Here is a 72,089-nt window from a genome sequence, read left to right on the forward strand (position 1 = left end):
CGGCAAGTCTGGTAGCTCTGCCGGGAAGTCCGGCCAATGGTCCTCAGGCGGCTCCTCTGGATAGCAGCAGGGGCTGAGGGGTTCGGGTCCAGTCTCACCCTCAGGGTTAGCGGGGTTCGGTTCCCAGGGGTTCTCCCAGTGGCGGGCGTGAACGGGCTCCGGCGGCTCCTCCTCGTAGCGGGCCCGGGGTAGCTCAGGCCAGCTAGGGTCTTCGACGGTCTCCTGGCCGGGAGCTCCCGGCCGCACGTCTGCTCCCTGTGGTGGCTGGCCGCCAACTGAGCTCTGGCGGCCGGCCTTTATACTTCCTGTCCCGCCCCTTGACTTCCGGGGGGCGGGGACAGGCGGTGGTGGTCCCACCCACTCTGGTGCCGGCACGTGGGCTCCCTCTTCTGGGCAGGAGGGGAGCCACACCGACTCACTACAGGGAGACAATGATGGTGCTAGTCCATTGTGGGCACTACGCAGAAATATTTTGTGCCCCTCAATTCTAAATCAGGAAAGCTTTTATAATAAAAAGTGAATGGGGGCCCCATGGAGCTGGTCAGGGAACTAAGCAATTGCTTAGTCTGCTTATGTCTAGCGCTGGGTCTGGGGCCAGGGGGCTAGATAAGGCCATAGTTGTATTTCCCCCTCCATCCGTTTTGGGGTGGCCAATGCCTCTGTGCGTTCTAGGAGGGAACAATCCCTGCAGCTGGGAAGAGAATATCTAGCCACTGCATTTGGGGGTAGAAGGCAGGGCATGCCTAGTACCCTCTGCTCATCTCCCTGAAAACATTCATACAGGGGCTGAGAACAATCTGGCCCAGTTCCCTGTATTACATGGATGCATAGCTCTGCTCTGAATTTATTTTTAAGGCTTAATTTTATATTATAATATAAAGAATGTGCAAAGAAGCCAGCTTGATAATGCTTTTGGCATCTTAGCCATTGAATGTCTTGATTTTGGGTATTTAAATCCCAATCCTTTATGTGCAGTTTTGCTTTTCATGTTCTCATACAGTTCAAGGAAGGTGTTAGACTATGGACAGTTAAATAGTAGTATGAGTGGAGTCAGAAGCTTATATCACGCAGTACCTTTGCCTTGGGGGTTCGTAGTCTGTTGTCTCCTCTGCTGCTCAGAAGCATTATGGCATTTCAGTTCTGTGCAGGTCCCCACCTCGTCATTTATCTCTAGTGGGTTATAGCATAGAAATAATGATTTTCATTCATTGGGCTGGCAAAGGTGGACAGCTCTGATTACAATCTATAGAGGTATAAAACTATTATTGTAGTACACAGGGCATGGCAGAACTTTGGTATTAAAAGGTTTCGTCCCAAAGCACGATGGTCTGCAGTAGCCTGTCAGTGTACTGGGGATCAAACAACCAACATCTGCGAATTCAGTTCACCTTTTTTCCAATATCAGACTCCTATTTAGAGTCTGACCCAAAGTTGTGCAAGTGACTGATATAACCCTGTGCACATATACGATAATCAGAAAATTACAGTTACAAAGCAAAGCATTAAAAGTTATGGAAATATCCAGTTAAGATAATGTATCTGTTCGACTAACCTTGACTCATGCATTCTGCTGATGACAATCTTGAAATGTAAAATTTCACTTTACATACTTCAAAACAAATTGAACTGTGATCTACTAAACATATTTATAAACTCATTAAACATTTCCAGTGCTATTTCCTTGATTTAAAGCTTGCTTCTGCTCCCATTGATTTACAATTGATTTCAGAGGAAACATGGCACTTGGCATTATGTTCTTCTAGATGGAGCCCATTTTTTTTCCTGTTTTTAAAGAGCATTTTTAAATGTCATCTTCTCAAAAACTAACTGCTCTACTTCTTGGATTCTCAGTGGAAATCCTCTGTAGCTCAGGAAATTCTCCGCTGAACAGGAATGATCTTAAGGCTCTGGGATGGTAAATAAATGTGAACAATTAAGGATCAGCCATGACTTCATGATACTGAAGGCAAAGCATAGAGAAAATGGTACTTTATTCTCATACGAATAGGTTTCAGAAAGGAGAGAAGAATTCACACGTCACCTCCTTTAATACTCCTACCACAAGACAGGACTTAAAGACACCGTGTCTCCTTGAACACAGGGCAAATCAACAACATCCATTGATATGGAATGGTTTGCGGTAACACAATCGCAGAACTGTGTTCCAGGGCTCCGAAGGTACAATAACTTTTGTTCCCCATGCCCAGAATACAGTGTACCATTCCAGGAGCATGTCAGTGCCTTACAGATGTTAACAAATTACTAAAATAACTATGCCTGACACTGAAGAAAAAGCTAATAATATAAGTAGATAAAGTCAGGTACAATATGTACAGCTCAAGCAAGAGATTTAACATGGAAAATAAAATATCAGTAATAGCAGATATGTTCTCACATGCTTACAAACATACCACACCTTTGTCCCTGGTGTTCTTAGGTCTCTTTTTCTTCTGCTGCTTGGAAGGAGTTTGACATTTCAGGTCTACATAGGTCACTGCCTGCTCACTCATTTCTGTTGCATTCTGGGATAGAAAGGTTGGATTCAGTAGACTGAGATGAAAAATGGGATCTGATGGAAACTGATACTTGTACTATGGAACCACAACAGCAATCGTCAGGATCTAATAGCAGAATAACTGAGGGTTTGGAAGAACCAACCCTCCTTCTCACTGAACTGGGAATGTGGCACATAGTTCTGAATGCGGGACACATTAATGCACACTGACAAACTAGAGAGATTCAGAAAAGAAAAACAAACAAATAAATAAAACTCTGCACGGACAAATTTAGGAATATAAAAGATAGAGCTACGATTTCATTTGCTCTGGCAGTGGAGGGAGGCTGGACGCAATCTGGCTCCTAATGCTGGAGAACTCAATAGTTAGTGGCAGCGCCAGTATCAAAAGAGCCCCCAGTCAGACAATTTTGGGTAATGCGGGAACTGGATTGTGGCCCTCTCCCCTTGCTGACAGGGATGGCTGTGCTGCGGGAAATGCTTACAGCATATGTCATACATGTACAATATTACAAGGAGTGCCCCTCTCTGCTCTCTCCTTAGGTTTCTAGAAGTTCTGGGTCTGATTCTCCACCTGTTTTATACCATTGACTTTAATAGGGATTGTGCACCTAAATTATTTAGGCACTTTTGTTAAAAATCCCACCCTTAGGTACCTAAATATGGATTTAGGAACAGAACTTTAGACCCCAGTGCCTCAAAGAACAGACACTTGATTGGTGCACCTCCTCCTTGAGTGATATCCTTTAGTACTATGCACATTGAGTTCCAGTACAGAGTCACGGGACCACATTATGCTCTGAGACAGCCCTGTGTACATCTGGCATAATTCCATGGGAATCACTGGAGTTACTCCAGATTTTCACAGTCCAAAAGAGGTCAGAATGTGGCCTCATACTGCAGAGATAGAAGTGAAGATGTCAATCCCATATTAATGTCATTTATTTCATCCTTTGGGAGTCTGTAACAAGGATAATGCAGCAGACTGGAACGGTTAAGGGATCCCTGACTCTCACATGGCAGGGAAGAACAGGAATCAGGGTCCAGAAGGGTCACAGGAGAAAGGAGGTCCTCTTTCCCATTGGCTGGTTGAGGCAGGGAAGCCTCTGGGGATTATGAGCAGTGTTTTCAGTTGTGTTATTTTTCTCATTTTTGTTTGTTCTCATTGTTGTAAACAATAAAGAAGGGGATGAAAAGGAACTTGGGCCTGGAGATTGCCTCCCTTGCCTAGCTGGTGAAATAGGGACCCGCTTGCCTCCTCCCCCCCCCACCACACACATGTGGTCTAAACAACAATCCTGCACTGAACACAGACTGGGGATTATACTTTCATATGTTTATTGTAGGATTCTGTCTAGAGCTTTATCCAGTCTAATTTAAAATGTTTCTTGCAGAGGGATTTCCACCCCTTACCTTGGGAAATGTTTTTGTCTTACCTCCCTCCCTTTACACCTAGCTCTACAACCTCACACCACCCTGAACAGTCCATTTCCCTCTTTGATGCTGATACACTTTCAATATTTCTAAACAGTTATTGTGCATCCCCTTTTAGTCAGGGTTTGCACAAAGTTCATTATACACACTTAGCTCTTCCATTTTTTGTTTATAAGTCAATCCCTCCAGCCCCTTTAATAAAGTGCATGTCTTTTCTCTGAATTCCTTCAAAACTTCCAACCACTTTCTGCCAAAAAACAAAAACAAAAACAAAAAACCCCACCACATGTTTATCTAAATCTTTGGATTAGGGACCATGTCCAAAACGTTCAAAAATTGGGTGCTAAACATTAGGTTTCCAAGTCTATGTGTGGGTGCCTATTTAAGCAGCCTGATTTTCAAAAGTGCTGAGCACCCAGTAGTAACTATAGACTTCAGAGGGGCTGATGGGTGCTCAATATTTTTGAACATAAATCTACTTTCAGATGACTAGATATTAATTTAGGAACCTAACTTTAGGCCCATTTTTAAGAACATAAAAGCATAAGAACGGCCATACTGGATCAGACCAAAGGTCTATCTAACCCAGACCAAAGGTCTATCTAACCCTTCCAACAGTGGCCAATGCCAGGTACTTCAGAGGGCATGAACAGAACAGGAAATCATCAAATGATCCATTCCCTGTCACCCATTCCCAGCTTCTGGCAAACAAAGGCAAGGTACACCATTCCTGCCCATCCTGCCTAATAGCCATTGATGGACCTATCCTCCATGATTTTTTTGAAAATCTTGGTCCATCTCCCTTATATTCTGTACAGACAGCTACACACTAGGTGTTCAACAAATAAATAATAATATACAAATAATAATGACTGAAAATAGAAGTGCACAACATTAAGTGTGGTATTCTAGATATACTCTCATCAGAGCCATAGAGAGACAGTCCTGTAACACAGTGCATCTAACTATGCACAAAATGTTATTTACCTTTTTGGAAACATAACACATTACAAGTACATGTTTAATCTATTTTCCACTCTCACTCCTACATTTCCTTCATCATTACTGGCTTCCATTTCTCCCTACCACTGAATAGCTATGTGTTGGATTATTACATCAGATGTTATCGTTTTAATATAATTTTCTGCTTATTTTGCTAAACTTTCCAGATTGGTTTGGGTTATCTATCTGATCTTGTTTGTGTTTGCAACAACCCTCCATTTAGCATCATCTGAGAATTACATGACATTAGTTTACATTACATTAACAGACTATGTACTCCAGTTTCAAGACTATTTATGAAGATGATATGTAACAAAGATCCTGACACTAAACTCAGTCTATTTCCATTTATCATAACACTTTTTTCACAGTACTTCAACCAGTTTTTAATTTAGTGATAATGTTCTTACCCAAGACTACTTGAAGGAATTTGCTAAGTAAGATTTATTGAGAAAGACTGTCAAATTCCTTACTAAAAATTAAGATATTAGATCTCTGATCTTCCCCAGTTTATGCTGATCTGCTAGATTTGCCATATACAATTAAATAGTCTACATACTGCACCAGAGAAGCATAAAATACAGAAATGTAGAATTCTAATGCCTGTGATAATAAATTCTTTCACAGTCACTTAATACAAATAATAATAATGAAATGGTACTATATTGCATGCTGTCTCTTAAATTGTAATCAGAAGAAAAATATTGTACAGGAAGCAGACATATGTCTATTCGAGAATAACTAATTCCACTCATTTCTTGAATTATATCGAAGTAATAAACTATGCCTCTTACAACAACTACATGCTCTAACAATGAAGGTCCCTGAAGAATGTGGAACTCATACCTTTGTAGCTCTTTGATAGGAGGCTGGCGTGCGGGAACTAGACCTTGAAGTGCCACAAATAGTATTGTCCCTCATGAAAATCCCTTGGGGATGGAGAGAGAGACAGTTTGGTATCACCCTGTCACTGCCTTGTAAGGAGATGGACAACAGGAGCTGAGAGGGGAAGAATTATTCACACTGCACTAGCCAATCTGAAACTATACAGGAAGTTCTCATTCTGGTAGTTTGAAATGCGCTGCCCCCTCACAAAGCGCTCACAGGAACTTCTGTCTTTGTAGATTTACCTGTGAATTTAATCTGCTTAAGGTCCCATAAATATTGAATTTATTAAACAAGGTTGTCTAAGCAACCAATGATCAGCTACTGTCTCTGCACTTCTTAAAATATGGGGTGAGATTGTTCTGTCAGTTATTCTGGTGTAAACCCAGAGTAACTCCATTGAAGTGAATACATTCACTCCCTAGTTATACTGATATGAATGAGATCAGAGTCTAGCCTGTGGTCTCTGTGTTCAAGTTCCCTATTTGACTTACCAGGGAGGCAAGTGTAGCCCAGTGGAGAGCTGAGTGCTCTTCCTGGCTTCATGATGGAACTGTGGACTATGGCCAAGACACTGCCATTCTCTGGAAGAGGATGAAGCTATTTACGTAAAGAACAATCCCCAGTGTTTGCCTGAAGCATAACTAGGGGTCTACCAAATTTGCAGCAGTGAAAATCGCATCACGGACCTGAAATCTGGTATCCCCTGGGAAATATGGTCTCCAGGCACTCAATTCTGAAGGCAAAACCATGCCACCCTTAGTTCTCTGAAGAGGTTGGCAGGCAACGCTGCCTTCAGAGCCGGGTGTCTGGGAAGCAGCCACTGCTCTCCTGCCACCCAGTTTTAGTGAGCACCGCTGCCAGCAGCACCGCAGAAGACTTTAAATGGCATTATGAGTGTCACAGTCATCCATCTGCTGACCAGACCAAGAGATCTGAGATGTGTGTTGCTTGCCTGGAGATAGAATTCAGGATGTGACAGAGTGTCTGCCAAGACTTATCAAGCCCTTGGACTGCTACCCCTCCCTACTTCTCCATGTGGGCACCAATGATACTGCCAAGAATGACCTTGAGAGGGTCACTGCAGACTACATGGTAGTCTGGGAAGAGATGGTATCCACCTAATGAAGAGAGGGATGAGTATCTTCGTAGGCAGGATTGCTAACCTAGTGAGGAGAGCTTTAAACTAGGTTCACCGGGGGACGATGACCTAAGCCCTGAGGTAAGTTGGGAACTGAGATACCGGGAGGAAACACAAGAAATGGGGTGCAATGGGGGGGCCCTCCTGATTCATACTGAGAAACAGGGCAATCAGCTAGTTATCTTAGGTACATGTACATGAAGGCAAGATGCCTGGGAAACAAGCAGAAAGAATTGGAAGTCCTGGCACAGTCAAAGAGCTATGATGTGATTGGAATAACAGAGACTTGGTGAGGTAGCTCACGTGACTGGAGCACTGTCATGGATGGGTATAAACTGTTCAGGAAGGACAGGCAGGGGAGGAAAGGTGGAGGAGTTGCACTGTATGTAAGAGAGCAGTATGATTGCTCAGAGCTCCAGTATGAAACTGGAGAAAAGCCTGTTGAGAGTCTTTGGGTTAAGTTTAGAAGCGAGAGCAACAAGGGTGATGTCGTGGTGGGTGTTTGCTATCGACCACAGGATCAGAAGGATGAGGTAGACGAGGCTTTCTTCAGACAATTAACTGAAGTTTCCAGAACACAGGCCCTGGTTCTAATGGGGGACTTCAATCACCCTGACATCTCCTGGGAGAGCAATACAGCAGTGCACAGACAATCCAGGAAGTTTTTGGAGAGTGTTGGGGATAACTTCCTAGTGCAACTGTGGAAAAACCAACCAGGGGCCATTCTCCTCTTGACCTGCTGCTAACAAACAGGGAAGAATTAGTAGGGGAAATAGAATTGGGTGGCAACCTGGGCAGCAGTAACGATGAGATGGATTTATAATAAAATGCCCCCTTCCAAGGGGTCCCCTTGGTAAGCACCAGCGTTGTATATTGCTAACGGGTAATGTCAATGATTTAGCTAGGCCCGAAAATAAGGAACGAAACTGCCACGCAAGGCCAGCACACACAAACAAGCTCTCTGCTCCCAAGCAGCCAGGAACCTGTGTCTTAACCCCAGCCAGCCATGAGAAAGGAGAACTGAGCCAGACAGAACTGAAGGGGTTGCAAAATTTGTAAGATTGCGAAGGTCAGTGAGTTGAAAAACAATAGTCTTGCGACCCTGAGACCGGTGTGTTTTGGGGAAACTAAGAGAGCTGCAGAAGGCCAGTTCGGACTAGTACTGAGAGCATAGGGGACGAGGGTCCCTGGACGAAAATGTCCCGGAAGAACCCAGGGCTTAAAACCCTCCTGAGAGCTGAAGCAAGTCGGAGATTTACAGCAGACCCTAGACGACCTGTGCACAGGGCAGAACTCTCATCTACTCATCCCCCTCTTCTTCTTATGTTACACCCAGGGTTGGCCAGCCTTGGGTTGTGCATGTGTAAGTATGAAAGTGAGTTAGGGCTTGAGCACTAATGCTTTCTTCCTCCCTTTGAGTGACATGGGGCTCGCCCACCATTCACCGCTGTTATTTGGTTAATAAAGCTTTAAATTTAGTCACTTGGTGTGCTCCTTCATCTCCTCCCCTAAACATCCTGCAACCTCAGCCTGATCACCCAAAGCACCAGGCAGATTTGTAGCATAAATCTGTCATATTTTTGGTAGAGAAGTGCAGGGGGGGGAGGGCTCTGAGAGCGCACCAACTGTGCTAACTGTTCTAACTGGCCGCATTAACTAATTGTTTTGGCATGTTCAGGAAACGAATGGTCACAATTGCGGATGCATGGGCATTAGGTAGCATGGACACGGGAGTCCCGCTGCCTGGCCTGCTGGTGTCACGGGAGGCTGGTGGACCCGAGCCTCAGAAGGGGCAACAAAAAGGGATGGGACCCTGTTGCCTCTTTAAAAGAGGGGTGAGGATCTCTCCCGGCTGGAGAGGGCTCTCAGCAAGGTGGGACACGATCTCTTGGGTTCCGTTGCGGAGCTTCAGAAAAGTGTGCAAACTTGGCAGGATTTGTTAGACCTGTATGCTGAGTATGAAAGGCAGAAGGTTAAAAATTTGGGGGCAGCTGTGGGATTGGTAAGGACTGCAGCGGCTATGTGGTATCAAATGTTGTCAGGGAAGAAAGAGGAGTTGGGGAAAAGGGAGGAGGTGTGTACCTGACAGCTAGAGGAAATTTTGTCCCCCGTAATTATTTGAGTTCCAGGCCCTGTGGATCCTCCCTTTAGGCTGGGGGGGGGATCCTTTAGCAGTGGGCGGGCTTATGCCCGCCCACTTCCCAGAACCCAATATGTACAGTATAGCACTGAAGTGAACATCAGAGGATCTGTTTCTTCTCTCCGCTGAAAGAAATGCAGTTCTTGCCTTTCAAGACGTGACTGATTTCAGAAATAAAGTCAGAGGTGGAATGATTAAAAAAAAAAAAAGAAAGCTAGAGGAAATTGAACAACTGAAAGTACAAATTACTAACCAGGCGGCAACCCAAACCTATGCCCAGGACAGGTTGCAGGCCTTGAGACAGGACTTCCAGGCAGAAAAAGTGGAACGCACCCGCCTGGAAGCACTGACTAAGCAAGTACCAGTCCTTCAGGGACTCATCAAAAATGTGACTATTCATACCCGAAAGGGGCCGAGGTTCATAGGCAAGTTTGGCGCTCCCTCTGGGATCTGAGGGAGGATATGAGCTGGTGGGATTGGAAACCCACCATCCTTTTGGTGGAAAGGCTATTGGCTCTCTCTTCCAGGTGGGAGGAACGGGCTGCATGCATCCGTGAAACCCAGGCCCACACGGTGGGAGATTAGCCACCTTCGCCCCGATCCATGGCAGCTGCCACCTCTTCCACCCCTCCAGGGGAAGACTACTGCCAACTCCGCAATCAGCTCCCGCAGATTGGAGACCCCAGGGAGGGCTCTGATTAGGGCGGCCCCATTGTCGGCCGGGGTCCCGCTGGCAGTATCCGGAGTAAGGTGACCTGGGATTCTCACCAACACCCCAAAATCGCTGTTGTAGTCACTAAGTGCCCATACATGGCACTGTTAGACACTGGGACTGGCATAAACATGTTACATTTTACCCCTGTTGAGGGCAACCCGGGGCTCCCCACTCAGCACTGAGCCTTCAATTCGGGGTCCCAGTTACTATTGCAGGGACTGTCGTATAGGCCTCATTTACTATTTACCCTTCCTCTATGGAGACGGTAATTTTGGGAATGCCCTGAATGCTGGAACAGGGGATTTGTTTTAACCCTTACAACCAAGGAGGCACGTTTTGGCAGGAGCTGCATATGTTTCTGCCTCAGGACGAGGGGAGGAGGTTTGCCACCGCCGCAGTGGTGGCGCTAACCATGGAGGAGGAGGCATTTTAGAGACAGACGGTGCCAGGGACGTGGCAAACGTATCCCTCTGAGTGTAATAGGCATAAGACAGCACTGGTGGTGGTGCGTTCCCCTGTTCCCCCGCAACAACAATATCCTTATTCCAAAGCAGTGGAGGAGGGCATCATTGGCGTGATTTCCAACTTAAAGAAACAAGACATGCTCCAGACTACCCACGTCCCCTTTAACAGCCCGGTCTTTCTGGTGCTGAAAGCGAGGGGTCAGGTTTGGCGCCTCACCATTTACTACCAAAAAGTAAACCAAGGCACTCCCATGGTGGCACCGGTGTTTGCCTCAATGCCCAAGGTCCTGCTTCATGTGCAACCACGAAACAAATGGTTTTCGGTTATTGATCTGGCCAATTGCTTTTTTGCTTTGCAGCCATGGGGCTGGTAACAAGTGCGGATCTCACCCACCTTACAGTGGCCACCTCTGCCCTCAAACATACTGCTGAATTGGCCCTCGACATGCGGAACACCTTGCAGGAACTGAATGAGGCCATAAGTAAAGCCGGGTACCAACTAGCTTGGGATTCTGTGTGCTCCCACATCCAACAATATTTAACCCAACAAGTCCGTAGTATCCAGAAAGATGTGCTCCATAAAGCCTGGCCCGGGGAAATCCATTCCCACTCAGGGATTCCCCGGGAGCAATGGCTTTTTCGCTATTCCTGGATGCTCACTAACTGGAAGTGCACCAGCATAGCCTGCTCCTTCATGGCCTTTGGTCCCATAACAGGAGTGTGGGCCGCTGCTATAAAAATCCAACCAGGCCTTTGGAAAGGCTGCCTCTGGGACTGGGTGGTCCATCGCGACGTGTGGAAGGTGGCTCCCCCCAATGACATGGCTAAGTGGTATATGCTGACTGCATCCCCTGACTACTAGCACATATGGATTGCAGAGGGCAACACCTGGAAGCTATGGCCTATGGAGCCTCCTCAAATAATGTGTAAAAAAAGGGCAATGCCAGGCTGCTTTTATGAGGTGGGTCAACACATCTGCTGGGAAGGGGAGGCATCGGGATACGCCCCCACTAAGGCACATTTTTTTACTACCTACACCAGGGTGTGCCTCGACTTGCTGTTACAATCTCAAGCACTAAATTTTTCAGTGCATTGGCCCACTGTTATTCAAAGTATTATTAATGTTTCTAATTATATTGTGTTTAATTTTACATAAATTATACCCAATGTTTTTCTCCCATTGGCACACACCCGGGAGCAACTTACCATGTTCCAGACAGATGCCTCCTCCTTTAAAGTGTTTCAGCACACATTCAATTTGAAAAAACTGCCAGCGCACACAAACAAGCCCTCTGCTGCCAAAGAGCCCGAAGCCTGTGTTTCAACCCCGGACAACCATGAGAAAGGAGAACTGAGCCAGACAGAACTGAAGGGGTTGCAAAATTTGTAAGATTGTCTAGGTCAGTGAGTTGAAAAACAAAAGTCTTGCGACCCTGAGACCAGTGTGTTTTGGGGAAACTAAGGGAGCTGCAGAAGACCAGTTCGGACTAGTACTGAGAGCATGGGGGACGAGGGTCCCTGGACGAAAATGCCCCTGAAAGAACCCAGGTCTTAAAACCTACCCAAAAGCTAAAGCAAGTCAGAAAATTACAGCAGACCCTAAACAACCTGTGCATAGGGCAAAACTCTCATCTACTCTTCCCCCCCTTCTTCTTACGTTACACCCAGGCTTGGCCAGCTTTGGGTTGCACGTATGTAAGTATAAAATTTGGTTAGGGCTTGGACAATAATGCTTTCTTCCTCCCTCTCAGTGATGTGGGGCGCACCCAGCACTCACCGCTGTTATTTAGTTAATAAAGCTTTAAACTTAGTCAGTTGGTGTGCTCCTTCAACTCCTCCCTTAAAAATCCTGTGGCCTCAGTCTAATCACCTAAAGCCCCAGGCAAATTGGTAACATAAATCTGTCACAATGGTTGAGTTCAGGATTCTCACAAAAGGAAGAAGGGAGAGTAGCAAAATATGGACCCTGGACTTCAGAAAAGCAGATTTTGACTCCCTCAGGGAACTGATGGGCAGGATCCTCTGGGAGGCTAATATGAAGGGGAAAGGAGTCAAGGATAGCTGGCTGTATTTTAAAGAAGCCTTATTGAGGGTGCAGGGTCAGACCATCCTGATGTGCAGAAAGAATAGCAAATATGGCAGGCGACCAGTTTGGCTTAAAAGTGAAATCTTCGGTGAGCTTAAAAACAAAAAGGAAGCTAACAAGAAGTGGAAACTTGGACAGATGATTAGGGAGGAGTATAAAAATATTGCTCGAGCATGCAGAAGTGTAATCAGGAAGACCAAAACACAACTGGAGTTGTAGCTAGCAAGGGATGTGAAAGGTAACAAGAAGAGTTTCTAAAGGTATGTTAGCAACAAGAAAAAGGTCAGAGAAAGTGTGGGATCCTTAATGAATGGGGGAAGGCAACCTAGTGACAGATGATCTGGAAAAAGCTGAAGTACTCAATGCTTTCTTTGCCTCGGTTTTCACAGACAAGGGCAGCTCCCACACTGCTGTCCTGGACAACACAGTAGGGGGAGGAGGTGAGCAGCTGTCAGTGGTGAAAGAACAGGTTAAGGACTATTTATAAAAGCTGGACATGCACAAGTCCATGGGTCCAGATCTAATGCATCCAAGGGTGCTGAGGGAATTGGCTGATGTGATTGCAGAGCCATTGGCCATTATCTTTGAAAACCTGTGGTGAGGTGGGGAGGTTCTGGACGATTGTAAAAAGGGCAAATATAGTGCCCATCTTTAAAAAAGGGAAGAAGGAGAACCGGGGAACTACAGACTGGTCAGACTCACCTCAGTTCCTGGAAAAATCATGGAGCAGGTCCTCAAGGAAACTATTTTGAAGCACGTGGAGGAAAGGAAGGTGAAGAACCGTTGATCCTCTCAGTTCTAAATAATGATGCTTTTACATAAATCAGGTGAACTGAGGATGTAGAAAAATAACATAAGAACATATGATTCTTTTGGCAAAAGGGTTTTCTTTGTTTGAAAACCTATATAGTGACACTGGCATGGGAACTCAGTCCTAGAATGAAGCTGATGCATCCTTCCAGTTACAGTCAAGAAGAGACATAGAGCCAGCTTTTTATCATATAATCCCATAAAGGGAGTAATATATCTATTCTTTGTGTTCTGTATAGTGATGTACTAATCTCTGACAATCCCGCTTCTTTCTAGATCTCTTAAAGGTTGTCTCCCTATTAGGCATGTGGGTTACACTTACACAAAATGGCAATGAGAAGGATCTCAGTCACAACTTTTAGCCCAGTGATTATGGTCCTGACCTTGGATGTGGGATAGCCCAGGTTGAAGTGCCCCCTCTACTTGATGGGGAGAAGGGATTTGAACAGGGCTCTATCACCTCTCAGGAGTTTGCTCAAACCATTGGAATATGAGCTAGTCTGATGTGGGGCTTCCTCAATCTCTCCTCATGAAGCTGTTTTGCTGTGAATAAATAATGAGGAAGTCATTGGGCCAGAGAGAGGAAGCGAGCCTGGGAATGATTCTGTAGCCTGGTGGTTAGAGCCCTCACCTAATGGGAGGGACATCCAGGATCCAATTTCCCTGCTCCAATACTTTTTAAAAATATGTATCTGGAGAGGAACAGTTTCAACTGAGGACACTGAGGGAGCCCAGTATCACAATAGCCCAGAGGTTAGTTTACTCCGAGAGGTGCCAGATCTCTGTTCAGATCACTTCTCCCCATCAGGAAGAGAGGGGACTTAAACTGTGGGTTTCCCACACCCCCAGTGAGTACCCTAACCACTAAGCTAATAGTTATGAGGGAAGTGCAGTTGCCTAACCCCGAGAGAGGGTTTGCAGCTCAGAATCCCAAGCACAGGAAGTTGCCTTCCTCCAGACCCAATTTAGGCACCTATTTTAGAGAGGGGCGGGGCTTAGCACATACCTCTTGACTTCCTATCTCTCATTGGCTAGCTTTCGTGAGGAGCTGCTTAGTACGCTTGATTTGTGAATCCTATATCTCCCCATTCATTGTACAGGGAGCCTGGGCACCTAACCCAGTGATTCTCCCGGCACCTAAGAATTAGGCACAGTGTGCTCAGTATCATCACCCCTACGTTTTGTTGCTACTCTAGTCTCTAGTGACCTAATGAATGAATCGTGATTCACACTCGCACATAGAGAACTCTTGTGAGAATTGGCCCAACCAATTTACTCTAACTGTGAGCTCAACTATAGAAAATATATGACAGTTCATAAAATGACACAATAATCTATAATAACAAATATGGGTGGGAAAAGGTATGAAAAGGTGACAGAACGACTAAATTAGTCTGAACAAACACACCTCCTGATATAATTCAAAGACTGTGTTAAGATCATGGCTGGTAAATAAGAAAATGTGGGCCTGGAAATCAATGAACCAAAACTGGTGATGTCAAATATTAGGGGAAAACGAGGAAGAACAGAAAGAGGCTACACCTCCATGGTTGCCACTGCCAGTCTCTTCTTTGATCCCGGCCCTTTTTCATCCTAATCCTGAGAGACCTCAGAGCCATTAGTGGTCTTTGAGAAGAAGTGGAGGATGGGAGAGATCCCAGAAGACTGGAAAAGGGCAAATATAGTACCTGTCTATAAAAAGGGGAATAAGGACAACCCAGGGAATTATAGACCAGTCAGTTTAACTTCCGTACCCAGAAAGATAATGAAGCAAATAATCAAACATTCAATTTGTAAGCACCTAGAAGATAATAAGGTGGTAAGTAACATTCAACATGTGTTTGTCATGAACAAATCATGTCAAACCAACCTGATATCCTGCTTTGACAGGGTAGCAAATCTTGTGGATGGAGGGAAGCAGTAGATGTGAGATATTTTGACTTCAGTAGCATGTTTGGTACTGTCTCACGTGACCTTCTCATACGCAAACTAGAGAAATATAGACTACACAAACATACTATAAGGTTTGTGCACAACTGGATGCAAAACTATACTCAGACAGTAGTGATCAATGGTTCGCACTCAAATTGGAAGGGTATATCAAGTGGGGTCCCACAGGGAGCTGTCCCAGGTCCAGTTCTATTCAATATCTTCATAATTTATTTGGATAATGACATAGAGAGTACAGTTATAAAGTTTGTGGACAATACCAAGCTGGGAGGGGATGCAAGTGATTTGGAGGACCGGATTAGAATTCAAAATGATGTTGACTGGAGAAATGGTCTGAAATAAATAGGATGAAATTCAATAAGGACAAGGGAAAGTATTCCACTTTGGAAGAAATAATCAGTTGCACAAATGCAAAAATGGAAAATGACTGCCTAGGAAGAAGTATTGAAGGAAACGATGTAGGGGTTATAGTGGATCACAAACTGAATATGAGTCAATGTAATACTGTTGCAAAAAAAAAGCCAACGTCAATCTGGGATGTATTAGCTGGAGTGTTGAAAGCAAGACAGAGGAAATAATTCTTCACTCTACTGAGCACTGATAAGGCCTCAACTGGAATACTGTGTCTAATTTTGGGCACCACACTTCTGGAAAGATGTGAACAATTTGGAGAAAGTCCAGAGGAGGATGTAGCGAGGAGACGTTGCCTCCTGCCCTGTTAGAAGGGGAAAGACCCGAAATTACCCCCTGGTCGGCAGAACCAGGCCATCTGTGGCCACCCCACCGGAGGCAGAGGGACGGGGCAGGAAGCTGGACTATAAAAAGCCAGCCTCCTAGCTCAGTAGCAGGAGACCTGCCAGAGGAGCAGGAAGTCTCTTCCTTGCTGCCGGAGCCCGGAGCTGAAGGAGACGGCTGCCCGACCAGAGGACCAGAAGAGTTAACTGAATTGCCAGAAACCAGCAATGCTGACGAACTACTGGGGCTGCCATTGGCTGTTTACCCCGGGGAGACCGAGGACAATCCCAGAACCCAGGTTCCCCTAGCTGGGGAGGGTAGGAGGAAGTCCAAGCACGCCAAATAGGGTTCAGCTGTGGAGTTATTGTGAAGTGGCCAGCATGTTGCGGGCAGATCCCCCTGACCTAATGGCGAACTACCCTGCCACTAATAGGGCCATGGGCTGGGATGCAGTGGAGTGGGAGGGCCTGCGGCCCCCTACCCGGGGCACCCCACCTGTGAAGGGTGGTCACCTCCCCACTAATAGGCCAGGAGGCCTGAATTGGTCTGGCGCCCGCCGGAGCTAGGGAGCCAGGTGCATTTGCTGTCGCTCCCAGTTGGGAGCTAATTCCCAACCATGAACTGCTAGGCTGTATCTAGTGGACTCAGCCTGAGCTATAAACTGTGAATTGCCCTGATTGAGGGCCTGGGGTGGAAAGACCAATTAAGGCCTGGGCTGATTGTCAGCCAGGCCTGCTAACTGCTCACTGCTTGAGGGATTGGGCAGAGGGACTAACTGCTACTTGGATTAAGAACCAGGTGGGTTCACTAGCTGTGAGCGGCACCCTACCTGAGAAACGATGAGGCGGCGTGGCCTCCTGCCCTGTCAGAAGGGGAGAGACATGCACCCTTCCTTACACAAGGCAACAAAAACTATTAAAGATCTAGAAAACATGACCTATGAGGAAAGATTGAAAAAAATTGGTTTTGTTTCGTCTGCAGAAGAGAAGGTATCATAAGTCTTCAAGTACATAAAAGGTTTTATAAAGAGAAGGGTGATAAATTGTTCTCCTTAACCACTGAGGATAGCGCTAGAAACAATAGGCTTAAGTTGTAACAAAGATTTCAGTTAGACATTAGGAAAATCTTCTTAACTGTAAGGGTAGTTAAGCACTCGAACAAGTTACCTAGGGAGGTTGTGGAAGCTTTGTCTTTGGCAATTATTAAGAACAGGTCAGACAAACACCTACCAGGAATCGTCTAGATAATACTTAGTCCTGACTCGGTGCAGAGGCCTGGACTTGATGACCCATCAAGGTCCCTCTCAGTAATACTTTCTCTGTTTGGGTCAAAATGACTTTTTGTTTTGAAGTTTAAGTTAATTAGTAAAAAAAAAAAAAAAAAAAATCTTAAAATGTCTTAATGAAAGATTTCCATTGACCTGATCTTTATTTTTTCGTTTTGGTTTTTGGTTTGCATATTAGAAATTTTGACTTTTCATCCTGATTGGGGTGGGAAATATTGAAAATTCTAACAAGACGGGAAAAGGTTTCCTGCCCAGCTTCACTCTTAATTGGGCTACAGAGCATCCCTCTCTACATTTGGGCACTGGGGATTCAGTATACCGGACCATTGCTGTGAATAGAGGTATGTGTGCCCCACACACCCCTATCGGGGCTCCTGAATGGCCTCTTCTTTGTAATCCAGATTTTGTCTCTGCCTAGATACAAGTCTTTTGTTTTTATCAGAATGCAGCATTTGTTTCCGGGGGTATGTCTACACTATGAAATTAGGTCGATTTTATAGAAGTCGATTTTTTAGAAATCGATTTTCTAAGTTGATTGTGTGTGTCCTGACTAAGCGCATTAAGTCGGCAGAGTGCATCCACAGTACCGAGGCTAGCATCAACTTTTGGAGCGTTGCACTCTGGGTAGCTCTCCCATAGTTTCCGCAGTCTTTGCCGCCCATTGGAATACTGGGTTGAGCTCCCAATGCCTGATGGGGCAAAAACATTGTCGTGGGTGATTTTGGGTACATGTCATCAGGCTCTGCTCCCTCCCTCCCTCTGTGAAATCAATGGCAAACTATCGTTTCTCACCTTTTTTCCTGGGTTACCCGTGCAGACGACATACCACAGCAATCATGGAGCCCGTTCAACTCACCGTCACCGTACGTCTACTAGGTGCTGCTGGCAGACGCGGTACTGCATTTACTCCCTGAGGGCCCCTCCCAGACGCGGTACAGCAGTAGCTCCTTGCCTTTGCTGCAGCAGATGGTGCAGTATGACTGCTAGCCGTCGTCCTCATCTCCTGGGTGCTTCTGGCCAACCTCGGTGAGGTCGGTCAGGGGCGCCTGGACATAAATGGGAGTGATTCCAGGTCATTGTCTTCTTTATATTTCATCTCATGGAGATTTAGTCCTGCCTGGAATATCATACGAGCTGGAGGCTTCTGCCTCAGGCTGCTCTTCCAGCCAGCAGCACTGCGCGTTCGCACCTACCCCAGCTTACCCCTTGCTCACATGGCTCATGAAGCCTGGACAGTAGTAAGGAGCAGTTCAACTATAGGCTAACCAAGTGAAGAATGGTGGTAGAAGATGCCTTTGGATGTTTAAAATCTCGCTGCCACTGTTTGGTGACTAGGCTGTTTGCGATTAGAAGAGCACAGCAACGTGCGCTGCGCATCACAGAGGCTTTGGAAACCAGTTTCATGACTGGCCAGGCTTCAGTGTGACAGTTGTGTGTATTTCTCCTTGATGAAAACCCACCCCCTTGGTTCACTCTACTTCCCTGTAAGCCAACCGTCCTCCTCTCCCCCCTTTGATCACCGCTTGCAGAGGCAATAAAGTCATTGTTGTTTCAAATTCATGCATTCTTTATTAATTCGTCACACAAATGGGGGGATAAATGCCAAGGTAGCCCGGGAGGGGTGGGGGAGGAGGGAAGCACTGTGTGGGGTGGTGGAGGAGGGGAGGAGGGAAGGACAAGGCCACACTTCACTTCAAAACTTATTGAATGCCAGCCTTCTGTTGCTTGGGCAGTCCTCTGAGTTGCAGTAGTTGGGTGCCCGGAGGCCCCCCGACCACGTTCTTGGGCGTCTGGGTGAGGATAGCATGGATTCCTCTCTCCATTCAGAGATCAGATCCAGTACCTCCCATACTGGAGCTCTTTTGCGATTCTTGGACACCATGGTGACCTCTGTTGAAGAGATCTGCATGGTCACCTCTGAGCTCACCACACTGGCCAAACAGCAAATGAAATTCAAAAGTTCTTGGAGCTTTTCCTGTCTACCTGGCCAGTGCATCTGAGTTGAGAGTGCTGTCCAGAGCAGTCACAATGGAGCACTCTGGGATAGCTCCTGGAGGCCAATACCGTTGAATTGCGTCCACACTACCCCAAATTCGACCCAGCAAGGTCGATTTCAGCACTAATCCCCTCGTCGGGGAGGAGTAGAGAAATCAATTTTAAGAGCCCTTTAAGTCAACAAAAATGGCTTCGTCGTATGGACGGGTGCAGGATTAAATCCATCTAACGCTGCTAAATTCAACCTAAACTCGTAATGTAGACCAGGGCTGGGATTAATTCCTGCCTCCTCAAAAGCTGAAGAAGGAAACTGGAGTTGGGCCTTATGTGAGGCAAGTAGGGTTCTCTTAGGCATGTGGCTTGGGATCCACTTAGTGAACCTGGGATGCCCCCACCACAACAGTGTGTGTACCTCTTCCTTACCAAGCTGTTTTAAACAATGGAAAAACCTCCACACACTTAAGTGTGGACAGCATTCTGTCCTCTCACACTGAGTACTTTCCTCAGAATTAGAGCTTGGGTCTCCCCACTGGTTCTTACTATGCAAGAGGGATGTGGCACTGCCTAGGTACTGCTGTGGAGCTAGAAATACTAGGCCTTGTCTTGGCAAAATAGCAGTGCACCAGGTAGTAGCTAACACCAACAACCAAGCACGATCCTGAATGGAGAGGATGGTACAAGAACACCCAGAGTTCTCAAGTAATTGCCTAAACACATTCCTAGGAGATGGTCTGACACACAAATTCCTTGTAAGATATAGAGGGAATGACGGGATAATGAATAAGGATGTTTTGTTCAAACTATCAGGTGTAGGGGGTGGTGAATAGCCATGTCTGGAGTGTAATACATAGGAAGTTCATCTTTGTCCGGCCGAGGGGACAGCCTCCTGGTGCGCTGACTGAGCAGGTACCTTGTCATGGGCTGTCAAGGCTGGATCCCCACTTTGAACTTTAGGGTACAAATGTAGGGGCCTGCATGAAAACTTCTAAGCTTAACTACCAGCTTAGCTCTGGTTCCGCTGCCACCATTTCAATGAATTCCCTTCCTGGGAAGCCTTGAAAAACCTTCACCAATTCCCTGGTGAATACAGATCCAAACCCCTTGGATTTTAAAACAAGGAGAAATTAACCATCCCCCCCCTCCTTCCTCCCACCAACTCCTGGTGAATACAGTTCCAACCCCCCTGGGATCTACAACAGGGAGAAATTAACCATCCCCCCTCCTTCCTCCCACCAACTCCTGGTGAATCAAGATCCAAACCCCTTGGATCTTAAAACAAGGAAAAATCAATCAGGTTCTTAAAAAGAAGGCTTTTAATTAAAGACAAAAGTAAAAATCATCTCTGTAAAATCAGTATGGAAATTAACCTTACAGGGTAATCAAACTTAAAGACCTCAGAGGACTCCCCTCTAGTCTTAGGTTCAAAGTACAGCAAACAAAGATAAACACTCTAGTAAAAGGTACATTTACAAGTTGAGAAAAACAAAGGAAAATTAACACGCCTTGCCTGGCTATTTACTTACAAGTTTGACATAGGAGAGACTTGTTTAGAAAGATGTGGAGAACCTGGATTGATGTCTGGTCCCTCTCAGTCCCGAGAATGAACACACTCCCAAACAAAGAACACAAACAAAAGCCTTCTCCCCCCCCCCCAAGATTTGAAAGTATCTTGTCCCCTTATTGGTCCTTTAGGTCAGATGCCAGCCAGGGTACCTGAGCTTCTTAACCCTTTACAGGGAAAAGGATTTTGGAGTCTCTGGCCAGGAGGGATTTTATAGTACTGTACACAGGACAGCTGTTACCCTTCCCTTTATAGTTATGACATGGGCATACACGTGTTAGTGTACCTGTAGCTCCTATGGGTTGCTAGTAGCAGGTTAAGAACATAAGAACAGTCATACTGGGTCAGATCAAAGGTCCATCTAGCCCAGTATCCTGTCTTCCGCCAGTGGCCAACGCCAGGTGCCCCAGAGGGAATGAACAGAACAGGCAATCATCAAACACGGTCAATCATCGTTTTTTTGGTCAACAATAAACCTGGCCAAGTGCCTTTTCCACCAAACTGAGCCTGTGGTCTTTCTTCTGAATAACATCAGTCTGATGAATTAACATGCTGCAGTGTCTGCTAGTGCAGCTGACATCAAAGCTTCGAAAACAGCAATACTGTCAGTCGTAACAACATTCCACAGCACTAGCAACAACAGGCAGTAATTTATGGCTCTGTTTCAGGTTGCAAACAACTTGGTTACACCTTGGTACTCTTTCCTGTTATGTGAGTCTCTCTGGCTATCCTCATATTAAAGGGTCAGAAGCAGTGAGCAGAGGAAATATGAATGTCTACTGAAGGCACTGGCTTATACCACACAGGAAGCATCAGGCTCATATTTCTAATGAGAAATCCTGCACCTGGCCAGAGAACTCAGAGCATGGAAACATTTAGAGTTAAAGACAAGTCAGATAAGAAGAGCAAAATTCTAATGTTTTTCTTCCAGATTAACTTATGTTTGCAAAGTTAATTTGTGTGAACATATACAGAAGCTAGAAAAGTTAAAAAAAAGATCATACAGAAGAAATGGATTTTTGGAGATTTTTGAAATGTCACCATTGAGGACTGGTTAAATCATTCCAGGTCATACTGACGCTTGGCATGTGAGAGGTAGCGGGATTGATACCTGAACCGGGGGAGGGATAGCTCAGTGGTTTGAGCATTGGCATGCTAAACTCAGGGCTGTGAGTTCAATCATTGAGGGGGCCATTTAGGGATCTGGGGCAAAAATCTTTATGAGGATTGGACCTGCTTTGAGAAGGGGGTTGGACTAAATGACCTCCTGAGGTTCCTTCTAACCCTGATAGTCTATGACTCTATAATGCAGTTCAAACTAAATTGGGTTAAGAGAACTGCTTACATTTAACGCAGCTGAAAGCAAGTCTACTCCAAAAGGTATGTGTCATGCCTTCGCAGTGCTTCTGTGATTGGACACAAGGTAGTAAACATACTGGGGGAGCACAGGGTTCCTTCCATAGTACTTTCCCCCCAATATAGACAAGGTAAGGTGAGTGGGTCATGAGCAGCAGGACCATCTTGTAGAGCAAGGAAATCTTTGTCCCAAGCAAAGGGTGCTGGAATTAGAGTATCGGACGAATTCCTCAGAGTGGATCCTGAAAGCTCAGCTTTAGGCCTGGGGGCCTTCCCAGATACTTATGTCAGAGAAACTTTGTCTTCACCACATTAATTCATATTTATTTATTAAATAAATTCAATTTTTTAATGTGTGTGTGTGTTTGTGTACGAGTGAGAGCAAACATTAGAAAGCTGCAGGTACAAAAAGCAGTTTGGAGAGCTCTTCTCCAGTGTTTTCTGCATTCCTCAGATTCTGAGTTTTCAACAAAAAATAACCAACCAACCAAGGCTTCCAACAGAGTAGTTGTAGCTACTTCCACTGCACAGAGCTTTACAGTGTAACTGATGCTGCTAATCTGGTCACTGTTCAGGAAACTGGCAACAGCCCAGCAGCAATAACTGAGAGAATCAGCTCCATTATGCATACAAAACATTTCATAAACAGTTTAATTACACTTTAAAACTAAGCCACTAGTTAGCAAATAGGTAGTGTAGAAATGGTTTATACACAAATGGTTCAGTGTCTCCACTCCAGCCAGGCTGCTGATGCTTGTTTGCAGGTTTGTTCTGCAACTTCACAATCACTCTTCTAAATTCTGTAAGTTGCAGTGCCCTGTGGGTACCCTTCCCATCGTTACCAGCACAAGTCTGAGAAATAGTGGGTTCTGGGAGATTTTGAAAGGCTACTCTTGTACAGTTGTAATTATTGGGAAGGCTCCAACGCATCATCAGTGATCTACAACCCATCCTGGACAATGATCCCTCACTTTCACAGACCTTGGGAGGCAGGCCAGTCCTTGCCCACAGACAACCTGCCAACCTTAAGCATATTCTCACCAGCAACCACGCACCACACCATAACAACTCTAACTCAGGAACCAACCCATGCAACAAACCTCGATGCCAACTCTGCCCACATATCTACACCAGCAACACCATCACAGGACCTAACCAGATCAGCTACAACATCACCGGCTCATTCACCTGCACGTCCACCAATGTTATATATGCCATCATATGCCAGCAATGCCCCTCTGCTATGTACATTGGCCAAACTGGACAGTCACTACGCAAGAGGATAAATGGACACAAGTCAGATATCAGGAATGGCAATATACAAAAACCTGTAGGAGAACACTTCAACCTCCCTGGCCACACAATAGCAGATGTAAAGGTAGCCATCTTACAGCAAAAAAACTTCAGGACCAGATTCCAAAGAGAAACTGCTGAGCTCCAGTTCATTTGCAAATTTGACACCATCAGATCAGGATTAAACAAAGACTGTGAATGGCTATCCAACTACAGAAGCAGTTTCTCCTCCCTTGGTTTTCACACCTCAACTGCTAGCAGAGCACCTCACCCTCCCTGATTGAACTAACCTCGTTATCTCCATACTGATTTATACCTGCCTCTGGAGATTTCCATTACTTGCATCTGAAGAAGTGAGGTTCTTACCCACGAAAGCTTATGCTCCCAATACTTCTGTTAGTCTCAAAGGTGCCACAGGACCCTCTGTTGCTTTTGGCATGCTATATTTCTCTAACGGGGACAAAGGGGAACTGACTGAGTCATCAAGAACACGAGTACTTGTGGCACCTTAGAGACTAACAAATTTATTAGATCATAAGCTTTCGTGGGCTACAGCCCACTTCATCGGATGCATATAGAAAGGAACATATATATTGAGGAGATAAATATAGACACATACAGAGAGCATGAACAGGTGGGAGTTGTCTTACCAACTCTGAGAGGCCAATTAAGTAAGAGAAAAAAAACTTTTGAAGTGATAATCAAGATAGCCCAGTACAGACAGTTTGATAAGAAGTGTAAGAATACTTACAAGGGGAGATAGATTCAATGTTTGGAATAGCTCAACCATTCCTAGTCCTTATTCTATCCTAAATTGATTGTATCTAGTTTGCATATCAATTCCAGCTCAGCAGTTTCTCGTTGGAGTCTGTTTTTGAAGCTTTTCTGTTGTAAAATAGCCACCCGCAGGTCTGTCATTGAATGACTAGACAAGTTAAAGTGTTCTCCCACTGGTTTTTGAGTATTATGATTCCTGATGTCAGATTTGTGTCCATTAATTCTTTTGCATATGTACATGGCAGAGGGGCATTGCTGGCACATAGCAATGAATAAGGATCACTTTTGATCATGCCCAGTCCATGGAATATGATACAAAGGCGGGATCACATCTTCCAATTGTGCACTCTGTGTAACATCATCTTTAATTATCCAATGATGTCAATGAGAAATTCTACCCTGTGACTACAACAGCTCACAACAGTTTCTCCGTTGCTCTCATCTTGTTCATGATGCACTTGTAGGTTTGCTTACTCATTTGAGAAGCTGAGAGGGCAAATGGGTGGGACAGGTGGTTTTGCCTTTGCTGTTTTGGCCCCAAAGACATGGATATTGAATCCACAGGATATCCATTTCAGACCATTCCATATACTTTTAAAAAACACCTTCAAACTATTTTCCCCAAAAGGAATTTTTAGTCTGATCAACATTATCCTCATATCTGTATTCATCATGGCTTTTATTCTGTGATTGAATTAAATGCAATAAAGTAAAAAGAAATCATAAAAGGTGGCAAATAAATCAGATTTTTTTCAATTTTCAACCATTTATTGAAAAACACCTATTTTAATCATATAATGGTTTAATTACCATTTTACAATAAATTATCATTGAACTGGAAAAAGGAAAAAGAGAGGAGCTTGGCCTGTTGGGAGGGCTCTGACAGGCTGTGGGTATCCAAAAAATGTGTGGTTTATCAGATTTTTTTTCTTATGAGAGGCCAATCCCAGCTCCTTTTGACACAGACTCATGAACAACGTATGATCTTAGCAAAGCATATTATAATTTTACAATTTAAACACAGCCTTTGAAGAGTAAATGATGGCAGAGTTAGTATTTATTGGGGGATATTTGTTGCTGGGTTTGGGATGCCCAGATTTCATGATTTCCATGATCTATCTTCTCCGGATACATCGGACTGTGGCACAAGAACTGGCAGCTGACAAATGTAGCGCTTTGTATCTTTGCAGTCATCAGAGAAGAGTTCTCTGCCTCTGACAACTGCACAGTCACCATCAACATATCCTTTATTTACTGCAAACCTATGACAGAAAAAATGTTATTTCCAGCCGTTGTAGTTATATCTATGTCACTACTTTATTTTTTCAAGGGCAAAAATGTCTAATCTGAACACCGTGGTAGATAGCATCAACAAATAATTTTAATAATAATGAAACAATTGTGGAGAAGCAGATTTTTAAATTTGGCATTTATGAATGCAATGAATAACTGCGTTGAATAGAGTCAGGAGTAGTGCATCACATGCTGTGCAAACTTCTCACTTAACTGCCAGTGCACTTCAGTCATGACGCACAACCTCTTTTCTACATCTTTTATTTTATTTTATTTTATTTTTGAGTCCTAGTCCACTCAGGTGTTCCAATGCACTTTATTCTTTAACTGCAGCTCCCCCTTCCCTTCAACTTTTGGTGTCTCATCACCTATGGAGTTTGGTCAATACATCTCAACTTCACTGGCAACATCTTCTGCTGACTTGGGCCTTCAAAGTATTCTAAAAATATATTCCAGTGATGACATGTTGCTCCTTACTATTTCATTCTTGGTTTCTCTCCCCTATAGCGCTGTAAATGCACTTCTTGGAAATTAGAAGTCTCTAGTTGTGTCTGTAACTTACTGGTCAGTGGAGAAAGCTGTGCCATTCCCCCACATCCAGAGTCTGTCGGTCTTGTCACGTAATAATCCTATCCAGTGAGAAGTTGCCAGGGGATTTATGAAATCCTGTAGAAGGACCAAGCCAATTCATGCAATTACATTCCTTTCCCTGCTCATTTCATGGTTTTATGCATATCAGATATCTGCTCATTTCATTAGTGTATGGATATCAGGTACAGTGATGTGGTTAACAGGTCCCTATATGCAGAGTCAGCCTCATGGTTGAGCAACTCTACTGGCCAGACTGATCACATTCCTCATCATCTCCAAGAATGTTTGCTATAGATTTTCTAGAAATGGTAAAAGAATTCTCTGTGGATTAATCTCTATTGACTCTCTTGTGTGGAGGACAATACCTCCCCTAAGTCACCTGGAGCAATTAATGTTTTTTTTTTTTTTTTTTACCACAGGAATAGCTGTACTTTGAATATGAGAAGTACAGGGGACATTGAGGTTTTGCCTTTCAACAGGGGCATTTTAATTTAGTTTAGGATTCAGATATGGCTCTAATGCTGGGGAGACAAGAGGAGAAGCAAGGTAATTAGCCATCAAGAAAAAAAAAATCTTAAGCTGCCAAACGAAGCCTAATCTAATTTTCTGTAATCTTCTTTTCATGGACAAATCTTTATTGGGAATTCTGACTATGCCACTCTCCAAAAAAGGAAGATACTCTACCAGCTCTTGTTTGCTTTCTATCTGAAGGAGTCTGGAGCCATGAGAAGAGCAGGCCTTTAGACTCTCCAGCCATGGTTTGTATTCAGTAGAAAAGAGGTAGCATTTCTTTCCATGTTGAAACCAATGTTCTGGGCAAAGAGACTTCCATCCTTAAAAAGAAAATACAATTTATGTTTCCTCTATTACTGTTACCCTTGTCTTCCCTCCCCAATTCCCTCTGCTTGACTGTTTCATCCACATATTGTGTTTTGCCTGTATTAAGTTTGTTATCTCTCTCATGTAGGAACTGTCTCTTATGTTGTGCTTGTTCAACATCTAATATAATGAAGGCCCATATCTGATTGAGGCCTCTAGATGTCCCTTTATTAGAAGTATTAAGTTAAAATTGTAATAATCGATTTTCTTTTGTAGTTTGATTTCAAGTCAAGTGCTTCACGAACCATCTGGAGACTCACAAGCACTGACACGGTTGCTGGCATTCTGAAGCTGGCATGAGGACTCTTGTGCCATAGCAAATAGACTAATTGTTATTGTACCTGTATCACTTTCCTTTTATACACAAATCATGTTTGTTTGTTTTTCCCCCGGGGAATGTTTTAGATTCTATACATCAAGTCCGTCTGCTATTGTAATTAATTGGCTGTTTCTTTGTCAGTAATGATTGAGCAGAATTCTTGCACAATGGACAAAATTCAGTGATGATGTGCAAGTGAGGCTTAGACTCCATTTATCACTCAGTTACTGATGTGCAAGTGTCAGGAAATCTAGGATGGTTTAACCTACATGCTGAGAAGCACCAGAGATGGAAAATGTTAAAGTGGGAGGTTGACTAGTATATCTTACAGCTTCTTAGCAGATGACTACAGTGGCAACAGAGGAGGAAGAAAAACCAGCTGGTCTGCGGAGAGAAGACTTGCTGCTGGCCACCTCAGGCAGTAGATAGTGCTCAGCCCCCCATCCAGGTCCCCCATCCATCATGGTCAAGAACCGGTATGAGGTACTGGCAAGAGGAGGTGAACAGCAGACCCCAATGGCTTAGGAAGAAAAAACACCTGCCCTCAAGGCTGAGAAACTCATGGCCAACACATTCAAGAGGAGGAGGCATTGGATGGTGGTGACCAAGGACTCTCATGTCATGGGAACAGAGGCATGTATCTGCCGATCTGACATGATGTCCTGGGAAATGTTCTGCCTTCCTGGAGCTCATGTCCAAGATGTTACAGAAAGATTGCCAAGGCTCATCCATCTTTCTGACCACTTCCCCATGCTGCTTCATCCACATGGACACTAATGATACTGGCAGGTATGGCTCTGAGCAGAACTGCAGTGACTACAGGGCTCTGGGAGAAAGGGTGAAGGAGTGAGGGGTGCAGGTTATGTTCTTGTCTATCCTCCCTGTTGAGGGTAAAGGGACAGGCAGTGATGCATGCATCCTGGAAATAAATGAATGTCTGTGAATGTCAATGGGAAGGCTTTGACTTCCTTGACCATGGGATGTTGTTCCACAGAGAATGTCTCCTGGGAAGAGATGGGGTCCACCTGACCAAGAAGGGGAAGAGCATCTTTGTATAGGGACTAGCCTAGCAAACTAGGTTCAAAGGAGGCAGGTGACAAAAGCCCACAGGTAGGTATAAAAAAGGGTGACCTTAACATAAGGCTAAATATTTGGATGGGGAGGACTGGAAAGTTAATATAGTATCATCATAGGAGCAATAAAATGTATAGCAATGGGATAATCGAATCAAATTTTTAGATATCTGTATATAAATATACAGGAATGGATGGGCGATGTTCTGTGGCCTGCAATGTGCAGGAGGTCAGACTAGGTGATCACAATGGTCACTTCTGACCTTAAAGTCTGTGTGTCTATAAATGTAAGGTGTATGGGGAATAACCCATGAGAATGGGAAGTATTAGTATGTATTAGTTTTATACCTAAACTGGTATCACAGAGATTTAGTGGGATAAATCTCGTGAGTAGAATATTGGTATAGAGGGTAACAGTTTGTTTAGGAAAGATAGGCAGGGGGGAAAAAAGGAAGGAGGTGGTCTCATTATAAATCAAGAGTATATACACTTGTTCTGAGGTCCAGAAGAAGGTGAGAGGTAGATAAGTTGAAAGTCTCTGTGTGAACATAAAAGGAGAAAAAACACAAGAATCTCACAGGAGGAGGTCTACTATAGACCACCAACTAAGGAAGAGGAATGGAGAAGGCATTTCTAGAACAAGTAATAGAAATATCCAAAACAAATATCCTGGTGGTAATGGGGAACTTTAACTACCCAGACATCCACTGGAAAAGTAATATGGCAAAACACAGACTATGCTTGGAATGTATTAGAGATAACTTTTTATTTCAGAAGGTGGGGGCAGCAACTGGGTGGCAGCCATTTTATATTTGATTCTGACTAACAGGGAGGAACTGGTTGCGAAAAAGGGTAATATCATTCTTGGGTGTATTAACAGGAGTGTTGTGTATAAGACACAGGAAGTAACTGTGCTGCTTTGCTTAGCACTGGTCAGCCCTCAACTGGAGTCCTGAGTCCATTTCTGGCTGCCACACTTTACAAAGAATGTGGACATATTAAAGAGAGTCCAGAGGAGAGCAAGAAAAATGATCAAAGGTTTAGAAAAGATTGAAAAGACTGGGCATGTTTAACCTAGAGAAAGGAAGATTGAGTGGGGACCTGATAACAATCTTCAGATATGCTAAGGGCTTAAGGTAGGTATAAAAGGGTGGTGATCAACTGATTTTCATGTTCACTGAAGATAGAGCAAGAACTCATCAATTTAGTCTGCACTAAGGGAGATTTAGGTTGGATATTAGGAAATACTTGCCAACTCTAAGGATAACTCTGGAATATGCTTTCAAAGGAGGTTGTGGAATCCCTGTCTTTGGAGGTTCTTAAGAGCAGGTTGGACAAACACTTGTCAGGGGGGATGGTCTACATTTATTTGATCTCAAAGTCCCTTCCAGTTCTACATTTCTGATTCTATTATTATTATTGTTCTCTCATGTTAACTATTTTTTCTTGCTATACTCCTTTCCGGTTGCCTTTCAGCATGTAAGTTAAACGAACTGAGCTTCCTTTACATTTCCTCAAGACTCACTTCTGACGTTTGCAGTGAGTGCAAATTTTTGGTAAATAAGAATAAAAAGAATTGGAATCTAGTTAACCCAAAATGTCATAATCTGCTATTCATCAGTGTAGCAACAATGTTGGGGATTTAATTTGAAATGATTTTAGTTTAAGGTTACAGCACATACAAGAAAAAATGTTGCCCTTTTGAAGGCAATCCTTCCTGTTCAAAACTTTTGTCAGGTTTCCATTCTTACCTGGGATAATTTCCTGAAACTGGTTCAGATTTTCCTGCTGTTTACATGGTATTTGGGAGATCTGAAAAACTTAAAGCCAAAATAATATAAACAATATGATGTACCACTTAAAAGTAAATCACTGCACAGTTTATGCCTTATAGGGACAAAAAGGGCCAAATTCTACCTGCAGTTATGCCATCAGGCAGAATGTCTAATATATTGTAATAACAGCAAATTATAATGTTACATGTAACATGACAGGTATTTTTTCCTTGTTAAAAGTAATCTTAAAAATAAAGATTTTGAACTTAGTAGCACCCTCAAAAATTGTGTGGCTAAAAATCTTGACTTTGTAAGGATTCACAGAAAAGAGCAATTGAAAACATCCCGATTTCCAATATCTATGTTGAACACAGGTTTGAAGTGACCTCTAAGCAGAAAAATGCCCCTATGCCCCTTCTGGATTATGTAGCTAATTGGAGCTGTTTTTTCTAGGGGGTCGTCAGTTGCAGTTGTCCCTGGAAACCCTGCAAAGGGAGTGGTTCCAGAGCACAGAGGACAAGCCAGTGGAAGTGCTGCTATCACCATGGATTTGGGAGTGTGGGGGAGAAAATATGAAATAACCCAGCTGGTGCCCCTGCCCTGCCCCCTAAAACCATAATTAGGCATCTGAATAAGTGGCCTGATTTTCAGAAGAGCTAATCATTTGCAGCTCTTCACTGACTTACACCCCATGAGATTTACGCTCCAGCAGTTACACAAGGAGTACACCAGTACAGAGCCTGTCTCTCAATATCTACTTTGCACATGCTTACCATTGGCAGCCAAGACACCCACTGCTATCAGCAAAGCCAAACAGAAGATCCCCAAAATCCCTGCTATGACCCCCCATGCAGAAGCTGGAGCAGAAGAATCTGAGAGAGAGAAAAGGGAGAAGTACAGAATTATGTGGGGAGGAGGGAGAGGAACGTTTTTAAGCCCTAAACCAGGCATAAGCCCTAGATATATATTTTTATTACTATTGCAACAATGCTTTTTTTCTGTCTCTGCTCTTATTGTAAAGTGCTATGGTATTTAAGACTGAAGATAATTAAGTTGTATAGAATTTGAGAAGGGTTTATTAAAACAATACTTTATACGTCTATAGAATTTAACAGAGAATGAGATCTTCACTAAAATATTTTAGCCATCTTATAGCAACAATACAATTCTCTACCAATTACATTCTGTAGAATGGTTTAAAAAAACCCGAACAGCATAGATGTTCTAATTTTCTATAAAATCGCATCAGATTTATCCACAAGAGTGGCCTGTTCTTCTTTCCAGTCCTATTCTCTGTGTTAATGAAATGCAGCTTGACCACACACATGTATCCATTCACCTCCCCGTACCCTCACCCCTATTCAGCTGAGTCAGAACAGGTCATCAGAACTTTCAAACTATGGAATGAAAACTCTTTCCACGCTCCAGATTACACAGGTCAGGATGCCTGGATAGCAGAATCTAGCTCTAGAGAGGCCAAAGTAAGGAGGCAGACTGTATTACATGGGACCTGATGACAACAGAACAGTGTCCTGCAGTCCTAGCAGAACACCATTAAAGTATATTTCTTTCACCTTAGCACTTATATGGAGCTTTTCAACCGTAGTACTTAAAAAAGGTGGGAAAGTTTTATCCTTATACAGATGGAGAAATTGTAACAGAGAGAGGTGAAATGTTTTTCCCAGGCTTACCAAGGGAGTGAATACAACCCAATGATCCTGGCTGTCAGTTTGAAGCCCTGTGCAGTGTACCATACTGCATCTATCAGCAATTTGTGAAAGAGGGGAAGCATTATATTGAACTCTCAATCCTGGATTTAGCAGGCCAATACCTGGGGGGAAGGGATAGCTCAGTGGCTTGAGCATTGGCCTGCTAAACCTAGGATTGTGAATTCAATCCTTGAGGGGGCCACTTAGGGAACTGAGCTAAAAATCTGTCTGGGGATTGGTCCTGCTTTGAGCAGGGGTTGGACTAGATGACCTCCTGAGGTCCCTTCCAACTCTGATATTCTATGATTATATTCATTCACTGCTAGTATCATGTACATTCATGAAGGTGGGGTAAGGAAAAGGAGTCTCAGAACAAAGCGTTCTAGGAAGAACAAAAAGGGCTCCCCCTTCCCTCTTGGAAGTTCCACCATCAAGGGCACCTTAAAACAGCATTAAGGACTCAGCTGTGCCTTTTAGAAACTGCCTTGTGTTGGGCCAGTGTGGAAACTCCTGCTGGGTGGGGATTGTGTCCCCTGGGGAACAGTCCCTCCCCAAACTCTCAAGTGTGCAAGGGGAGAGCACACACTACAGCATCTTATAGGATAGTGTAGCTGCTCTCCTGAATTACATAGTACGGGAGAAGGCTAGATAAGGCCACAGCTGTACCTCCCTCACCATGGGGTGGCCAAAGCCTCAGTGCATTCTATGAGGGAGCAATCCCTGCACCTGGGAAGAAAATGCCTGGCCACTGCGGTTGGGGGTAGAAGGCAGGGCACTCCTGGCACCCATCGCTCTCCTCCCCTCAAACATTCATATAGTGGCTGAGAACCATCTGGCCCCAATTCTCCCATATTACATACATTCAGAATTACCTTTATATCTTAATATGAAGAATGTGCAAGGAGACCAGGTGGATAATGCCTGTGGGCATCTCAGCCATTGAATGTCTTGATGTTGGATATTTAAGTCTTGAATCATTATGCAGAGTTTTGCTTTTAATGTTCTCATACAGTTTAAGGTAACGTTAGACAGATAAAGAGCAGTAAATATGGAGTCAGCAGCAAGTAGCATATAGTACCTTTGCTCTGGGAGTTCATAGTCCTTTCTCTCCTCTCGTGCTCAGAAGCATTATGGCATTTCAGTCCCGTATAGGTCACAACCTCTTCGTTTCCTTCTAGTAAATTATGGCATAGTGAATTTCATTCAATGCACTGACAAGGTAGATGGATCTTATTAAAATCCAATGGAGGTATGAGACTACCACTGCAGTACATAGGGCATGGCAGGACTTTTGTATGAAAAGGTTTTGTCCCACAGTACAATGGTCTGCAGTAGCCTGTCAATGTACTGGGATCAACCAACATCTGTGAATTCAGCACATGCATCTTATCACCTTTTTTCCAGTATCAGACTCCTCTTTATAGTGCTACCCAAACTGTTAACTTACACTGAAAGTTGTTTAAGTGACTAATATAACGCTTTGTACATACAATAAATAAATCGCGAAAATTAGAGTTAAAAAAGCTAAGCATTAAAAGTTATGGAAATCTTCAGCTAAGATAACATATCTACTCAATTACCCTTTTGACTCATGCATTCTGCTAATGAAAAACTTGAAATGTAAAATTTCACTTGAAATACTTCAAACAAAATTGAACTGTGATCTACAAAACATATTTATAAATTCATTCAACATATCCAGGTCTAGTTCCTTGATTTAAAGCCTGCTCCTGCTCCCATTGAAGTCAATAGCTGTACTCCAATTAACTTCAGTGGAAATAGGCCACTAGGTATTACGCTCTTTTAATGGAGATCATGTTTTATTTCTGTTTTTTTTAAAGCATTTTAAATGTCATCTTCTCTAAAACTAATTGCTTAACTTCTTGGATGCTCAGGAAATCCTCCGCTGGACAGAAATGATTTTAAGGCTCTGGGATGGTAAATAAGGATCAGCAATGACTTCATGATGTTGACTATTACAATCAGGCAAAGCAGAAAGAAAATGGTATTTTATTTGGGTATGAGTAGGTTTCAGAAGGGAGAGTAGAATTCAGCGGTCACCCCCTTTAATTCTCCCACAACAAGGCATAACAAAGAGACGTCTCCTTGAATATGGGGCAAATCAACAACATCCATTGACAAGGAATGGTTTGCGATAACACAACTGCTAGGCAGCAGTTCTGCAGAAAAGGACCTAGGGGTTACAGTGGATGAGAAGCTGGATATGAGTCAACAGTGTGTCCTTGTTGCCAAGAAGGCTAATGGCATTTTGGGCTGTTGCCAGCAGATTGAGGGGCGTGATCATTCCTCTCTATTCAGCATTGGTGAGGCCTCATCTGGAGTACTGTGTCCAATTTTGGGCCCCATACTACAAGAAGGATGTGGAAAAATTGGAAAGAGTCCAGCGGAGGGCAACAAAAATGATTAGGGGACTGGAGCACATGACTTATGAGGAGAGGCTGAAGGGAACTGCGATTACTTAGTGTGCAGAAGAGAAGAATGAGGGGGGATTTGATAGCTGCTTTCAACTACCTGAAAGGGGGTTCCAAAGAAGAAGGATCTAGACTGTTCTCAGTGGTAGCAGATGACAGAACAAGAAGTAATGGTCTCAAGTTGCAGTGGGGGAGGTTTAGGTTTGATATTAGGAAAAACTTTTTCACTAGGAGGGTGATGAAGCACTGGAATGGGTTACTTAGGGAGGTGGTGGAATCTCCTTCCTTAGCAGTTTTTAAGGTCAGGCTTGACAAAACCCTGGCTGGAATGATTTAGTTGGGGATTAGGTCCTGCTTTGAGAAGGGGGTTGGATTAGATGACCTCCTGAGGTCCCTTCCAACCCTGGTATTCTATGATTCTATGAATCACAGAACTGTGTTCCAGGGCTCCAGAGATACAATAACTTTTGCTTCCCATGCCCAGAATACTGTGTACCATTGTAGGGGCATTTCAATGCTCGATAGATATTTACAAATTACTAAAATATCTGTGCCTGGCACTGAATAAAAAGGTAAAAATATAAATAGATACAATCAGATACATTGTGTACAGCTCAAGGAAGAGATTTAACATGGAAAATAAAATATCAGTAATAGCAGATATGTTTTCAGATGCTTACAAACATACCACACCTTTGTCCCTGCTGTTCTTAGGTGTCTTTTTCTTCTTCTGCTTGGAAGGAGTTTGAAATTTCAGGTCTACATAGGTCACTGCCTGCTCACTCATTTCTGGTGCATTCTGTGATAGAAAGGTTGGATTGAGTAAACTGAGATGTTAAATGGGATCTATGGAAACTGATACTCAGATTAAGGAACTACAGCAATTTTAATGCTCTCACAGCAGAATAAACAGGGGGATGTGGGTTGGAAGAGCCAAACCTCCCTCTCACTGCACCTGGAATGTGGCACATTGTTCTGAGTGCGGGACACCTTAATACACAATAGCAAACTAGAGAGATTCAGAAAAGAAAAACAAACAAACAAATAAAATCCTGGCGGGACAGATTCAGGAGAAAGAGTATAAAAGACAAAGCTACGATTTCATGTGCTCTGGCAGCGGAGGGAGGCTGGACACAATCTGGCTCCTAATACTGGAGAACTCGATAGTATCAGGAAGAGTTAGCTCTGCCAGTAGCAAAAGAACCCCCAGTGAGTCAATTTGAGGGTAATGAGAGGACTGGATGGTGACTTTCTCCTCCTACTGACAGGGATGGCTGTGCTGGGGGAAATGCTTACAGCACACGTCAAATGTGCAAGATTACAAGGGGTGTCCCTCTCTGCTCTCCCCTTTAGGTTTCTAGAGACTCTGGGTCTGATTCGCCACTTGTTTTATACCATTGTAATGCCATTGACTTTAATGGGGCTTTTGCTCCTAAATCATTCAGGGACTTTTGAAAACACCACTCCTAGGTGCCTAAATATGGATTTTGGAGAACTTTAGGCTCCAGTGCTCCAAGTACTGCCACTTGAATGACGCACCTCTCCACTTGCTCCGCCCTTTGAGTAATATCCTTTAGCATAACATATGCTGAGTTTCAGTATAGACAGAATCATGGGCTGATATTCTGCTCAGAGACAGTCTTGTGTACATCTGGAGTAATTCCATGGAAGTCAGTGGGAGTTACTTTAAATTTACATGGTCCAAATGTGGCCATGGTGCAGAAAATCATAGAAGTCAAGGTGTCTTTCCTAACTTTGTTATTTAATTGATCCTGTGGGAATCTGTGACAAGGGTAAAACAACATTGTGGAGTGGTCAAAGGGATCCACGACTATCACATGACAGGTCAGAAAGAGGAAGCTGAGTCCAGAGGAGTCACAGGGTCAGGGGGTCCCTCTTCCTGACTGGCTGAGGCAGGGAAACCTCTGGGGATTATGACCAATGTTTTCAGCTGAGGGTGTTTTATTTTGTTTTTGTTCCCATTTTGTTTGTTTGCATTGTTGTAAATAATAAAGAAGGGCATGAAAAGGGACTTGGGCCTGGAGATTGCTTCCCTTCCCTGGCTGGTGAAACAGAGGCCTCCCCCACACCACACACATGGTCAATGTAGGAGTGTTATATCAATCACAGAGTGAGGTTTATACTTTCATACCTTTAATGTAGGATTCTGTCTAATGCTTTATCCAGTCTAATATTAAATGTTTCTTGCAGAGGGATTTCCACCCCCTACTTTGGGAAAATTTTGTTTGTCTTAACTCCCTCCCTGTACACCTACATCTACAACCTCACACCACCCCAATCACCTCCTTGATGTTGATACACTTTCAATATTTCTAGACAGTTATCATGTATCCCCTTTTAGTCATGGTTTGAACAACATTTCTTACACACTTTTAGATCTTAAGTCTCTCTTTATAAGTCAGTCCGTTCAGCCTCATTAATAAAGTGCATGTCTTGTCTCTGAATTCCTTCCAAACTGCTCACCACTTTCTGCTTTTTTTATTTTGTTATAAGTCATGTTATAAATCCTTGGGACAGGGTCCATGGTCAAAATATTCAAAAACGGGTGCTAAAAATTAGGCTTCTCAGTCTAAGCAGCCTGATTTTAAAAAGCACTGAATAGCCAGTAGGTCTTATAGATTTCAGAGGAGGCTGAGAGATGCTCAATATTTTTCAATATAAATCAGTTTTTCAGGTGACTAGATATGGATATAAGAGGCTAAGTTGAGGCACCCATTTTTGAAAATCTTGGCCCACCTTCCCTGTGTTCGATACAGCAAGGTACATAGTAGGTGTTCAACAAATAAGTAATAAAATACTAATAATAGTGACAGGTTTCAGAGTGGTAGCCATATTACTCTGTATCAGCAAAAAGAACAGGAGTACTTGTGGCACTTCAGAGACTTACACATTTATTTGAGCATAAGCTTTTGTGGGCTAAAACCCACTTCATCGGATGCATGCAGTGGAAAATACAGTAGGAAGATATATATACACAGAGGACATGAAAAAATACTCTGTGTATATATATATATCTTTCTACTGTATTTTCCACTGCATGCATCCGATGAAGTAGGTTTTAGCCCACAAAAGCTTATGCTCAAATACATTTGTTAGTCTCTAAGGTGCCACTAATAATAGTGTATAAAAATGGAAGTGAACAGAAGAGAGTGCAGAATTCTAGGTATGCTCTCATCAGTGCCATAGAGAAAGAGACTGTCCTATAACTCAGTGCATCTACCTATCCACAAAATGTTATTACCATTTTTGCTAAACTACTGCATTGCAAGCACATAGTTAATCTCTTTTCCATTTCTCGCTATCACTGAGTAGCAAAGTTTCGGATTATTACACCAGACGTAATAGTTTTAATTTTATTTTCTGCTCATTTTGCTAAACTTTCCAAATTGCTTCAGGTTATCTATCTGATCTTGTTTGTGTTTGAAACACCCGTCCATTTAGTACCATCTGAGAATTACATTACATTAATTTACATTACATTATCAGGTTATTTAGACCAGCTTCCAGAATATTTAGAAAGATAAAGATCCTGCCACTCAGTCCACTTCTAATTATCATTACCCTTGGTTCACAGAACTTCAGCTTCCTGTCTTCTCCAGCTTATGTTGATCTTGTAGATTTGGTGAATACAGTTATAAAGTCTACATACTAGACCAGAGTTGAATAAAATACAAATATATCAAATTCTAACACTGGGTTTGCCTGAGATAATAAATCCTTTCCTAGTCTCTTACTAAAAATAATGATAAAATGGTATTCTATTCCATTCTCTCTCTACAATATTTTTCTTCTGACTAAAATTTAACAAAGTTTTCAGATATATGTCCATTTCAGGAGAACTAATCACTCATTTTTTGAATTATACAAAAGCAATAAATTACATACCTCTTATAACAGCTATATACTTTACCAATGAAAGCCCATGAAGAATGTAGAGATGATATCTTGGTAGCTCTTTCACAGGAGGTGGAGTGCAGGAACTAGACTTTGAAGTGCCACCAATGTGCTTCATGAAAATCCTTTGAGGATGGAGAGAGACAGTCTGGGGTCACCCTGTCACTGCCTTGTAGGAGATGGACAACAGGAGCTGAGAGGAGAAGAATTATTCACTCTGCAATGTTCCATCTGAAACCGCACAGGAAGTTCTCTCTCTGCTAGTTTGAAGTGCGCTGCGCCCGCACAAAGCGCTCACGGGATCTTCTCTCTTTGTAGTTTTACGCAAGGCCTAAGGTGTTACATTTAATCTGCTTGAGGTCAGTTAAATATTGAATTTATTAAACAAGGTTGCCTAAGCAACAATTGATCAGCTAGTGTCTAAGCACTTCTTAAACCACATGCAAGATTTGTCTGTCAGTAAAGTCAGAGTAACTCCCTATTTATACTGATGTAAATAAGATCAGAGTCTAGCCCAGGGTCTCTGTTCACATTCCCTACTTGCCTTACAAGGGAGGCAAATTTATTCCATTGGAGACCTGAGTTCTCTTCCTGGTTCTCCCATGGATTTCCTGACCACAGTCAAGCCACTTCCCCTTTCTGGAACATGGGGTGGGATGAAGTGGTTTGGGTACAAGAAGAACAATCCCCAGTGTTTGCCTGAATCATAATCAAACATTTGTCTATTTTCTCTTTTCTGTATCCTGTTTCCAATTTTTCTCTCTCAGTTTTCCATGAGCTCCCCTCAAACTTTTCCCTTGGATGTTTCCAGGCAAAAGGGGTTCAGAAATTGCCATCCTTATATATTCATATACTAGAGCATTCCTAACAAAGTTACTGCACTGACTGGATGAGTGCTGGTGTTTGGTTTAGGAAACAGTTCTGAGAGGAGAATGCAAATGAGTCAGCTGCAATATAAGATCGGATGCTCTTTTTGTGTTGTTCCTCATTGTGGTAATCAAATCTGGCTCAGGATGGTCCTACAACTTTTATATTCTGTTGGGAAAAGTTAACCTTAATCAAGAGATAAATGAATATCTGAGCCTAAATTTTTCAAGTGGAGTTTGAAGGGAGAAGACTAATAGAATACTATATGCATTTATACTTTATCTGTGGCAAGATGTGAATGAAATTAGGTGTGAGGGGGAGGTAAGGGAGTGGTCTCTTCATTTAGGAATCTGAGGAGAGAAGACTGATCAGAGCTCTTGGTTATGTCACTTACCTTCAGATCAGGGGCTGGAGCGGAGGAACAGGAGGCTTTTCAAGAAAAGCGAACTTTGTCTCCGGGTACAGACAATTGTTAAGGAAAGAGACTGGCCAGGTGACCTGGCTGAAGGGCAATAAGCCCACCCATAAAATTTGTGTTGGGTTAGAAAGCACATCATCTGAGCAGCTTAGATCATTCAGAGTTAATTAGGATTAGTGTTTAAAATGTTGGTTGCTTATCCAAACTCTAGTGCATGAACCATGGAGATGCAGCTGACTTTTCCTCCCTTTCTCCCACACCTTTACCTTCCCCCAACAGAGTCCAGATCTTCCACATGCTGCTGTATTGCTGAGAAAGGTCTAGTGATCTGCTAATACCCTTTCCTATACCTATTTCCCACATGAAGGAAGCTGTTGTGCTGCTTTTCACCTTCCTCCCAAATGAAGAGAGGGATGGAAGATGGTGATGAAATGGCAGAGGATGGAATTGAAATGAAATAATTAGTATTTGTTCCCATACAGGATTTCATAGTGTCATTGTCATGTTGCTTGTGGATTGGATTATCCCGTAATGCAGCAAATAAGACCTGGATGTGAGAGGATGGTGCAGCACTTCCCACTGACTTGTAAATCTCTAGAACATCGCAAAGTTCATTTCTTTCTGTGTTTCTTATCCAGTTTGGTACATAGATGTCGGGGCGGGGGGGGGGGGGAGGGGGAGTAAAGAGGGGAAATTCTGCTGCCAAAGATCAGAAATTTCTAACCTTTCACAAGGAACAGTGAGTTTTGTTATCATTCATCCTAGTCCCAATTTATCCATATCAGAAAATAACGGCACCATTTACCATGGCTTGGCAATGTATGCACAAGGGATACCCTGGGGCAGGAGTATAAGCAAGGTCTGCAGTTCAGAACTGATTTTCAGATGCAGAGCTGGGGTGGGGGGAGCCTTCACAACACTGTGTATTCTGCAGCTGCCCTGATCTGTGCTATTATTTCCTCGCTTTCAGAAATATCAACCTCACTCTCACATGGTTAAACAGCTCCCGGCTCCAAATGATCCCAATGTTAACACTCTCTGGTTTTAACTTATCACCAACTAAGTGTAAACTGTGTCTTTCAGGCTTCAAGTCAGTGAAAATTACCGCGAAGGTGACTGCGTGGTTTTGGAAGATGGCAGACCCCACTCCTACAGATCCATATTTCGTAACAGTTGTGTTTGTAAGAAAAAGTGTTTAGTGGGAATGTATTTAATTAGCACAAGAAGAAACTTAGAAACCATGAGAATCATATTCTAGCAAGTCCTTTGCAGAAAGAGAAATCTTGGAATAATCAATGTCCCTAGACTTCAAGGAAATGACACTAATTTACACCAACTGAGGATCTTGCCCTATGTTTACTATCAGTGTAATTTACCTTTAGTTCTTTTTTCTCTACTTTGGTCACAGAAAATTGCTGATGAGTTTGTTATAGAAGGGCATGGGACTTGGCCATTCAGAGTGGGGAGTAGTTTATGGGGATAAATCCCATCCATGTGGAACATTCATCAGTCGGGCAAGGTTCCTATTCAAATGACCAAGGAAACTTTTAGATTAATGACAGTGTATCTAGTTGTTAGAGGAGTGGAACGGGTTCCATTTCCTGCTCTGCCTTTTTCTCTCTGTGTGGCCTTTTGGAAAATTACTTAATTCGGTGCCTCATCTTTAAAATGGGGATAAAAATGTATTCCTATTTTATGGTGATATTATGAAGATTAATCAATTCATATTTGTAAAGAATTTTGAGGCTCTGGGCTAAAACACTGTGTATGTGTGTTTTTGTTATTATTACATAGTAAAAGCTATGCAAACTTCACAAATGATGCTGATGCTGAGGGGGAGGATTATTTAACATCTGTGTTGTGATAGCACCTAAAGACTACAAGCAGGCAGAGCCCCATTGTGCTAAGCACTGTATAAACATACAACAGAGATGGGTCCTGATGGCAGAACAGGAGTAAAGTTTATTTTGTTACCCCTAGGATCTGGCTAACACTGTCTTTTTCCTTCCAGGGAACAGGTAATGTGGGCTCACCTCTTTTTTAAACTGTCCCTCTGGAGAGGAGTGAGGCCAGCTCTGGAACAGCTCCTCTGTTAGAGGAGAGGATGCAGATAGGTGGCTCCTAACTGGAATAATTCTTTCCTGCTGTTGCTCCTTGGCACAGGGTATGTGGAGATTCTAAAGGCAGATCAGTCTCAGCTGATTTGCTGCCCCAGGTGGAGAGAATGAATTAAGTCATGTGACATGGTCATGTGAAAAAGCCAGGCTTCTGGGAGAGTAGAAAAACTTGCCTGTGGACAGTCAAAGGGGGCAGCCACAGAGTGAAGCTGCAGGCAAGAACTCCCCTGTAGTTGTACCTGAGGAAGGGATATGGGGCTGGATAGAGAGTCCCAGCTAGAAGTTTTGTTCTCTTTTTGAGCAAAGGCCAAGAAGGCAGGCCAGGCCATGCATCTTCTCTAATGGCTCAGAGAACAGAGGAAGGAACAGTACCTTAGGGTGAAGGGATTGTCCCCAGCTTAAGGCTGGGTGGAAGACTTTTTGGGTTTATTTGGAATTTTATGATAATAAAATCAGAGCCTCAAAAGGGCTGTTACTGGGCTTTTGAAAGCCACTTTCTTGAATTACAGAGGAACCAGAGGGGAAACTGAGGCAGGCTGCTACAGAGGTGCCATTGACCATCAGACAGTGTGTGGGAGGAGGCCAACCCTGCTACACTCCTCCTATGGAAGGGGAAACCGCGAACTCAAGCAGCTCCCCTATTCTGGTACCAGCCGCTCCTGATACAGTTCACATTCCCATGTCTGATTAGTCCTCACTTCACCACCCCAGGAAAAGGAAGAGCCCTGGGGATCATCACTATCTGAATCCACTGTGATGTGAAACAAGCCATCTGCTTTCAACACAATGTCCTATGGGCCACCAGGAGAACCCATTGGCCCACACGGGAATGCATCCATTACTAATATCCTCCTCCTCCTCCTCCCCATCCCTCTGTGCTCCTTTCAGATTGACTTGTAATACTACCCCTCCCCCAAACCACTAGAGCCTGAAAAGGGAAAATAAAAGGAAGGAGAGAATAAAGCCCGTCACAAAGGGGATCCAGGAAACTGCACATTTTTCCAAAGTGATATATGCTTGTGTGATGTGGTATACAAACCCTGCACCAGTAAGGAAGGAGTTAAACAGCTGCTGTGGTCCCAGACACCCCACCCCATCATACATGCTTTGCAGGTATGGTTTGGAGGAGGAGCTCAAAGAGAGAGCAGGCCAGCTCAGTTGGGGTGGAGAGTGGAAGGGAATAGATCTATGCTCTGAGCTCATGGGAAGGAGAGCTTCAGAAGGGCCTGTTGCCTGAGGTCTGGCAACACTGACCTAACCAAGCCTACCCCCAAGAGGAAACCAAGTTGGGAGAAGGCCCTGAACACAAAAGGGTCCAGACCCCAATTGCCTGACTTAAGGAGAAAGCCCCAAAGCCCTTACAGGCATCTGAAGGCTTCCTCATTATTGAATTTTCTTTCATATATCCCACAAGGTGTGGAGTAGAACAGATGACCTGGCCTCAGGGCCGAATCACGGAAGGGCTGCAAGGACAGAGCAGCTGTCAACAGGAGTTCCAGGAAAAAAGAGGACCTCCCCTACCCTGTCTGATCAGTGGGTGGTGCCGGCAGTGAGTGATCCCTTTCAGACCTTGCCATGTATCATTTCATTTAGATCAATTTAACACTGGTCATTAGTGGGAGGATAAAAATCACCCGTGTTACCGTTGCCTCAGTGGGTCACAGCTGAGGATGCCAAATTCAGGACAAATTGCTGAGAAATAGGGCAGACTCATCCCAAACTGGTGATTATTCTACAACCTGATAGTCATGCCTGACCAACCTGATTGTTTTCTATGATGATATCCACTGGCTTTGTGGATATGGGGAAAGTGGTGGATGTGATATATCTTGACTTTAGCAAAGCTTTTGATACGGTCTCCCACAATATTATTGCCAGAAAGTTAAAGAAGTATGGATTGGATAAATGGACTATAAGGTGGATAGAAAACTGGCTAGATTATCGGGCTCAATGGGTAGTGATCAAAGGCTCGATGTCTAGTTGGCAGCCAGTATCAAGGATATTAGGAAACACAATTTCATTAGGAGGGCGGTCAAGCACTGTAATGGGTTGCCTAGGGAGGTGTAGTCTTTAGGTGCTATCACAACACAGAGGGAGGTGGTGGAATCTCCATTCTTACAGGTTTTTAAGGCCCGGCTTGACAAAGTCCTATCTGGGATGATTTAGTTGGGGTTGGTCCTGATTTGAGCAAGGGATTGGACTAGATGACCTCCTGAAGTCTCTTCCAACCCTGATCTTCTATGATTCTATTATACAAAGCCGGTAACAAAAGTAAACTTTTGTCTCACCACACTGGTTAACCAGAAGTTAAAAATGCAATCTCCTTAGGCACCCCAGCCCTTGCTTCATCACACAGATACTGGACTTTATGATGAGTAGTTGTAAAAAACCAATTTCATCATATACCGTGTCCTTTCGATCCCAAGAGATCAGCCACTTAGCCAGGTCAATATATCACTTAGATCTTATCCAATAATCATGCTGATGCCAATCCTTTAGCAACTAAAAACTAACGATTTAATAATAAAAAAAGAAGAGAGTTACAAATGGTTAATAGATCATATACCTACAAATGATATTTTTAGTCTTTATAGATCAGGATCATAGCAGTGATGGAATAAACTGCGATCTTGCAAAAGTCTCTCTGGAATTACACAAACAGATTGGGGTTATCAGTCCATGTTCAAAGCTTCCTTGTCAGAAATCCAGTCCGGAGAAATGAAGCACAAAATGAAGATTAAATTACATCTAAGTAGGTTTTCCATGTGTCTGTTTAATAATTAAGGTTAGGATTTTCAAAGGAGAATAAGGGAGTTAGGTTCCTAAACACTGCTGAAGTTCAGTGTGATTTGGACATGTAACTCCCATAAATTCCTTTGAAAAAAAAGCAGCCTAAGAAATCTGCTTTTTTTTTTTAATTTCAGGTTATATTATAACAGACTCGACCTCACCCCATCCCACACCCCAGACTCCTTTGCTGCCTCTGGCACTGAGTGGGAGGCAAGGAGATGATTAAATGAAGGTCCTAACCCACATTGTCACACACATTACTGAGTTCAGGCCAGTGGAATCTCCTCCCACTATTGGTTTCATGCCAGCTTTATATAAATGTACAGGGAACTGAACAGGTTCACACTGTGGCTTACACATCAATGGAGAGAGCTGTGCTGTTCTCCCATAGCCCGGGCCCATCTGCTCCATTACTGGATAATCCAATCCAGTAAAAGGAATAATCCAGTGTTTTAGAGGCAATCCTGTAAGAAACAAACACAAAAGAAATAAAAGGAAAAGATAAAAAAATCCATCTTTCATCCTCCTTCTCTGTCCTTTCCATGGCTGTACGGCTGTGAGGGAAGGGAATGTGAAGCTTGTGCTGAGGCATTTATGGAGACTAGTTGTCTCATTATTATTACTATTTATTTGCATTATGGGCTCATCTAGAGGACCCGTTCAGGACTGGGGCTCTGTTGTGTACTGGACAAGAACAAAATCAGGATGAAAACAAATACTGAAATATCAGAATTTCCCAAAAGATGGAAATCCTGTTTTCCAACCAGCTCTGTTAGGCACATTCTAGTGAGTTAATAGTGCAGCTCTAAAGCCAGGAGGGGTAAGGTGTTGATAATTCCCTTGTTTTACTGTCACACAACATTAAACAGCTAATAATTGTGGATTAGGATCTGTGTGGCATTCTGGCAGGCCTACATTCAATATAAAGGGCCATCGTAAATACTTTTAAACTTTTTGTTAAAACACATTAATGAAAAAGCCAAAACAAAATGAGTGAAAACATTTGAAACTTACAAGATATATAAAATTTATTTTATTTTATTTTTTAAATTTCGCTCAAAGAGATTTTTTTCAAGGTAAAATGTCTTTCTTGCTTGTTCTTTATATGTTGTTAAAAACCCTAGTTGGGAAAGAGAGGGGAGTTACGGTTGGCAGCTTTTATTTTTCTGTAGCTGAAGTCTGATCCTAACTCTTCCCAAGAGAAAATAAGAAAAACTCACAGACAGGGAAAAAGGAAAGAACAGTGAAGATAAGGGGATGCAGCATCTGTCTCTCTGTCATCATCGCTTGCAGTTTAGTTCCTGGGAAAAAAATATCAGAAATGTCACACTCGCACAACTGTATTAGCCACATTAAGATCTGGCAAAATGTTTCAAAGATCAGGCTAACTGATTGTTTATTGACAATCATCTTTTGTTTGTTTGTTACAGCAGTGAAGCAAGGGTAAGTCTGTCCTGGCAAGCTAACCCAGACTCTTATTAGGTAGAAGGCAAAAAGAGAAAGGTAGACAAGAGGTAGAAGAAAGTACAGATGGAGGAGGAAATTAGCACACTAGGGATGGGCTAACAGCGGAAACATTAGGTTCACATTCCAGGCCTTCCTGAGGATTTAGCTAAACTCCATGAAGGTGGTGATGTAATGTGTTTGCATTTTCTCCCCAGTCTGGCTAGGGTGTATTGTAGGTTATGATATCAATGCAACGTTAAAATTAGGAAGGTACATTAATATTCCTCAGGACCTGGAAGAATAAGAATAATAGTTAATAACTCTTATTCTTTTTTCTCTTCACTTCCTCTATTTGGGGTCATTTACTTTTATAGCGTCAAGTATCAGGGGGTAGCCGCGTTAGTCTGTATCTACAAAAACAACAAGGAGTCTGGTGGCACCTTAAAGACTAACAGATTTATTTGGGCATAAGCTTTCATGGGTAAAAACTTCACTTCTTCAGATGCATAAAGTGAAAGTTACAGATGCAGGCATTATATACTGACACAAGTAGAGCAGGGAGTTACTTCGCAAGTGGAGAACCAGTGTTGATAGGGCCAGTTCAATCAGGGTGGATGTAGTCCACTCCCGATAATAGACGAGGAGGTGTCAATTCCAGGAGAGGAAAAGCTGCTTCTGTAATGAGCCAGCCACTCCCAGTCCCTATTCAAGCCCAGATTAATGATGTTAAATTTGCAAATAAAATTTTAGTTCTGCTGTTTCTCTTTGAAGTCTGTTTCTGAAGTTTTTTTGTTCAATGATAGTGACTTTTAAATCTGTAATAGAATGACCAGGGAGATTGGAGTGTTCATTTACTGGCTTATGTATGTTACCATTCCTGATGCCCGATTTGTGTCCATTTATTCTTTTGCGGAGGGACTGTCCGGTTTGGCCAATGTACATGATTTCCTTTCTTGTGGCTGGCCAAGTCTGTGTTCTGCACATTAGAATGGGTCTAATTACATTTTTATACACTCCACCTTTTAACTTTATTAGAATCCTTTTGTCACAGAGAACTGGGGTCAGAGCTCACTATTTGCATCATGCAGCTTTGGTAAGATGTTGAGCATCACTCAGGAGGGCACCATTGTCAGCAATCATTGCTCTCGGGTATTTAAATTCTTTCACTCTAAGCTTTTTGCCTGTGATATCTTTTATGATGCTTCTCTCCCTCAGTGATCAAATCCCCAGTCTTACCAATGTTTACTCCAAGTTCTGCCTGCTCAAAATTGTGCTGCCACTTGTCATCGGGTGGGCCGCCCCTGCTGCCCTGGCTGGCTGCTGGTCAGTCTCAGTCAAGGATTGTTTATTTTTTATAACAAAGGTTAATCAAACAAACAGAACACAATCTTAAGTAAATACCTCACCACCACCACCCCCCAGACCTCAGCCCTCCCGCCCACCCCTCCTAGGGGTTTATGGCACTCCGGCTCCTGGCAGCTTCCTAGCCTCAGTCAGCTCTGCTCCCCACCTTGCAGCAGCTGCAAGGCTGCTTCCCTGAGCCCCTCCCCCTTTGCTCCAGAGACTCACCACAGGAGTTAGCTCCATTCCAGTGTGGCCTGTGCTGCCCAGGCTTCAGACTGTCTCAGTCCTTCCTCCTCAGCTGCCCACTTGCAACTCTTTATAGGCCCAGGTGTGGCCCAGCCCTCTTTAATTAGATGCATTATGCTCACCTGCTCCAGGCCAGGGAAGCTGGGCTCAGTCTGCCCTGTGACATCACTGTTCAAAGTTGGTTTGTGGGGTCTCACAATCTTCTGCCTGTATCACTAAGCCAAAAGTGAACAACACATTCCAAGGCAGCTCCCTTAGTAGATTCTCATTAAACATACCCAAGACAATGGCAAACAAAAAAGGTCTCAGCACTGACCTCTGGTACAGTCCAAATTTTACTAGAAATTCTCTGATGTAGCCCCATTTGGTTTTGATTATGGTAGTCACATACATATCCTAGATAAGACAGACATAGTCTTCTGGCACACCTCTCTATCACAAACTCCACAAACTAATTCTGTTGGCACATGATCGTATGCATTCTCCAAGTCCACAAAGACCATGCCCAGTTGCTGTCTCGTTTCTCTGAACTACTCCATGAGGTTTCATAGAGGAAATATGGCATCAATTATACTCCTTTCTGGCATAAATCCATAGTGACCCATCCAAATTTCAGCTGTTCCACACATACCCTTTTCAATAATCTCCCATACTTTTATAGCATGTGAAGTCATCTTAAATGGGTGATAATTAGCACATAAAGTAATATCTTCTTTATATTTAAAAATGGGCCACACAAAGTTTTTACACCATTCATTTGGCATTTTCTTTTTCTTAAGAATATCACTGAACAGATTTGTAAAATGCTTGACACCTTCCTTTCCCAATGACTTCAACACATCCACCAGTACTTCAACTGCCCAGGTTCTTCCTCTCCTTTTTCACTTGCCTAAGTAACTCTACAACCTCTTCCTCCTGTATGCAATCTATCACACTCCAGTTGGCTTACATTTTCTTAATTCCTCCCTTGGGTTCTCCTCATTCATCATTCTTTCAAAATAATCACTCCCAAGTTTATTGATTGCTTCACCTTTTTTTGTAATATAAGCAAACTCGTCCTTCGTCATTTTCTTCGTTGCCATAGTGAATTTGTAGGTGATCTTTTCTCCCTCACATTCTCCTCATGAGTTATATAGCTTGTCACAATCCAAATTTTTGACTATCACAACACTTCTTTTAGCCTCTTTATTTTTGCCTCCCTACACACTGCTCAAGCCACTGACTTACCATTTCTTAAAGGTTATCTTTTTCCTCTCAACTGATTCTTTAACTTGAGGATTCTACCATCACAATTCCTTTCTTATCCTTTTGGCACTGGTTTCATCACTCCTAGGACATTTTCAGTAATATTAACTTTAATTTGTAACAGTTATCCTCCACCCATTCCTCTGTGTAATCAGGAAGACTACATATTACTGCTTGTTAAAGATTTTTTTCATTCCCATCTTTAAGTTTCCACCACTTAGGCCTTTCCAGCACCCAGGAATTCAGATGTTTTCAAGGTCTCTGCATTCTGAAGTCCATAAGAAAAAGTCTGTGCTGGTTCACAAATCTCTCACTGGGTATTATCTTATTTTTGATTATTGGTTATCTATCAGGTTGTTGAAAATAAATCAGTTTTGGACTTGTGTCCTCCACTGTCATTAGTTATGAGGTGGCATTTCATCTTCTGAAAGTGCATGTTTGCAGTCACTACATCCAGTGCCAGACAAGTCTGTAGGACCATTGCTCCCTTGGAGTTTATGGTTCCAATGTCTTGCCCCCCATGGACTGTTTCATATACAATCTTTGCAGTTCCAATATCTACATTTAGATCTGCTCTGACAATTCTCATCGGGTGATATGTTTCCAGTAAGGCATAATAACTAATCAGAAATCCTTTACCTTTTGATGCTCTCCCAACTGTGGTTCATATCCAATTACTATATGGACAGTTACCTCTTCCCAACACAGTTTAAAAACCATCAGTTGGTCCAACCTTCTGGTAACCTTTATCACATACCTTTATTGAATGGTTTAATCCAGAATAACTTCAACACCATTTATATCAGTTTGATTTGTATTCTGGTATTTTTTCCCCATAAACATTTATGTACTATACCCAAATAAGTCATAAATAGCATCCTGACAAACCTGCTATGTATAATTTGGGATATTCAAGAATTCATATAAAAAGAAAAATAAGTAGACTCTCCCAGCTCTTCCTTGTTTTCTATCTTCATCAGTCTAGAGGCCAGGGAAGAGCAATACACTTTACACTCAAACCAACTTTTTATTTTGATAGAAATGTAGTAACAGTCCTCACCATTTTGCATCAATTTGTCCTTTGAACAGATCATGCAATTGTTTCCATCGAAAGAAAATACATACATGAATTGGTCAGATTTCTGTGTTCCTGCATGTGATGAAATTTAAGATCGGAGTCTTCTGACTAACAAATCATTCTGAAACCTACAGAGAACTTGCTTGCTACTGATACACCACTGTCTATATCATTCTGTTCATTTTCACCCTGTATGTCTGTTGGCATTGAAGTTTTCCAAATATCTTAGGGCTGAATATTGAAAAGGAATTAGATGTTGTGGTGCTCAGTGTCTCAACACCTAACTTTTAGGTGTCTGAAAACATCACTGTGATCCACCAGGCCTGAGTTAGGTACCTTGGCTCTCCATAGAATGAATGGGGAGAGAGAGGGTGCCTGAGACTGTGATGCACAAAAGCCACCATGCTAGTCAGGGAACTGCCTAAATTAGCAAATGGAAAATAGCATACAACCCTCTTGTCAGTATGTCCCACCCCCTCAGAGTTTGGTTCCTTATGCCACTTTAGCATGAAGACACAGGGGATTGGGACTTCCCTCATAGCCATTACAAGTCCCCTGTCCACCTGAGGGGGAGAAAGGATGTCAACAGGGATCTGTCACAAAGAGGAGTACTCTAACCACTGGGCCATGGGATCTTCTGATGTGAAGCTTCCTCAGTGTCTCGAGTTAAAGCTGTTGTACTCTGGATAAAGAACTAAAGTGTCATTAGAGTAGGGGAACTGGATCCTGGCCTTCCACATTTCTGAGTGCTCTAACCAACTCTAGAGCCATTCTCATGACTGTGTTCTCTCTCTTTTTCTCTTGAAGAGTCATTTGGGTCAGCGAGAGCGAGAATACAAACTTGAGAATGACTGTATAGCCTGGTGATTAGATTTTAATTATTTATTCAGAGTGCAACAGCTTGGTGTCCCATAGCCTGATGGTTAAGGCATGCTCCTGAGAGGTGGCAGATCCCAGTTTAAATCTCTTCACCACCTCAGGTGGAGAGGGGACTTGAACTTCACTTATCCCACATCCCATGTAGGTATGCTAACCACAGGGTTAAAATTCGAGAGAGACGTAATCTTCCTCCTCCTTCCTTCCCAAACTCCCCAGCTATTTTGTATGGTATTAGGCAGCCCCTGAGAACATTCTGATAAAAACCTAGCACTACAGAGTACCAATAGAGCATATGCTAAATGAATTAAGACCTAGCTAACTGACATTTCTCAAAAAAGTAGTTGTCAGGGGGAATCATCCTTGAACATGGGTGGTTCTAATGGGGTTCTGCAGGTTTTGGTTCTAGTTAGTTGACTTTCTACAGCATATGCACCCTGAGCATCTTCTGCTTCCTTTATTAATTTAATGCTCTTCTGGCTGCTCCACCTAGTCTCCAACGAAGATCACCCCCACTACTTCTGAGATGCAGCCGTCTTATTCATGCAGTCTCCTCTCACACTGGAATGTGACCCAGTGTTCCACAAAACTAAATTCAGCTTTACACCACTTGAGCAGCCAACAGTTTTCCTCCAGTGTTTTCTGTCTCCTGCTTTCTCTCATTCACTGGACCAGTAGTACCTCTGAAATCACTTGGACTTTCCTCTTCTTTAACTCCCTTCCAAAATCCCTAATATATTTTATAATCTGGGTAGTTCCACATGATGTCATATTGTTGTTTCCAGTGTCCATCATCAGCAGTGGAAATTTGCCAGATGAATTCATAATCCTGTCCAATCTTGTAGATGAATCTCTTGTCTTTGCTCCAGGGAGAGAGCACACCATCCTGCTGTATCTGAGTCCCTTTGCTGAATTATCTGTCAACTTTTCTTAATATGGAGTCGCTAGCAATTGTTGCCTTTCATCTTAATACAGTTGAAAAATCTGAGGCAGGATCAAGTACACCTGGACCATCCCTAACACGTGTTTGTCTAAGCTGATCTTAAAAATTTCCAATGACAGGGATTCCACAATCTCCTTTAGAAGCCTATTCCAGCACATAACTATGCTTGTCCTCAGAAAGTTTCCCCCAAAATCTAACCTAAATCTTCCTTACTGCAGATTAGGCCCATTATTTCTTGTCCTATCTTCAAAGGACATGGAGAAAAATTGATCAAAGTCCAACAGCCCTTAACATATTTGAAGAATCTTATGAGGTCCCCCCTCAGTCTTCTTTAATCAAAAATAAAGATACCCGGCTCAGGTTTTCTAAACTATTTATCATTTTTATCACTTTCCTCTGAACTCTCTCCAATTTGTCCACATGTTCTTAAAGTGTGGCACCCAAAACTCAACACATTACTCCAGCTGAGGCCTCCTGAGTGCCAAGTATAGTGGGATGATTACTTCCCATGCCTTACATATAGCACCCCTGTTAATACACCCAGAATGATAGCAGGCTTTTTCTCAACTGCATCACATTGCTGACTCATATTCAATTTGTGACTGATTACAACCCCAAGATCCTTTTTTGCAGTACTAACACCTAGCCAGTTAGTCCCAATCAATAATTGTACATCTGATTTTTTTTCTTCCTAAGTGCAGTATTTTGTACCTGTCTTCACTGAATTTCATCTTGTTGATTCATACTAATTCTCCAATTTGTAAAGTTAATTTGAATTCTAAGCCTGTCCTCTAAAATGCTTGCAACCCCTTGGTGTCATCCACAAACTAATAAACATACTCTCTATTTCATCATCCAATTCATTAATGAAAATGCTGTTTCTGTGTTCTGTCTGGTGTTCAAGATCTGTGAGACTAGGAATCATGCTCAGAACAAATGAAAGATCAGTGGAATCCCAGGAATATGTTGAATCATAAAATCATAGAATATCAGGGTTGGAAGGGACCTCAGAAGGTCATCTAGTCCAACCCCTGGCTCAAAGCAGGACCAATTCCCAACTCAGGCTATGTCTTCACTGGGGGGGGGATCGATTTAAGATACTCAAATTCAGCTACGCGAATAGCGTAGCTGAATTCGACGTATCTGAGCCAACTTACCCTGCTGTGAGGACGGCGGCAAATCGACCTCCGCGGCTCCCCTGTCGATGGCGCTTACTCCTACCTGCGCTGGTGGAGTACAAGCGTCGATTAGGGGATCAATTGTCGTGTCCCGACGAGACGCGATAATTCGATCCCTGAGAGATCGATTTCTACCCGCCGATTCAGGCGGGTAGTGAAGGCGTAGCCTAAGAGTTGAGAGTAGATGAAGGTCTTATTGTCTCCCCACACAAAGGGGAGGTTTAAGGCAAACTGGTACTCAGTCAAGTTGTTCACATGAAGAGAAGATTACATTAAGACAAACCTTCCCACACATAATGGCACCCTCAGATTGAGGCATTGAGAACTTTCCTCAGTATTAGAACTGTGAGCTCCCACTATCTTTCACTATCCATGAGTCATGTGGATCCACTCCACAGATAATGGGCCTGAGACCAATATGCATTTCCTGAATCTTAACAAAAGAAAAAGCCTGAAGTTTTAAACAGAGAACGAATGTTTGCCTCATCATGCTGCAACATTGTTTCATTTGAGCTAATTTTTGGTGAGAAAATTGAAAAAGGAAAGATGTCAAAGTGAACATATGTTGTCTCTCTCAAGCAGCAAACAATTCTGGTTCTGCTCCACTACTTCTTCCTTGTATTTAAATACCCAGGGAAGAGAAACTACCTGTGACATTCCCCTCTGGTGTTATCTGGACCAGTGATGTGCTAGGTCACTCCAATCCTTGACTCTGGGAGCCAGCCTTATCCTGCTCTGCTGTGAGAACCCCACTCCTGGGCTGTTCACGCACAGCCTCTGGCATGTTAGCTGTCCCTTGGATTGTGCAACTGACTGACACTAGCCAATATCTCCGGTCCCAGACACAACCCTAGGAACCTCTGTCTTGCAGTGTCCAGTTATGCCCACTGGATGCTGCAAGCTTTTATGAGTTCATCAATTGAACAAAGAAATTCATCCCAAGGGGAGTCTCTGACGCGTTTCAAACCAAACAGACAGCTTCAGGTAGAATAAACAAATGTATTAACTATAAAGATAGATTTGAAGTGATTATAAATCAAAGCATAACAAGCAAGATTTGGGCAAATGAAATAAAATAAAAATGCATTCTAAGCTGATCTTTACACTTTCAATGCCTTTACAAACTTAGATGCTTCGCACCACAGCCAGGCTCTCCCCTTTGATCAGCGCTTCAGTTGCTTGGTGTGGTGTCTGTAGATGTAGCTGGAAGAGAGATCAAGAGCATGGCAAATGTCTCTCCCTTTTATCATGTTCTTTCTTCCGTCTTGGCTTTGCCCACCCCCCTTCAGAGTCAGGTGAGCATTACCTCATCACAGTTCCAAACTGACCAAAGGAAGGGGAGTGACTCCCTCGTGAGTCTAACAGATTCTTTTGTTGGTGCCTAGACCAGTGGCCTTTGTTCCTGTGAGGCTGGGCTGGGTTTGTACCATACCTGCCCTGATGACATGTAAACTGCCTCTCTGTTCTTGGAGAGTTTTCCTCTGGGCTTATTTTGAGCCATGAGAATACATTTTCAGCCTCATAACTACATACATGAAATTATAACTCTGATATTATTGACATTAACTGTGACCATATAGATCATTGTTGCAACCAAGGTCCTATAGTTGCACCGAATTTTGTACAAATGTAAGCGGGGGACTGGTCCCGCTATTGTGGGGAACTTTCCTGGTTTCTGCACTACCCTGGTGAGGTGGGCTAGTGAAAGGATCTGAGTCCTCACTCCCACTTCCTTCACCCAGAGGCCTCCCTGCCCTTGAGGACTCCTCTTCTACTCTCCTGTCTGGCAGAGTCCTTGTAACCCCAACAAGGCTGGGCCCAGGATTCCTGGGGGGCTCGACCCCCAAACCTGCTGCGGTCACCTAGGACAGGGGTTAGGGTGTCCCCATTCCTTGGTACTCTCTCTGCACTGGGCACTTCCCTGACCCACTGACTATTACATACAATTTAAAGCAAATGCAAGTTATTTCATCAACAATTAATTAAAAAACAAATAAGAAGAAATGTGAAAGGTTAAAGGAAAACATGTCACCCCGCTCTGTGGCAGGGAACATCACAAACAGTGTCTCTGGACTGTCAAGGCAGTTCACAGTCTGTTCTTTGTAGGTCCCAAGGCTCCTTCTCAGGCCCTGGCTGTGCTGCAGGGATGCTGTGGGTTGGACACTTGCTCTGGTGGTGGCCACACACCTCCGGGCTTTGGGTGGTGGGACACTTCTTCCCAGTGTCAGCCCCCTGTCGGGTTAAGATCCCCTTCCAAGTCTGGCCTGCAAGAACCCTTGGCTGGGGGTGTCTTTCTGCACTGGGCCCTTTGCCCAGGGTCCCCCCTTGGCTGGCCCCAGTTGCTCACCACACCTGGCTCCAGCCCCAGCTCCACTCTGCCTCAGCAATGATGCCGCTGCTCTGCCTCCAGCCCCCTGGACTGCTTCTCTGGCCCCTCTGGCTCTGTGGTTGCAGCCCTGCTCCCAAGAGAGGATCTGCTCTCCCTGGGCTGTGTCTCTAGCTCTGGGGCTGCAGCTCTGCTCCCTAGCTCAGCTTGGGCCCCTGATCCACATCTGAGCTTTCCTGGGAATGTTCAAACTAACATGTAAACAATGGTGTTGCCCTGCAAAAAGCTGAATCATTCATGGACATGTGACTTGCCCAGGTGGCTACAAACTCCATCTTGTTGCTGTGACTTTGCACAGAAGAACAAAGGGGTTTCCACCCTTGAGAGAAAAAATATAAAAGGCCCTGGAAGCCTCTCCATTTTGTCTTAAGCTGGCTCAAGAGATGGCCTCTCCACCCCAAAGAGATGCCTGAAATAAACTAGAACAAAGGACTGTAACTACAGGGTGTGAATGATTGGTGGACCCAGGCCATAAGCTGCAATGTTGGTCTGAAAAGGATTGGGCCCAGACTAGGAAGGAGTCCAGTTTGTGAAAGAAGCTTATTGGGACATCTCTGAGGGTGACATTTATCTGTATTCAGTTTCCTACTGTGTTAGGCTTAGACTTGCGCGTTTTCTTTTATTTTGCTTGGTAACTTACTTTGTTCTGTCTGTTATTACTTGGAACTACTTAAATCCTACTTTTTATACTTAATAAAATCACTTTTTGATTATTAATTAACCTAGAGGAAGTAATTAATGTCTGGGGGAGCAAACAGCTGTGCATATCTATATCAGTGTTATAGAGGGTGGACAATTTATGAGTTCACCCTGTATAAGCTTGATACAGAGTAAAACCTCTTTATTTGGGGTTTGTATCCCATTAGGAGCTGGGTGTCTGGGTGCTAGAGACAGGAGCACTTGCTAAGCCGTTTTCAGTTAAGTCTGCAGCTTTGGGGGCATGGGTCAGACCCTGGGTCTATGTTGTAGAAGATTAGCATGTCTGGCTCAACAAAACAGGGTTCTGAAGTCCCAAACTGGCAGGGAAGATGGGCTCAGAGGTAGTTTCAGCACGTCAGGTAACAGTGCCAAGGGGGTCTCTGTGACCGAAACCATCACAATAACCTATAACATTACTGTAACAACAACGCTGAGTGCATCATGAGCCTTCCGAAGATACCCAATATGACAAATTTTGCATTGGATACCACATAATCATTTTATAAAGATGAACATAGGCGTGTAGGGTTTCCTTCCCAGGTACAGAGTGTCACACCATCTGACTGTCCTCTTTTTGTAGTGCCACCAACACCAACAGTGAAAACAAGAATGGCTTTTGAAGGGATCAGGTTATGCAATATAAGAAGTGTCCATCAGAAGTCCTGACCAGCACACTCAGAAAAAGTTACAAATAAGAAGGTGAAGAGAAGTAAAATTCTAAACTTTTACCTCCACATTAACTCATATTTGTTTACAAAACCAATTCAACGTTTTAATGTGTATGTGTTTGTGTGCAACAGTAAACACTAGAAAATGGAACGTGAAAAAAAATCAGTTTGGAGGGCCCTTCTGCAGTGTTTGCTGCATTCCTCAGACTCTGATTCTTCATATACTCTAACCAAAATCAGACAAAACCAACCAACCAAGGTTTCCAACACAGTCATTTATAGCTATTTCCACAGTGCAGAGCTTCACACTGTAACTGACGCTGCTAATCTGGTCACCACACTTCACACCAGGCAGAGCTTACTGGGCTTGAGGTGGTGAAGTTAAGGAACGTCCCTTTTGACCATGCCCCGTCCATGGAATATGGTACAGAAGTGGGATCCTCTCATGAATTGTGTACTTTGTGTAACAGCATCTTTAATTATTCAATGATGTTAATGAGAACCTCTTCCATGGAGACTACAGCAGCTCACAGCAGGGCTTTTACATTGCTCTCATCTTGTTGATGATGTAGCTGTAGGTTTCCTTAGTGATTTGAGAAGTGGGGTGGGGGAAAGGTGGGGAGTGGGTGGGGCAGGTGAATTCTCCTTTGCTGTATTGACCCCAGGGGCAGGGATAATGATTGTCCCTCACATCCATCTCAGTCCATCCCACCACGCTTTTAAAGAACACCTTCAAACTATTTTCCCAAAAAGGTACTTGTAGTTTGATCAATGTTGTCCATTTATTTGTGTTGCTTCATGATACATTTTTTCTGTTACTGAATGAAATGCCACATATATATATAAAAGGTGGCAACTAAATCAGATTTTTTTACCAATTTATTGAAGGAAAACTATTTTAACCAAGATAGTTTATTTTAAAACAGTACTTAGTTCACTCTAACTGAACTGGAAAAGGAAAAAGAAACCAGATTCAGATAGTAGAAAGGATCTGATTGCCTGTGAGTATCCAAAAAACATGTGGTTTATCGGATTTAACTGTCTGCTTTTTCTCTGAGTGGCCATTCCCAGAGTCTTTTGACACAGACTCGTGAACAATATATGGTCACAGCAAAGTGTGTTACACTTTTACAACATAAAAGCAGTCTCTGAAGAGGAAAAGTTGAGAGTGGTAGTATTTATTGGGGGATATTTGTCACTGTGTTTGGGATATCCCAGATTTTATGGTTTCCATGATCCATCTCATGCCGATATGTCAGGCTTTGGCAAAAGAACCAGCTGCTCACAAAGATAGCGCTTTTCATCTTTGCATGGACCAGAGGAAAGCTCTCCACTTGTGACACGTGCACAGTTCCCATCAATGTATCCTTTCTTTACTGCAAACCTATGACAGAATAAAATGTAGAATACAACTAGAATGAAGTAAGTCATTCTAGTTATATCTCTATTACTACCTTATTTTTTCAAGTTAAAAATATCTGTAACTTAATCATATGACAAAAAACAAAATTTTAATAATAACAAAACAGTTTGGGGAAGCAGAGGGGCCATTATTAAAAAAAATCATCAGCAAATTTGGTATGTATGAATGTGAGGGAATAATTGCATTGGCTAGAGTCAGGAGTAGTGCATCACATGTGATGCAAACTTTTCACTTAACTGCCAGTGCACATGACACAACCTCCTCTCTACTCATTTTTTTCTTGAATTCCTACTGCCCTCAGTTTTGCCGATGCACTTCATTCTTTACCTACAGCACCTGCATTCCCTCCACTTTTGGTGTTTCATCAGCTATAGCTTCTGATCAATGCATTTCAACCTCGACTTGCCCCATCAGCTCCTGATTTGAGCCCTGATAGAATTTTTAAAAATATATTTCAATGATGACGTATTGCACTCCTTTTTATTGAAGCTTGAGTTTCTCTCTGTCATAGCACTGTCAATTCACTTCATTGAAATGAGAAGTTTCTAGTTGTGTCTGGAACTTACCAGTCAGTGGAGGAAGCTTTGGCATTCACCCGCATCCACGACCTGTTGGTCTTGTCACTTGATAATCTTGTGCTGTTAGAAGTTGCCAGGGGGCTCATGAAATCCTATAAAAAGACAAAGCCAGTTTATTCCTTTCCCTGCTCATTTCATGGGTATACCTACATCAGGTAGTTGCTCGTTTCACAACTGTATGGATATCAGGTACAGTGATGTGGTTAACAGATCCCTATGTCCTGAGGTAGCTTCATGGTTAGGGCCCTACCAAATTCACAGCCATGAAAATCACCTCACAGACCATGAAATATGGTCTCCCCCCATGAAATCTGGTCTTTTGTGTGTTTTTACCCTATACTATACAGATTTCATGGGGGATACCAGGATTTCTCAAACTGGGAGTCCTGACCTAAAAGGGAGTTGCAGGAGGGTCACAAGGTTATTTTAGGGGGATTGCAGTATTGCCACCCTTACTTCTGTGCTGCCTTCAGAGCTGGGCTGCTGGAGAGTGGCAGCTGCTGAGTGAGGGTCCAGCTCTCCAGGCAGCAGCACAGAAGTAAGAGTGGAAATACCACACCATGCCATCCTTACATCTGTGCTGCTGCTGGCAGTGACTCTGCCTTCAGAGCTGGGATCCCAGTCACCAGCCACCGCTCTCCAGCTGACCAGATCTGAAGGCAGCACCACAGCCAGCAGCAGTGCAGAAGTAAAGGTAGCAGTACTGCAACCCCCCCTACAATAACCTTGTGACCCCCCCACACACACACCCCTCCTTTTTGGGTCAGGACCCCTACAATTACACCACCATTTAATTTCAGACTTAAATAGCTGAAATCATGAAATTTATGATTTTTAAAATCCTATGACTGTGAAATTGACCAAAATGGACTGTGAATTTGGTAGGGCCCTCCTCATGGTTGATCAGCTCCATTAGCCAACCTGATCACATTCTTCATTTCCTTCACAAGTGTTTGCTGTAGAAATTGTGACAGCATTCTTTGTTGGTGAATCTCTAGTCACTCTCGTGTCTAGAGGACAATATTTCCCCTAGATCATTTCGAGACAGAGAAAAATGCCCAGAGTGATGTACAGGTTTTTCTTATACTACAGTAATAGATGTAGCTTGAATATGAAAAGTACTGATGACATTGGGGTTTTGCCTTGCATCAGGTGCCTTTGAATTTAATTTAGGGTTCAGTTATGGTGCTAATGCTGGGGAGAGACGAGGAGGTGTAAGATAATTAGCCTCTAGAAAAAAATCATAAAGCTAGACACCAAATGAATCCAAATCTCTTTTTCCACAATCCTCTTTTCACTAAAAAATCTTCTATTCGCTGTTTTGAATATGCAGCTTTCCAAAGACAAAGATACTCTACTAGCTCTTCTTTGTTTTCTATCAGGAGGAGTCTGGAGCCATGAGAAGAGCAGGCCTTTCGACTCTCCAGCCAAGGTTTGGATTCAGTAGAAAAGTGGTAACATTTCTTTCCGAGGGGAAACCAATTTTCTGGGCTAAAACAATGGGGAATCCGGTGGCACCTTAAAGACTAACAGATTTATTTGGGCATAAGCTTTCATGGGTAAAAACCCCACTTCTTCAGATGCATGGAGTCATCCCTCCCAGCCAGGTCACCCCATCCATCATGGTTAAGATCGAATATGAAGTACTGGCAACAAGAGGTAAGCAGCAGACTCCAATGGCTGAAGAAGAGAAACCACCTGCCCCCAAGGCTGAGAAACTCATGGCCATTACAACCAAGGGGAGGAGGCATTGAGTGGTGGTGACCAGGGACTCTTCTGATGTGAACAGAGGCATCCATCTGCTGATCTGACATGATGTCCTGGGATATGTTCTGCCTTCCTGGACCAAGCTTTATGGAAAGGTTGCCAAGGCTCATCCGTCTTTCTGACTACTAAAACCATGCTGCTCGTCCACATGGGCACTAATGATACTGAGAGTGACTAAAGGGCTCTTGGAGCAAGGATGAAGGAGTCGGGGCACAGGTGGTGTTTTCCTCCAATCTCCCGATTGAGGGTAAGGAGCTACGCAGGGACATGCACATCCTGGAGGTGAATCCATGGCTGTGACAGTAAATGGAAAAACTTAGGGTTCCTTGGCCATGGGATGCTGTTACACAATGAAGATGGGGTCTACCTAACCAAGAAGGGGGAAAGTGTCTTTGTACACTGATTTACCCGCATAGTGAGGAGGTCTTTAAACTAGATTTGGAAGGGCCGGGTTACAAACAGCAAATTATCATGTTAAGTATTCTCACACCTCTTGTCAAACTATCTATAATGGGCTATCTTGATTATCACTACAAAAGTTTTTTCTCTTAATTAATTAGCCTCTTAAAGTTGGTAGGAAAACTCCCACCTTTTCATGTCCTCTGTATGTGTATATATATCTCCTTACTATATGTTCCATTCTATGCATCCGATGAAGTGGGCTGTAGCCCACAAAAGCTTATGCTCAAATAAATTTTTAGTTTCTAAGGTGCCACAAGTACTCCTTTTCATGATGTGAAGGTGTCACCAGTCCTTGCTGTGGTCTTTCATGGGATCTCTATTGTCCCCTGACTGACTTTCTTTGGTTAGCCCCTAGACAGGAAAATTCTTGGCCCCGGCCCCTAATTGGGCTGAATGGTCTGCTTCTGTCCTTTTGGGCTGCATTTCTGCAGGCAGCCTCCTGCAGGGGTGTTACTCCTTTGCTGTCCCAGGCCTTTCTGCCTCCCTTCCTTCTCTGAGCTCTTTCCTTTTATAGCAGGCCCTGTTTTCCCTATTGTGGGTCCCTGCCTCCATGACTGGAAGGTGTGGCAGCTGCATGGGTGTGTGATCAGGCTGTTTGCCCATAGGAAGGAGAGGCTCCCCTCCCCCTTCTGCCTGTTCTCAGTATGGGTTTTGTAGACCCCATTACAGAAGGAAAGATAGGAAGAAGCAAATTTGGCCCCATCAAGAGCTCTTTACAAACTGAATATCAAAAAGGAATCCTATGAAAAATGGAACATGGACAAACTGTGAAGGATGAGTACAAAAGAATGGCACAAGCCTGCAGGTACAAAACCAGAAAGGTCAAGGTACAAAATGAGTTATACTTAGCAAAGAACATAAAAGGTAAGCAGTGTTTCTATAAATACATTAGGTACAAGAGAAAGATGAAGGAAAGTGTAGGTCCTCAACTTAGCACCAAGGACAGCTAATAGCAGATGATATCAAGAAGGCTGAGGTGTTTAATGCCTATCTTGCTTCTGTCTTTACTAAATAGGTAATTATACCAAATATTTAAGCAAAATTAATATTAACAGCAAGGAGGAAGAAACACAAGCCAAAACAGGGAAAGAACAGGATAAATAATAGTTAGATAAGTTACATGTGTTCAAGTGAGCAGGGCCTAAGGAAATTCACCCTAGAGTACTTAAGGAACTAACTAAAGCAATCTCTGAACCATTAGGAAATATCTTTGAGAACTCTGGGGAAGTGAAGAGGACTGGAGAAGAGCAAACATAGTATTGATTTTTAAAAAAGGGAACAAAAAGGATCTGGGGTAGGGATAGCTCAGTGGTCTGAGCATTGACCTGCTAAACCCAGGGTTGTGAATTCAATCCTTGAAATGACCATCTAGGGCAAAAATCTGTCTGGGGATTAGTTCTGCCCTGAGTAGCAAGTTGGACTACATGACCTCCTGAGGTCCCTTCCAACCCTGAGGGAAGGGAAAGAACAGTCTGCTTAACTTTGATACCTGAAAAGATACTGAAACAAACAATTTGTAAATACCTAGAGGATAATAGGGTGGTACATAAGACAACATAGATTGATCAAGAAAAAATCATGCTAAAACAACTTACTTTCCTTCTTTGACATGTCTACTGATCTAAGGGAAGCTGTAGACATTATATAACTTGATTTTAGTAAGTCTTTAGACACAGTCTCACATGACATTATCATAAGCAAGCTAAGGTAATATGGTGTATATGAAATTAATATAAGGTGGGTACAAAACTGGTTGAAAGACCTTGCTTAAAGTGTAGTAGCCCTGGGTCCAGTATATTCAATATTTGCATTAGAGACGTAGCTAATGGAGTAAAAAGAATGCTTATAACATTTGTGGATAACACCAAGCTGGGAAGGGTTGCTAGCACATTGGAGGACAGGTTTAGTATGCAAAATGATCTTGACAAATTAGAGAATTGGTCTGAAATCAACAAGATGAAAATCATTAAAAACAAGTGCAAAGTACTGCACTTAGGAAAGAAAAATTAAATGCACAACTACAGAACGGAGAATAGCTGGCTAGGCCATGATACTGCTGAAAAGGATCTGGAGTTTATAGTGGATCACAAACTGAATATGAGCCCCGAATGTAATGGAGTTACAAAAAAGTCTAACATCGTTTTTGGGTGTATTAACAGGAGTGTCATATGTAAGACATCAGAGGTAACTGACCCTCTGTATTCAGCACTGGTGAGGCCTCAGCTTGAGTCCTGTGTCCATTTCTGAGTGCCACATTTAGGAAAGATGTGGACATATTGGAGGGAGTCCAGGGGAAAGTACCAACAATTTTAACCTGACCTATGAGGAAAGGTTGAAAGGACTAGGCATGCTTAATAAAGGCCTGGGCTACACTATGGGTTTAGGTCGACTTTAGCAGCATTAAATCAAATTAAGCCTGGACAAATCCACACGACGAAGCCCTTTCTTTCGACTTAAAGGGTCCTTTAAACCGGTTTCTTTACACCACCTCCGAAGAGGGGATTAGCGATAAAACCGGCCTTTGCGGGTCGGAATTGGGGTGGTGTGGACGGAATTCGACGTTATTGGCCTCCGGGAGCTATCCCACAGTGCTTCATTGTGACTGCTCTGGACAGCACTCTCAGCTCAGATGCACTGACCAGGTAGACAGGAAAAGACCCGCGAATGTTTGAATTTCATTTCCTGTTTGCTCAGCGTGGAGAGCACAGGTGACCACGCAGAGCTCATCAGCACAGGTAACCGTGATGGAGTCCAAGGATCGCAAAAGAGCTCCAGCATGGACTGAACGGGAGGTACGGGATCTGCTCGCCATATGGGGAGATGAATCAGTGCTAGCTGAACTCCGTAGCAGTAAAAAAAATGGCAAAGTATTAGAAAAGGTCTCCAAGGCCATGAAGGACCGAGGCCATAACAGGGACACACAGCAGTGCCGCGTGAAAATTAAGGGGCTACGGCAAGCTTACCACAAAGCCAGAGAAGCAAACGGAAGGTCCGGGGCAGAGCCGCAAACTTGCCGCTTCTACGCGAAGCTGCATGCCATTCTAGGGGGTGCAGCCACCACTACCCCAACCGTGTGCTATGACTCCGTCAATGGAGAAACACACAGGGAAGATGGTTCGGGGAACGAGGAAGATGAGGATGGAGGTACTGTAGGTAGCTCACAGCAGCAAGGAAGCAGAGAAACCGGTTTCCCCAACAACCAGGACATGTTTGTGACCCTGGACCTGGAACCAGTAACCCCCGAACTCACCCAAGACCCTTAGGGCACACAGGAGACCTCTGGTGAGTGTACCTTAGTAAATATTTGTAAACATTACACATGGTTTAAAAGCAAGCGTGTTTAATGATTAATTTGCCCTGGCAATCGCGGCCAGTACATCTACTGGAAAAATCTGTTAACGTGTATGGGGATGGAGCGGAAATCCTCCAGGAGAGTGATATCATTCACGGTCACCTGGTTGAAATGGGGTGATTTTATTAAGGGGACATTCAGAGGCACCCGTTCCTGCTCTTCTGAACAGAAATGTTCCCCGCTGTTAACCACGCGGTGGGGGGGAGGGGTGAAGTGATCATCCCAGAGAATCGTGTGTGTGTGTGGGGGGGGTGATTTACTTGGGTTTGTGCCGCATGTTAACCAGGAAACCGCAGCCCCTCCTTTTACATTGAAAACCCATTTTAAATGGACAACCCAATTCATCCTTGATATGGGAAATGCGCTGCTCTTTGAAACCTTTCCCGCATGTTAAGAAGGTTAAAAAAGCCAAAACACTGTGGCCTACCATGGCTGCCTGCAAGCCGAAATATGCGACCTTGTAATGAAAGAGTGTACCCATTGTTCTCTAAAATGTGTCTTTTTTAACCACCTCTCCCTTCTCCTCCACCAGCTGCAAATGTTTCTCCTTCACAGAGGCTAGTGAACATTAGAAAGAGAAAACGTAGGACGAGGGACGATATGTTCACGGAGCTGCAGATGTCCTCCCACACTGATAGAGCACAGCAGAATGCGTGGAGGCAGTCAATGTCGGACATGAGAAAAGCACAATATGAACGAGAGGAGAGGTGGTGGGCTGAATGGCAGGATGAAAAGAGCAAGTGGCGGGCTGAAGACGATAGGTGGCGTCAGCTTGCAGACAGACGGCAAGAGTCAATGCTCCGTCTGCTGGAGCATCAAACTGATATGCTCGAGCATATGGTTGAGCTGCAGGAAAGGCAGCAGGAGCAGAGACCGCCGCTACAGCCCCTGTTTAACCAACAGCCCTCCTCCCAAGTTCCATAGCCTCCTCACCCAGACGCCCAAGAACACGGTGGGGGGGCCTCCGTCCACCCAGTCACTCCACCCCAGATGATCGCCCAAGCATCAGAAGGCTGGCCTTCAATAAGACTTAAAGTTTTAAAATGCAGTGTGTCCTTTTCCATCCCTCCTCCCCCACCCATTCCAGGCTACCTTGGCAATTATCCCCCTACTTCTGTGAGGAACTAATAAAAAATGCATGAATGTGAAAAAACAATGACTTTATTGCCTCTGCAAGCGGTGCTCGAATTGGGGAGGGGAGGGTGGGGTGGGGTGGTTGGTTTACAGGGAAGTAGAGTGAACCGGGTCGGGGGGGGGGGTGGGAGGGTTCATCAAGGAGAAACAAACAGAAGTTTCACACAGTAGCCTGGCCAGTCACAAAACTCGTTTTCAAAGCTTCTCTGATGCGCACCGCGCCCTGCTGTGCTCCTCTAACCGCCCTGGTATCTGGCTGCACATAATCAGCGGCCAGGCGAGTTGCCTCAACCTCCCACCCCGCCATAAAGGTCTCCCCCTTACTCTCACAGATATTGTGGAGCGCACAGCAAGCAGCAATAACAATGGGGATATTCTTTTCGCTGAGGTCTGAGCGAGTCAGTAAGCTGCGCCAGCGCGCTTTTAAACGTCCAAATGCACATTCCACCACCATTCGGCACTTGCTCAGCCTGTAGTTGAACAGGTCCTGACTCCTGTCCAGGCTGCCTGTGTACGGCTTCATGAGCCATGGCATTAAGGGGTAGGCTGGGTCCCCAAGGATCACGATAGGCATTTCAACATCCCCAACGGTTACTTTCTGGTCCGGGAAGAAAGTCCCTTCCTCCAGCTTTCGAAACAGACCAGAGTTCCTGAAGACGCGAGCATCATGTACCTTTCCCGGCCATCCCACGTTGATGTTGGTGAAACGTCCCTTGTGATCCACCAGGGCTTGCAGCAGCATTGAAAAGTACCCCTTGCGGTTTACGTAGTCGGTGGCTTGGTGCTCCGGTGACAAGATAGGGATATGGGTTCCGTCTATGGCCCCGCCACAGTTTGGGAATCCCATTTCAGCAAAACCATCCACTATTGACTGCACGTTGCCCAGAGTCACTACCCTTGATATCACCAGTTCTTTCATTGCCCTGGCAAATTGGATCACAGCAGCCCCCACCGTAGATTTGCCCACTCCAAATTGATTCCTGACTGACCGGTAGCTGTCTGGCGTTGCAAGCTTCCACAGGGCTATCACCACTCGCTTCTCAACTGTGAGGGCTGCTCTCATCTTGGTATCCTGGCATTTCAGGCCAGGGGAAAGCAAGTCACAAAGTTCCATGAAAGTGGCCTTACGCATGCGAAAGTTTCGCAGCCACTGGGAATCGTCCCATACCTGCAGTACGATGCGGTCCCACCAGTCTGTGCTTGTTTCCTGGGCCCAGAATCGGCGTTCCACGGCATGAACCTGCGCCAGTGACACCATGATTTCCACATTGCTGGGGCCTGTGCCTTGTGAGAGGTCTATGTCCATGTCAATTTCCTCATCACTCTCTTCGCCGCGCTGCAATTGCCTCTTCGGCTGGTCCGGGTTTCGCCTTGGCATGTCCTGGCTCTGCATATACTCCAGGACAATGCGCGTGGTGTTCATAGTGCTCATAATTGCCGCGGTGATCTGAGCGGGCTCCATGATCCCAGTGCTAGCTATGGCACCTGGTCAGAAAAAAGGCGCGAAACTAGTATCTGATGGACCAGGAGAAGGCGGGAGGGAGGGAGGGCCGAGTGATGACATGGCGTACAGGTACAGGAACAGGGAATTAAAATCAAGAAAGGTGGCTGTGCATCAGGGAGAAACACAAACAACTGTCACACAGAATGGTCCCCCCAAAGATTAAACTAAAAACCCTGGGCTTAGCAGGCCGTTGATTTCACGGAGGAAGGGGAAGCAAATGAATACAGAACAAATCTATTTTTTACATCTTAAGCTGGCAGCCGATGGTGCAGCATGAGTGATAGCCTCTGCAGTACGATGACGACGGTTACCAATCGTAATATACCATCGTCTACCAAAAGGCAAGGGGCTGCTGCTGTGTAGCAATGCAGCCCCACGTCTGCTAGCCCCACGTCCACCAGCACCCAGATCGCCCTCAGCCTCTTCTGGGTGCTTAGCAGACAATACTGGGCAATTGGCAGAAAATAGTATACTACGACTGGTAGCCATCATCATCGAGACAGTAGCATGTCTGCCCAGGTGCCCATGATTGACAGCCACTGCAGTACGACGACGACGGATACCAGTCATAATATACCATCGCCTACCAAAGGGCAAGGGGTTGGTGCAATGCAGCCCTACGGCTGCCAGCCCCATGGCTATTACTCATGCTACACCGTCTACCGCCAAAAGGCAGTTAGCAGCTGCTGCTGTGTAGCAATGCAGTTCCACGTCTGCCGGCACCCAGAGGACATATGGTGACGGTGAGCTCAGCTGAGCTGAGCGGGCTCCATGCTTGCCGTGGTATGTTGTCTGCACAGGTAACCCAGGTAAAAAGGCGCTAATCTATTGTCTGCCGTTGCTGTGACGGGGGGGGGAGGGGCCTGACGACATGTACCCAGAACCTCCCGCGACACTGTTTTGCATCATCCGGGCATTGGGATCTCAACCCAGAATTCAAAAAAAAGGCGCGAAAGTAGTATCTGACGGACTAGGGGAAGGATGGAGGGCGGGCTGAGTGACGACATGGCGTACAGGTACAGGAAATTAAAATCAAGAAAGGTGGCTGTGCATCAGGGAGAAACACAAACAACTGTCACACAGAATGGTCCCCCCAAAGATTAAACTGAAAACCCTGGGTTTAGCAGGCCGTTGATTTGACGGAGGGAGGGGGAAGCAAATGAATACAGAGCAAATCTATTTTTTACATCTTAAGACGACGGTGCAGCGTGACTGATAGCCCTCGGCATCTTTCTGGGTGCTTGGCAGCAAATACTGGGCGCTTGGCAGTTAGTGTATTATGATGGCCTTCAGGCCTATTGCACGATCTGCTGCTCATTAGACTCTGCTAATGTGCGATGAGCCAACTTGTAATAGGACGGTTACCAGTCGTAATACACCATCTACTGCCAAAAGGCAAGGGGCTGGTGCAATGCAGCCCCACGGCTGCCAGCACCCAGATCGCCGATGAAGGCTACCAGTCTACTGCACCGTCTACCGCCAAAAGGCAGTTAGCAGCTGCTGCTGCTGTGTAACAATGCAGTCCCACGTCTGCCGGCACCCAGAGGACATATGGTGACGGTGAGCTCAGCTGAGCTGAGCGGGCTCCATGCTTGCCGTGGTATGTTGTCTGCACAGGTAACCCAGGTAAAAAGGCGCGAATCTATTGTCTGCTGTTGCTGTGATGGGGGGGAGGGGCCTGATGACATGTACCCAGAACCTCCCGCGACACTGTTTTGCATCATCCGGGCATTGGGATCTCAACCCAGAATTCCAAGGGGCGGCGGAGACTGCGGGAACTGTGGGATACCTGTGGGATAGCTACCCATAGTGCAATGCTCCAGAAGTCGACGCTAGCCTCGTACTGTGCACGCGGTCCGCCGACTAGAGCACTTAGAGCATTTTATGTGGGGACACACACAGTCGGCTGTATACAACCGATTTCTATAAAACCGGCTTCTATAAATTCAAACTAATTTCGTAGTGTAGACATACCCAAAGAGAAGAGAAGACTGAGGGGCGACCTGATAACAGTCTTCAGATATGTTAAGGGCTGTTATAAAGAGGCTGGTGATCAACTGTTCTCAATGTAGGTAGGGCAAGAAGTAATCAATTTAATCTTCAGCAGGAGATATTATGTTTAGATATTAGAGAGGTTGTGGAATCCTCAACTTCGGAGGTTTTTATGAATGGGGTAGACAAACACCTGTCAGGGATAGTCTAGGTATATCTGCAGGTGGCTGGACTAGAAGACCTCTTGAGCTCCTTCGAGATCTACATTTCTCTGATTACTATATTCTTATTCCCTCCTGTTAATTGTTTTTTTTCTTGCTACACTCCTCTCTGGTGGTCTTTCAACACGTGACTTAAAACATGTTATCCTCCTTTACATTTCCTCAAGACTCACTTCTGAGTTATACAGTGAGTGTACATTTTTGGTAAATAAGGATAAAAAGAATTGTAATCCAATTAACACAAAATCTCATAATCTGATATTCATCAGTGTAGCAACAGTGCTGGGGATTTAATATGAAATTATTTCAGTTTAAAGTTACAGCACATAAATGAAAACTTTTTTGCCCCTTCCCTAAAATCTTAGAATCATAGAAGATTAGGTTTGGGAGAGATCTCAAGAGATCATCTAGTCCAACCCCCCTGCTCAAAGCAGGACCAACACCAACTAAATCTCCCAGCCAGGGCTTTGTCAAGCCGGGCCTTAAAATCCTCTAAGGATGGAGATTCCACCACCTCCCTAGTAACCCATTCCAGTGCTTTACCACCCTCCTAGAGATATAGTGTTTCCTAATATCCACCTTAGACCTCCCCCACTGCAACTTGAGACTATTGAGAACAGCCAAGCTCCATCCTCTTTGGAACCCCCTTGAGGTAATTGAAGGCTGCTATCAAATCCCCCTTCACTCTTCTCTTCTGCAGACTAAACAATCCCAGTTCCCTCAGCCTTTCCTCATAAATCATGTTTCCCAGCCCCCTGATCATTTTTGTTGCCCGCTGCTGGACGCTCCAATTGAAATATTTTGTCATCCAACAATTAATTTTGGAAATAGAATGTCAATTAGATATAAAATGTTATGTTTAGAGCTGACATTTCATATTAAAATGATATGTAATTCAAAATGACAAATGTAAAATATTGCTTCAGAAAACAGAAAAAACCTTGAAATCAACATTTTCCCATGGATAAAACTACATTTTTGACGGAACATATATGACCAGATCTAGTTACCAGATTGATAGATATAAATGAGATTATAATTTTCCTCTCAAAGAACCATCCTTTTCCAAAATGACATCCACATGTATCTTCAGCATCCACCAAATAATCTCTCATTCTAATCCTCTCCCCATTTTTAGATTTGTTTGGGGATATATCTGGGTTCCTGCTTTGATTTCAATGTCACAAACAGTCAGCATTTCCCAGAATCTTCCAATTGGCCCAAATTTAGCTTGTCTTTTTCTTGGTACTGCTTCCACTCTTGTCTCGAGTATTTCAGTGTCTAGTCAAAAATATATAAAGGGGCTTCTAGCACTGTAGTAGCAGAAAATGATAAATTCAGTGTTTCTCATGATGTTCATGATGATGATGCAGTTCCAGTCTCGTGCATGCAAACTCTGTTCATGCCAATTCTACTTGCACCCCGTGGTTTCATAGCCTCTTTCTGGTGATGATAATGGTTGCACTGATGATGATGTAAACTGAGTAAAAGAAAGTGCAAAGAAGTAGAGAGATCATGCAGTATCCCTCTGGTCCAGGCCATGGGACAGGAACTCCCTCTTTGGAAAATTGGTTGGCAAAGAGTTCATTCTGGAGGTAATACAGGGAAGGTAAGACCAGGCTTTTAAAAGTGCTTGGACACAAGCTGAGCATTTGTTTCTTAGTCACAGTTGCTTCATGCAGTAATTCACGTATATAAGTGTCCAAACCAATCTCTATAGTTAATGCCTGAGGCCTAGTCACCTATAAAGATGAAAAATCCTTTCCTCTGAATGCATTGTGTAGGTGCAACATCCATCCAACTAGCAGAGTGAGAACTTCCTGTGCAGTTTCAGTCAGAACATCACAGAGCAAACAATTTTCCTCTCTCATTCATGCTGACCCTCTGATAGCAGGACAGACATTTTCTGCCTCTTGCTGACTCCTCGGAGGATTTTGAGACAGGACTAGACAGGTACACCTCCTCAAGTTCTATTCCTGGACTCCTTCTAACTGACCAGAGGACACCTCCACAGGTATCATCTCCAAGTGCTCATGGGGTCTTTCATTGTTAGGGACTGTAATTGCTGTAAGATTTTCCTCTTCTGTCTAAATCAGGAAGTGAGTGTTGATGGGTGAAATTTCCAAAAGTACCTAAGAACCAGATTGAAATCAATGGGATTAAGGAGCCTAAACACCTTTAAAATATTTCCCTAAGTGACTTAGGAGCATAATTAATGTTGAAAGTCAATGGGACTTTAGCAGGAGTGGTCTGTCCCCTTTAAGGTAGGGACTAGGGTTCAGTCAACCCCTATTCTTTGGTATGTCTCATCAAGGTTTTGGGAGTTTGGATATACACAAGGGCCTAGGATGAGACAGAGGCAGATAATGGGAGGGAGGAAGCAGTCTCGGAGGAATAGTTAGTGTTTGGCGGCAGTGACCTCCCCTTTCATGAGACAAGCACGCTGCCAAATTGCCTCCTAGGTGAAGGATTCAGTGCAACCCCATGTCCTCCAAGATTTACCAGAACAATCTTTTGGTTTTATTCATGAACAGGATACCTCACTGCTGTGTGTCTTCTTGTAGATTTGACAGTCTCTCAATAGGCAAATAGGCATCCATTGTGAGGCATGCAATACACAAATGCCCAGACAGGGAGATAGATGTCTATTACTTCCTTCCTGAAAGGAACATTTCTAAGGTATCTCTCCTCCTGGTGACCTGCCTTAACTCTTAATTTTCAGTATAGCTACATAATTTCTTAACTATTACTTATATTTTGCAATGATCGTGATGACCAGTTGTCTACTGCTCTTGGTAGAGACCTCAGATGTCATCCTTCGGTTAATAGATATGAAGATGTCTAACGCAGGGAATCCCTGTAAAAGTATATTCAACCCTGCACCCTCTTCTGGTTGGCACCAAGTGGTCCCTGGGCCATAGCTTCACAGCTGTCTTGTATCAGCCCTGGCTCTAAGGAACATTTAAAGGAATTTTTAAAATTGTGACTCTATATTGTAAACCACAGTTTAGTTTTGAAGGGCACTTTTTGGTGTGGTAATATTGTGAATTAATTTGTTTTCCATTTCCCATTAAGCAAACAGATGGCAGGAAAAGTTCCCCCAGCAGCAGGAAATTCTGGAAAATCTCGCTCACCAGCAGGAAATTGAACCTCACCCAGAAGCTGCAAGAAATTCAGGAGAAAACCTCTGAGGAAAAGGAAGATCTCCAGGCCAACAATGCAGAG

The 72,089-nt window shown here is 43.8% G+C and overlaps 2 protein-coding genes across 2 annotated transcripts in view; both read right to left on the minus strand.

The window, feature by feature from the left end:
- The window catches only part of LOC128832454 (natural killer cells antigen CD94-like), a 24,669-nt gene extending 18,797 nt beyond the window's left edge, over positions 1–5,872 (minus strand). Inside the window, exons 1-2 of the mRNA XM_054019897.1 lie at positions 5,798–5,872; positions 2,417–2,522 (exon numbers count right to left, since the gene is read on the minus strand). Of these exons, the coding sequence (XP_053875872.1) occupies positions 2,417–2,522; positions 5,798–5,872 (181 nt within the window). The remainder of the gene's footprint in view (positions 1–2,416; positions 2,523–5,797) is intronic.
- A 19,371-nt stretch (positions 5,873–25,243) lies between these two features.
- Positions 25,244–52,425, minus strand: LOC128832515 (natural killer cells antigen CD94-like). The gene is made up of 8 exons (XM_054020014.1): positions 52,341–52,425; positions 44,647–44,786; positions 34,909–35,014; positions 30,848–30,946; positions 29,997–30,119; positions 26,713–26,861; positions 26,000–26,103; positions 25,244–25,406 (listed from the first exon to the last, which is right to left on the minus strand). The coding sequence occupies exons 1-8, from the start codon at positions 52,423–52,425 to the stop codon at positions 25,244–25,246; spliced, it is 969 nt and encodes a 322-aa protein (XP_053875989.1).
- Positions 52,426–72,089: the final 19,664 nt, after the last annotated feature.

Source organism: Malaclemys terrapin, chromosome 1 (assembly GCF_027887155.1).
Source record: "Malaclemys terrapin pileata isolate rMalTer1 chromosome 1, rMalTer1.hap1, whole genome shotgun sequence".
Taxonomy (NCBI): Eukaryota; Metazoa; Chordata; order Testudines; family Emydidae; genus Malaclemys; species Malaclemys terrapin.

Bases quoted from the DNA above. Each gene is read 5' to 3' on its own strand.
- LOC128832515 (XM_054020014.1), bottom strand. From the start codon at position 52,425: ATGATTCCTAGTCTCACAGATCTTGAACACCAGACAGAACACAGAAAC. The intron at 35,015-44,646 runs GTACATTTATAT...TTTCTATCACAG, and splicing joins GTGAACCTGTTCAGTTCCCT to AATGCACCAGAAATGAGTGA. The intron at 30,947-34,908 runs GTGTGGTATGTT...TCTCTCTCTCAG, and splicing joins TAAGAACAGCAGGGACAAAG to ATTCTTCTGCTCCAGCTTCT.